At 36.0% G+C, this 72,089-nt stretch overlaps 2 protein-coding genes, 1 long non-coding RNA gene, 1 other non-coding gene and 1 pseudogene across 6 annotated transcripts; 2 read left to right on the forward strand and 3 right to left on the reverse strand.

The window, feature by feature from the left end:
* Nucleotides 1–18,629: 18,629 nt before the first annotated feature.
* Nucleotides 18,630–21,247, reverse strand: LOC132615058 (uncharacterized). The gene is made up of 2 exons (XM_060329613.1): nucleotides 20,852–21,247; nucleotides 18,630–19,431 (listed from the first exon to the last, which is right to left on the reverse strand). The coding sequence occupies exons 1-2, from the start codon at nucleotides 20,948–20,950 to the stop codon at nucleotides 18,760–18,762; spliced, it is 771 nt and encodes a 256-aa protein (XP_060185596.1). The 5' UTR covers nucleotides 20,951–21,247; the 3' UTR covers nucleotides 18,630–18,759.
* Nucleotides 21,248–22,546: 1,299 nt separating this feature from the next.
* Nucleotides 22,547–28,539, forward strand: LOC132615980 (uncharacterized). 2 transcript variants are annotated; one of them, XM_060330580.1, is made up of 4 exons: nucleotides 22,547–22,784; nucleotides 23,964–24,254; nucleotides 27,521–28,218; nucleotides 28,303–28,539. In XM_060330580.1, the coding sequence occupies exons 1-3, from the start codon at nucleotides 22,662–22,664 to the stop codon at nucleotides 28,181–28,183; spliced, it is 1,077 nt and encodes a 358-aa protein (XP_060186563.1). In that variant the 5' UTR covers nucleotides 22,547–22,661; the 3' UTR covers nucleotides 28,184–28,218; nucleotides 28,303–28,539. The 2 variants fall into 2 exon arrangements, with proteins under 2 accessions (XP_060186563.1, XP_060186562.1); XM_060330579.1 differs by having other exon boundaries at nucleotides 27,521–28,539.
* An 11,870-nt stretch (nucleotides 28,540–40,409) lies between these two features.
* Nucleotides 40,410–44,285, reverse strand: LOC132615588 (uncharacterized). Of its 2 annotated transcripts, XR_009572756.1 has the most exons (5): nucleotides 44,033–44,285; nucleotides 42,552–43,906; nucleotides 41,798–42,450; nucleotides 41,404–41,473; nucleotides 40,410–40,652 (listed from the first exon to the last, which is right to left on the reverse strand). It is a non-coding gene; the product is annotated as an uncharacterized LOC132615588 (long non-coding RNA). The 2 variants fall into 2 exon arrangements; XR_009572755.1 differs by having other exon boundaries at nucleotides 41,798–43,906.
* Nucleotides 41,556–41,674, reverse strand: LOC132616238 (5S ribosomal RNA). The gene has a single exon (XR_009573055.1). It is a non-coding gene; the product is annotated as a 5S ribosomal RNA (ribosomal RNA).
* A 14,954-nt stretch (nucleotides 44,286–59,239) lies between the features above and the next one.
* On the forward strand, nucleotides 59,240–63,864 carry LOC132613317 (uncharacterized; annotated as a pseudogene).
* The last annotated feature ends 8,225 nt before the right edge of the window (nucleotides 63,865–72,089 follow it).

Below are 72,089 nucleotides of genomic sequence, written 5' to 3' on the forward strand. Positions count from 1 at the left end.
TCATACCTAAAATTCATATCTCTCCTAGTATAAATTTTCAAACCAGTATTATAAAGTGTTTTTGATCACTAACTAGTGTATTAATTGTATATAAAAATTGATTTGTATCGTTTGAGATATATATGATCATTCTGTGTTTTGAAATTCCGTATAAATTATATAAAGTGTAGTTTAAAAAATGTTGAAAACTAATATATTTATGAAATGTGTATGGAGTCTGCTATATGTCATTTTTTAGATATATACGGCACAACGTGTATGAAATGCGAACAAATTCGATATCAATTAGTCTTAAAAATGTTGAAAACTGATATGTGTATGAGATGTGGATGGAATTTGATTTGTATCAATCAAAAAACTTATTATACATATATACTTTCTCATAATCTATACATACTTTGATCAGATTTTATACAATTTATATGTACTTTATCATAATCACAATATACATTTAACTTTTATACATATTTCACACGTAGAAATTATAAGGAATTTATACATTTATACATATTCCATACAAAAATTAATATATATTTATTTTCGGGTGTATGAACTCTGTATGAAATTTGATTTGTATCAATTACAATTTTATTTTACATATTTTTCTCAAAATTTATACATACTTTGATTAGATTTTATACAATTTATATGTATTTTATAATAATCAAAATACGCATATAATTTTTATACATATTTCATATATAAAAATTATAAGAATCTATACAGTTATACATATTGCATACAAAAATTATACATATATGTTTTTTGGTATATGAACTTTGTACATAAAAATAACTGATTATAATGGATTTTTTTGAGTAAAAGTTGGAAAAAATTAGGTAACAATATCTCTTAATTTTGAATGAGGAGAGAAAAGTGGATGAAATAAGGAAGCAAAAGTTGGAGAAAATCAGGGAATTATATCTCTATATTTTGACTGGAGAGAGAAAAGTGGATAAAATAAGTAAAATGATTTTCTTACCTTATTTTAATGTGTTTTATTTGCTACTTTTTAATTTACCTAATTCATATAGATTTTGTAACAAATCTATTAATATATTTTGTAAACTGAAAAATATCGTCATGTTCTGTAAATATACCCTCTTACCATGTACATATATGTTTTTTGCCCTTTTGTCTTTTGCCATAGTCCGTAACCTTTGGGTTTTTCGGCCCAAACAAATCTCAAAGTGTTATAAAATGAAGCTAAAAGAGTAATAATATTAAAGGATGAAAACTATAAACATAGAGTGACAAAGAGGAGAGATTTTATTATTCTTCCAAAATGTGTTTCAAGTGTATTTCATATGAAAACTTATGCCTCTATTTATAGTGCTACATATGCATTCAATATATGAGAAAATGGAGGAACCATTAAGATGGTGGAGGAACCATTAAGATGGTGGAGGAGAAGCATTATATTTGTGTATTGGACATCCATAATATATTTCATAACACTCCCCCTTGGATGTCCATAGATGATGTGCATCGTTAAAAACCTTATTGGGAAAAACCCTGTGGGAAAAAGCCTCAATGAAGGAAAAAGAGTACTCATATCTAGTAATACGCTTTGAGAGTTGCCTCATTAAAAACCTTACCAAGAAAACTCAATGGGACAAAACTTGGTTAAGGAAAAAAGAGTACAACGCGTATTTCACTCCCCCTGACGAAGACCAATATTCAGATGTCGGAGTCTTCGCATTCCAATCTTGAATATCATCTTCTCAAGAGTTGAAGTTGGCAAAGATTTGGTGAACAAATCTGCAGGATTGTCACTTGAACGAATTTGTTGCACATCAATATCACCTTTCTTCTAGAGATCATGTGTGAAAAATAACTTTGGTGAAATGTGCTTCGTTCTATCTCCTTTTATAAATCCTCCTTTTAATTGAGCTATGCATGCAGCATTATCTTCATATAATACTGTGGGTAATTTTGTATCACACTTCAAGCCACATCTTTCTCTGATGAAATGTATCACTGATCTCAACCACACACATTCTCTACTTGCTTCATGAATGGCTATTATCTCAGCATGATTCGAAGAAGTAGCAACAATGGACTGCTTTGTGGATCGTCATGATATAGCAGTACCTCCGCATGTAAACAGATAGCCTGTTTGAGATCGAGCTTTATGTGGATCAGATAAATAACCTGCATCTGCATAACCAACAAGATCTGTACTACCTTTGTTAGTATAAAACAGACCCATATCACTAGTTCCCTTCAGATATCGCAATATATGCTTAACTCCGTTCCAATGTCTTCGTGTAGGAGAAGAGCTATATCTTGCAAGCAAATTAACAGAGAACGCTATGTCAGGTCTTGTAGCGTTAGCAAGATACATAAGTGCACCAATTGCACTAAGATATGGTACTTCAGGACCAAGAAGCTCTTCATTTTCTTCTTGAGGTCGGAACGGATCTTTACTCACTTCAAGTGAGCGAACAACCATTGGAGTACTTAAAGGATGCGGATTATCCATGTAAAATCTTTTTAAAACCTTTTCGGTATAAGCAGATTGATGGATAAGGATCCCATCTGTCAAATGTTCAATTTGCAAACCAAGACAAAGTTTTGCTTTTCCCAGATCTTTCATCTCAAATTCTTTCTTTAAATATTCAATCGCCTTTTGGAGCTCTTCTGGAGTTCCAATTAGGTTTATGTCATCAACATAAACAGCGATTATAACGAACTCCGATTTTGCTTTCTTAATAAAAACATATGGACAAATGGCATCATTTATATAACCTTCTTTTACCAAGTACTCACTGAGGCGATTGTACCACATGCGCCCTGATTGTTTTAGACCATACAACGATCTTTGTAATCTGATTGAATACATCTCCCGAGACTTTGAGTTAATTGCTTCAGGCATTTTAAATCCTTCAGGAATTTTCATATAGACTTCATTATCAAGTGAGCCATAAAGGTAAGCTGTAACCACATCCATCAGATGTATTTCAAGGTTTTCATGTACAGCTAAACTGATGAGATATCGAAATGTTATGCCATCCATAACTGGTGAATATGTTTCTTCATAGTCGATACCGGGTCGTTGAGAGAATCCTTGCGCAACAAGGCGTGCCTTGTATCTCACAATTTCATTTCTCTCATTCCTTTTTCGCACAAAAACCCATTAATGGCCAATTGGTTTTACACCATTGGGCGTTTGGACTACAGGTCCAAAAACCTCATGTTTGGCAAGTGAATTCAATTCTGATTGAACTGCCTCTTGCCATTTTGGCCAATCATATCTTCGTCGACATTCTTCGACAGATAGGGGTTCCTGATCGTCAATGTCTTTCATAATATTTAGGGCAACATTATATGCAAAAACATTATCCACCATAATCTTCGATCGATTCAAATTTATCCCATCACCAGAAGTACTCAATGATAGTTCTTTATTTACTTGAGTCTCGGGTTCCCTAATATCTTCAGGAGTATCAAGATTAGTCAGATCTTGAATATCTTCATGATATTCTTTCATAGTGTCATTTTGATCATTTTTCGTGTTTCTTTTTCTAGGATTTTTATCCTTAGAACCCAATGGCCTACCACGCTTCAGGCATGCATGAGATTCAGAGGCTATGACACTAGTAGATTTTCCCTTTGGGACATCAATTCAGATAGGCACATTCTCTGCAGGGATATGTGACTTAGTTATCCTTTTCAAATCAGTAAATGCGTCTCGCATTTGATTTGCTATTTTTTGCAAGTGAATGATCTTCTGGATCTCCTGTTCACATATGGGGGCACGTGGATCAAAATGAGATAGTAATGGAACTTTCCACACAATTTCTCTTTTGATTTCTTTTTCTCTCCCCCTAATTGTGGAAAATTTGTTTTATCAAATCGACAATCTGCAAATCGGGCAGTGAATAAATCTCCCGTCAATGGCTCAAGATAGCGAATAATAGAGAGTGATTCAAACCCAACATATATACCTAACCTTCTTTGGGGGCCCATCTTAGTACGTTGTGGTGGTGCTACAGGCACATATACAGCACAGCCAAAGATTCGGAGATGAGCAATATTTGGTTCATGACCAAATACTAATTGTGACGGGGAGTATTTATTATAATGAGTCGGTCTGAGGCGAATAAGAGATGCTGCATGTAAGATAGCATGTCCCTAGACGGTAGTGGGCAACCGTGTTTTCATAAGTAGTGGTCTTGCTATCAATTGTAGTCGTTTAATAAATGACTCAACAAGGCCATTTTGGGTATGAACATGTGCTGCAGGATGTTCAACTTTTATCACAACTGATAAACAATAATCATCAAAAGATTGAGACGTAAATTCTCCGGCATTATCGAGGTGTATAGCCTTAATGGGATAATCCGGATACTGTTCCCTTAAGCGTATTATTTGTGCCAATAATTTCGAAAACACCAGGTTTCGAGACGATAGGAGGCACACATGAGACCATCTTGAAGATGCGTCTATTAGGACCATAAAATATCTGAATGACCCACAAGGTGGATGAATAGGTCCACATATATCCCCATGTATACGTTCTAGAAAAGCAGGGGATTCAATGTCAACTTTCATTGGTGATGACTTAGCTATCAACTTACCCTGAAAACAAGCAGCACATGAAAATTCACCACTGTCAAGAATCTTCAGGTTCTTAAGTGGATGCCCATTTGAATTTTCAATAATTCGTCTCATTATTATTGATCCAGGGTGACCTATTCGGTCATGCCAACGCATAAAAGTACTTGAATCATTAAACTTCTGGTTTACGATCGAGTGTGCTTCAATTGTACTAATTTTTGCATAATACAGACCAGAAGACAAAGTTGGTAATTTCTCCAAAACATATTTCTGGCCGGAGACATTCTTTGTAATGGCAAGATATTCATCATTTATTTGGTTTAATGTCTCAGCGTGATATCCATTACGGCGGATATCTTTGAAACTTAACAAGTTTCTTGGGGATTTAGAAGAGAATAATGCATCTTCTATAACAAGTTTCGTCCCCTTAGTCAAAAATATAGTAGCTCTTCCGGAACCTTCAATCAATTTCGAATTGCCAGAAATTGTATTAATATTTCCCCTTTTTCTACGCAAGTGAGAAAAGTATTTCTCATCTTTGAATATGGCATGCGTTGTTCCACTATCAATTACACAAATATCTTCATGATTAGTCATTGATCCAAATAAAATTTGAGGAATTTCCATAGATTCTTCAAAATGAAATAATAGATAAGTGAATATCGAAGTAGATATTATAATTAGACAAAGCATTACACACATTTTATTACATATATTACTATTTAAACAAAGCATTACACACACTTCATTTACATAAACATGGAAACATAACCACATACAAACGACACGTATGAAATATCTAAGTTTTTACAGATCCATCACCGATCAAATAATCTATTTTCCCTTCAGGGAGTTCAAAGAAATCTGCCACATCTAGATGCATGGGCTCAACATTATCTTCAGAAATAAAATTTGCTTCGGCATCCTTTTCTGCCCTTTTGAGAGAGGCTTGATACAAATCAACTAGGTGCTTTGGTGTACGACAGGTACGTGACCAGTGCCCCTTTCCTCCACATCGGAAGCATTTATTTTCTGAATTTTTCTTTTGCACAGCTTTATGCTTTTCATCCTTCCTTTTACACTGCTGGTGGTGAAGGATATTATTTGGTGCAAGACGAGAATCATGATTAAAATTCCTTCCTCGACCACGACTGGGGCCACAACCTCTTTCACGCCTAGAATGACGAAAATTTGCCTCATTCACTTCAGGGAATGGGGCAGTACCAGTGGGTCGGCTTTCATGATTTTTCATTAATAATTCATTATGTTGTTCAGCCACTAAAAGATGTGCTATTAAATCAGAATATTTCTTGAATTTCATCTCTCGGTATTGTTGCTGCAGGAGCATACTCGAGGCAGGAAAAGTAGAGAATGTTTTCTCCAGCATATCATGATCAGTAATATTTTCACCACATAATTTCAACTGAGAAATAATTTTAAACATGGCGAAAATATATGCCTTAATAGATTTAAAATCTTGTAGCCTTAAATGGAGCCAATCAAAACGTGCTTGTGGAAGTATGACCATCTTCAGGTGGTCATATCTGTCTTTTAAATTATTCCACAGAGTAAGAGGATCTTTAACAGTGAGATATTCCATTTTCAAGTCCTCATCAAGGTGATGGCGGAGGAATATCATAGCCTTGGCACGGTCTTGGTTTGATGCCTTATTTTTATCTTTGATGGTGTCTGCCAGACCCATCGCATTAAGGTGAATTTCGGCGTCAAGAATCCAAGACATATAGGTATTGCCGGATATATCTAAAGCTACAAATTCACGTTTGGTAAGATTTGTCATTAGTAAAGAAAGATAGAAAATCAATACCTTCGAGGCTTTAAAGTATTTGCTCGGAACGGCAGAGTCTCGTGCTGATAACGTGTTATAAAATGAAGCTAAAAGAGTAATAATATTAAAGGATGAAAACTATAAACATAGAGTGACAAAGAGGAGAGATTTTATTATTCTTCCAAAATGTGTTTCAAGTGTATTTCATATGAAAACTTATGCCTCTATTTATAGTGCTACATATACATTCAATATATGAGAAAATGGAGGAACCATTAAGATGGTGGAGGAAAATGGAGGAACCATTAAGATGGTGGAGGAGAAGCATTATATTTGTGTATTGGACATCCATAATATATTTCATAACACAAAGTTATTTTTCTATTTCAAGTCCCAAAACAAAGTCCATTTTTTGCTTCCATGGTACTGAAGCCTCGATTTTAGATTTCCAGAATTCATCTAAAGTGTCCACAACGTTTTTTTTTGTCCCAAAGAAATTAAAACAACATTTAAACACCTCTTCATTTTTTGTCCTCAGTTCCAATCTTTAAAATTCAGTAAATACTTTATAATTTTAGCTGTCGGGCTTAAGGCCCAGAAAACAGTTTACTCAATCACCATTCACTGCCCAGATTTCTTAAAGACGCAAGAACCCAAATCATTTTATCACTTAGCCATTTGAAAACATTTCCTCTTCAGTTTAAGGTGCTTAACCAATTTTTAAACTTAGCTAAAATCGGTTTAAATCCATTTTTTATACAAAGCTCAATTTAGTCGAGTTTTTGAAAAAAAAAAAAGTGTTTAAGCGACATTCCTAATAATACTAGGTGTTTCCTAAGTTCTAGTATCCATATGTGTTTCAATATTTTTTCAAGGGTTTTGCAAATTACATATATATACAAATGAAATGAAATACAAATGAGGGGGTTAGGTTGGTTGGCCTACCTAAGTCCATTAGTTGGCTATTTTCATCCATAGCTGGGCCTTCACCATTTTCACCCATGATTGGGCCTTCAATAATATTAGCTTCCCTTAGTTTCATATTCGAACTCGATAAAAAATGAGGGTTTGGCCTCTAGCCAACAGGTTTAAATGCAGAGGATGACCCAAGTGGCCCGATGATTATTCACATGAAATACGTACGTAGATAAGGATTAGGGGATGCTTAAGGTTGGTACACATAACTATGAGCCCGTTTGGATTGGCTTATAAGTTGGCTTATAAGCTGTTTTCAGTTTTTTTGAGTGTTTGGCTGGCCAGCTTAAAGTCATTTTATGCTTAAAATAAGCTCAAAAAAATAATTGAACCCATTTGACTTAGTTTATCTAAAGCAGCTTATAAGCTGAAAACAGCTTATAAGCCAAAAAAAATAAGTTGGACTACCCCAACTTATTTTTTTCAGCTTATAAGCTGCAAACAGCTTTAAGCTATAAGCCAATCCAAACGGGCTCTATATTAAAGGGCTACATATAATTTATCACATACACATACACAATTTTCAGAAATAAGAACAAAGACTGGCGCAAAAATAAAACACCGAAGGCCCAGCTAGGAGAATAGAAGCCCACATGCTATCAAAAAAGGGGAACAGACCAAACATAAATAATAAGCCCAATCTAATTAGAGCCCAATACAAGAATACACATATGCTTAACACTCACAGTTGCATCATGCATGATATAAGTTAGCAAAAATAGAGGATATACGTCATATATACTAAATATACAAACTCATATACACCTGAGGTATATAGAATTTTGGGTATACTTAGTATATTTTTAGATATACCTTCTATATACAGTCATTATGCTCAGACTGACTACTATACATGCTTACAAAAGATTACAACTAGATGTTCCGACGACATATACATCCATCAAACAAAGGTAATAAAAATTACATTTAATCGACTGATCTTAATTTGTTTTGTCCAGTTTACTGCTTTCTTATTTATGGGTTTCTGTTCCTTTTGAATCTATTTATATATTATTCTATTAGTATTTTTCTGCATTTTCAAATTGTACACTCTCAAAATATACAACAGAACCATAAAATTGTATAAAAACGCCAAAATCAAGAGTAGCTTTTTTCCTGCATATTCTGGGTAAAAGTAGAATAGCCCTCTGTTGTGAGGCTGTACCAGTGTAAAAGATGTGTAAATTCCCTTAAACATCTTTTGGGGCCCCACACATCATTTGGATCATGACACGGAGCAGACCCAACATAAGCAATAGTAATTACTGAAAGTGTCAGTTGTTAAATCTGGTGGATAATTCATTTTATGGAAAATAGGTCTGTTGGATATCTCATTGATCGGACCTCTTTTTAACAAAGACTTTTAACGAACTCCAAGCGCACTCGATTATTTGATGCTATTTGTGTGTGTGTGTGTGTGGAAGAGAGAAAGGGAGAAATCAAAATGCACCTTTATGCTTCTTCCTTATATTACAGACACAAAAATGAAGGACTTAGCGCTTTTGTTGCTTTTTGCCATGCAATGATTACTTAAGCATTTGTTTTCCTGCCTGTGTCTTTCAGGCTTACTACATTATCATTACCCCTAGCTTTTTGGGTTGAGATTTTGGCGTAGTAAATAAAACAAACGTTACTTCATTATATAGATGGAATTTTAAGACTCTAATACACTAAAAAGGTCAGAAATATCCCAAGCAAAGCTTAAAGCTTGAGTTATACATTACTTGCTAAATATACTGGTAGCTGCTGAAAGTTAATTGACTTAAAAATAAAAGAATCTTTACACTAATCCATTAACGGTATAAAACTGGTCAAGTAAAGAATCAAAGATATTAAATATAGAGTTTTAAGGCTGGAAGAAACGAGTACTCTTTTGGCAAAAGTCGGATCAATTAGCTCTCGAATTTGCTTTCTTTAATCAAAGCCACGTCCTGAGGAACTTTGGTTGTTAGAATTGTATCTAACAATGTCAGTATATTTCTTCCAGGTAATGTAGTGGCATTACTTGAATTAATCAAACGAAAAGAGGATTCCACATAGGTCCAGCTAGGATTTCTTTGTATGAGTTCATGGTAATGTAAGTCCATATGGCCTAAATGATTGGTTTTGACTGGCAGAAGCCATTGATGCGAAGAGATGCGATACCACTTTCTTTAACTAAACTCTACAACAACTGTCTAATGTCACAGATTGTGACAAGTTTGGATTTTTCTTACCTTGGAATAAAGTTGAGGAGATAATTTCTTTCGTATATCTGTGAATTGATTGGATTGCGCCGAACTAAAGCTATTCCGTTGATTTTCCTATATTTTATGGATTCGTGTGTTTCTATAACTCATGTTTGAATGTTGTTTCTTTTTGGACTTTGCAGGTATGCCTTTTCTATTTAGTTTGTCGAACACTTAACTCTGAGATATGAAGCTCAGGAGGCAGATGGCAAGCCATAGTATTGCTTACATGATAAGACTAACAGTCAAGTGTATTCATTAAATTCATTGGATATAACAGATTTCGATCTTATATATGCAAATTTCTATGTGATTATTTTAGCACCTCAGCCATTTATTTTTCGAAGAGAGGTTAAATTGCTGACTCGATTATTCCTAATAGGACAGTTCAACCAAATAAGTTTTGTTCTGTTCATTGATCAAAGATGGGAAAAAATGACAAAAAGATTCTCACCGCACCATTAGTGCATCTTTTCCAAAGGCCCCCTATCAAACACAAGAAACTGAGAAATGAAATTTCTTCATTCTTTATCTGGGGTAACACTTTATTTCTTGGCCAAGAAAGTACCTCATTTGCCGAGAATGCAATTATTCATAGTAAACCAGTTTCTTGATTCGTGTTAAATTAAGATCCAACAGCTCCTATCTTGCTTCTGAGCGTGACATGTTCGCAATATTAAAATCTGGCAGGATTCATCAGCTCCTAAGACATTTAGAGCATTATATGTCCACAATATTAAAACCATGTAGGATCCATGTATATTTCAGTATTATCATTTCAGATTTCGTGCATTTCTATAATACGTCAACAATAGTTCAAGGTTTACTCAAACTTAATGGGTCTTCACTTTTTTAACACGTAGGCACATACTCTTTAATTTCATTCAAATATTTTTAGGATACAGTTGATTATGTTTTGAGATTAACCATGACAGTGTCCCACTTTCATGAAAACAAATTTTAAAAAAATAAAGAAGACATTTCTCAATTAACAAGCTCTCAATGTCATCTCTACCACTAGACATGGCAGCCTTAATAGGAAACATTTCATTCTCATCCCTAGCAGACCATAAATTGGGATATTTGTCGACTAGTTTCCTCACCTGCTCAATATTTCTAGGCTATTTACCCTTGCCGCCAATAATTTTTATTTTTTCAAAAAGTGAATGAATTCTTTCTTGTGCCGGGTTCAATTGCCAAGACTTAATGTAGATGATACAAAAAACTTCTTCCATTTCGACTTTGTGCAACTCATTTTCTTGCATTTCCATGTCTTTAGCGTGGACCAGTGGGACTTGACGTAAAGAAGGACGATCGGTCTAAGGATTAGGACTGTTTAGCCGAAAAAGGGAAAAAGAGTTAATTAGACTAAACACCCCTTTAATATACTATCTCAGATTAAAAAATACCCTTAATATATTCTAAGTTCAACCACTTAAGAGTGTTACCGATAACTAAGTTGATTAACTATAAATATTAAAAGACAAACTAAAACTATAAACAAAGCGTTATTGCGAAGTTAATTTTATTCATGCTTTTGACTAAGAAAAGCATACTTTTTCTTTTCGAAACATTTTATCTTTCAAAACTCAAAAATATGAAATCAACATAAATTAATTAATAAGATACACCTAATTATTTTGAAGGTAAATTTAGGACTCCTATTCTAACTAAAGTAGTACTAAATTATAACTCTATTAAAGTGCAAAAGGACACGTGTGATGCACGATCTTATGGCTGATATTGTTGTTGGCCTATTATTTAGCCTTGATAGATTTATTTTTGAAATAGTCAAACGTTATAATATTAAGCCTCATGCAGGCTCCTCATAACTATCTCTGTAAATTGATTGTCCATGCTTAGGATGTGCAATAACTTGTTCAGAAAATCTTAAAAGTTCAAATATAGCAATTGCCTCTGGCGTACTATTCTCATGATTTTCACAACTTTGACAAAACATCCAGTTTCACAATTATAGCAAGATTTCTCCATTCCGTGTTTTAGGATCGGAACCCGGGTAATGCGGAATTTAGCCAAACGACGTTATAATGACAATAATAAAGATAATATTAAGTTGATAATAACGGCAAGTAAAGAAAATAAATGAGGCACAAATTTAACGTGGTTCGGTCCATGTGACCTACGTCCACAAGCGGAGAGGAACAATTTCACTATATCAACAAGAGTACAATAGAGAGTACAAAATTAGAGTAAATACTCTAATTACCCCAAAAATATCCCAAGAGAATAACCTCACAAGATCACTCCAAAAGAAGGGTTCACACAAGTATTTCCCAATACCCAACTCTCTTATAACATTACTCGCAAAAGAAAGACAAAGGAAGAAAGCACTAAAATGTTTTCTAAGTGCTTGAAGGTGTGTTTTGAACGAGAGAGCTGTCCTCTACTTATAGCAAATGATGCCAACTGTTTCAACCAGTCAAAATAATTGGTTCTATGCAATTTGCACGATTGTCAATTGGTTATCACCAAAAACATGTTATGGACATTGCAACCAAAAACATGTTATGGACATTGCAACTTGCTGCTTGCAACTTGTTGCCATTTTCTTTTCGTTTTATTTATTTTGATTGGGTCCCATTTGTTACGGCACGAAACAAGGTCACATAACAACGTGCAACTCTTTCTTTGACAAGCCGGCCCAAGTTCATAAAGAATCAAGTTAGTGTATTTGTAGGCTTTGCCACAAAAGCACAAGAAATGCAAATGCCAATAGATATAAGGGAAGTTAAACTAAAATGCAAATGCAAATGCTCCGGAATTTTTTTCAATAGAGTCATCTGCATTGTCTCTATCCTTGATTCTGAGTTTGATATGGAATGATTTGAGTGTGAAAACACTATAAATCCTCCTAAATGGGTGGGGAAAAACCACCTTGGTGTAAGCTGAGTTCAGCAAATAGACCCTTCATCCATAAGACTTCTTTGATCGCCTCGGTTACCGCCATATATTATGCTTCGGTAGTAGATAAAGCTACTACATGTTGTAATGTAGCTTTCCAACTGATAGCACAACCACCAATGCAAAATACATAGCCTGTTAATGATCGTTTTTTGTCAAGATCACCTGCATAATCTGAGTCTACAAAACCAACCAAAGTGTTAGTATTTCTCCCAAACTCCAAACATGTGTTTGAAATACCTCGCAAGTATCTGAGAATCCATTTCACAGCCTGTCAATGTACTTTACCAGGGCAAGCCATATATCGGCTTACCACACTTGCTGCTTGTGAAATGTCTGGACGTGTACATACCATTGCATACATAATACTGCCAACTCCACTAGAATATGGTACTTGTGCCCTATACCTCTCTTCTTTCTCTGACTGTGGTGATTGAGCAGCTGATAACTTAAAATGAGTAGCCAGAGGAGTACTCACTAGTTTAGCATCTTTCGTGCCAAGCCTCTCCAAGACTTTCTCCAAGTACTTCTTCTGGGTCAGGAATAGCCTGTTGGCTCCTCGATCTGTTTTAATCTCCATGCCAAGGATTTTCTTAGCTGCTCCCAAATCTTTCATTTCAAATTCACTTTTCAGCTGACTTTTCAGATTGTGAATTTCTGTCAAATTCTTAGCAGCAATGAGCATGTCATCAACATATAACAATAGGTAAACAAATGAACCATCATTTAACTTCCGGAAGTAAACACAACTATCATACATTTTCCTCAAATAACCATGACCCAACATAAAAGAATCAAACCTCTTGTACCATTGTCTTGGAGATTGCTTTAATACGTACAAGGATTTCTTCTGCAAACAAACATGATCTTCTTTTCCTTCAATCTCAAAACCTTCGGGTTGATGCATGTATATTTGTTCCTAAGTTCGCCATGTAAGAAAGTTGTCTTAACATCAAGTTGTTCTAATTCAAATCATACATGGAAACTAAGTCAAGCAAGACACGAATGGAGCTATGTTTAATAACAGGTGAGAAAATATCATTAAAATCAACTCCTTGTACCTGACTATAGCCCTTTGCAACTAATTGTGCCTAATACCTTGCATCTTCAACCCCTGGAATGCCATCTTTTTTCTTGAAGACCAATTTGCAACCAACAATTCTCTTTCCTGACGGCGGCTTCACAAGAGACCAAGTACCATTCTTGTGGAGAGATTCAATTTCTTCATTCATTGCAATCAACCACTTGGTTGAATCAACACCAGAAACTGCTTCTGAAAATTTTGATGGTTCTCCAATTTCTCCAGTTTCCTGTGCAACTGAAAAAGCAAATGCAACATAATCTCCATACCTTCCTGGTTTTTGAATTTGTCTCCTTGGTCTGTGTGTCGCTATGGAATACTCATTTGGTACAGCTTCTGGTTCAACTTCTGGAGCTTCAGCTTCTGGCTCAATTTCAGGAGTTTCAACTGTATTTTGTGCCACGGTTGATGAGCTTGGCGCAGAAGGAATGCCAAGCTCAATCTCCACCTGCTCATGTATACCCTGCTCTTTATTCTTATTACAAGAACTAGAAGAATATTTTCTGGGATTTAACATAGAGGATTCATCAAAGGCTACATCTTTGCTAATTATAAATTTTGGTGACTTGGGATTAGGATACCAGAGTCTATATCCTTTCACCCCAAGTGCATATTCAAGAAAAATGCACTTTTTAGCCCTTGGCTCTAATTTTCCTTGATTCACATGCATGTACGCGGGACAACCAAATTTTTTTAAATTTGAATAATTAACAGGAGTACCTGAACACATTTCCTCTGGAGTCTTAAAGTTCAAACGTGCAGAAGGAGCACGGTTGACAATATAACAAGCTGTAGAGATAGCTTCTGCCCAAAAGGTGTTTGTCAACCCAGCATTTGAAATCAAGCAACGAGCTCTTTCCAAAAGAGTTCTGTTCATCCTTTCTGCAACACCATTTTGTTAAGGGGTCATCCTCACAGTGCGATGTCGAGCAATTCCTTCATTTTTGCAAAATTCGTTGAACTCATCATTACGAAATTCCAAGCCATTATTTGTTCTAAGCCGCTTGACCTGTTTTCCTGTTTGCTTCTCAATCAAAACTTTTCATTGTTTGAAAGTTAAGAAAACGTCACTTTTATTTTTTAGGAAATAAACCCAAACTTTCCTTGAATAATCATCAATAAAAGTTAGCATATACCTAGCACTATCTTTTGACGGGGTACGAGAGGGACCCCAAAGATCTGAGTGAATGTAATCCAAAGTACCTTTTGTTCGATGAATTGCTGGAGTTTTGAAATTGACTCTTTTCTGCTTCCCGAACACACAGTGTTCACAGAACTCCATATTCCCAGTACTTTGTCCACATAGGAGACCCCTTTTGCTGAGAATGGAAAAACCTTTCTCACTCATATGCCCCAATCTCATATGCCACAATTTGGTGACATCGGAATCGGATTGATTTGATGTGGAAACTGCAACAACACCTGTAACAGTGGATCCCAATAAAGAGCCTGTTTGGATGGGCTTATGCCTATAAGCTGTTTGCAGCTTATAAGCTAAAAAAAATAAGTTGGGGTAGTCTAACTTATTTTTTTTGGCTTATAAGTTGTTTTCAGCTTATCAGCTACTTTAGATAAGCTAAGTCAAATGAGCGCAATTATTTTTTTGAGCTTATTTTAAGCACAAAATGAATTTAAGCTGGCCAGCCAAACACTCAAAAAAGCTGAAAACAGCTTATAAGCAACTTATAAGTCAATCCAAACGGGCTCAAAGTTTACAATGTACCAGATCTGCGTGCTTTCATGATCACCAGAGCACCTAGAGAGATTTTTAGAACTCCACCTTCACCTGTTTATTTGCACCCAAGAGATTCTAGAGTGCCCAATGAGATGAGATTTTTCTTTAAGTCAGGAACATATCTAACATCGGTGAGAGTTCTCACCACACCATCGTGCATTCTAATTCGAATTGTTCCTTTACCAATAACTTTGAATGGAGCGTTGTTGCCCATTAAGACAACTCCACTTCCAACAGATTCATATGTGGTAAACAAATCCCTATTGGGACACATATGATAAGTACAACCCAAATCTAAGATCTACTCATCATTAGATTTAAAGCTATTGTTAGTAGCTAAATATATTGTTCCCTCGGTCTCATCTGCAGCTACACTTGCTTCACCGGTGTTAGTATTTTGGTGCTTATTTTTCTTTTCCTTATGCTTTTCTTTGTTTTTCAACTTATAGCATTCGGAAATAATATGACCTTTCTTATGACAATATTTGCACACAACATGTCTGTATCTAGACTTTGACCTTGATTTGGACCTCTCACTACTTAATTCTTTCTTATCAGATCTACCTCTTACAAACAAGCCTTCCCCAAAGGGTGTACTAGTTTCCCCAGTAATATCTCTATCTATCTGTTCTTTTGATTTTAAGATAGATTTGATATCTCTATAAGAGATATTATCCTTTCCATAAAGCATAGTATCTCTTATATGTTTAAATGACTAGGGAAAAGAAATAAGCAATAACACGGCTTGATCCTCATTTTTAACTTCAGCATCAATATTGCTCAAATCCATAAGAATGGAATCAAATGCATCAAGATGTGAGAGTATAGAAGTACCTTCAACCATACGAAATGTGTAAAGTTTTTGCTTCAGGTAAAGTCTATTTTCCATTGTCCTCTTCATATACAGGGTTTTTAATTTTTCCCATATGCCTTTGGCTGTGGTTTCTACAAATACTTCACGTAAAACCTCATGTGAGAGATTTAAAATGATACCTGATTTTGCCTTTTTGTCTATGATGGCAAACTCTGGGTCCGTCATACTTTCTGGTTTCTTCTCCTTTGCTTCCAGTGCCATATCTAAGCCGTCCTGAATTAGGATAGCTTCCATCTTCAATTGCCATATCCCGAAATTTGCACTTCGGTCAAATTTCTCAACGTAAGTCTTTGTTACAGTCATCTTGGGCTACTGAAATTAACCCAGTTAGATTCGGCTTTGATACCAATTTGTTCGGATCAGAAACTCGGTTAATGCAGAATTTAGCCAAACGACGTTATAATGACAATAACAAAGACAATATTAAGTTGATAATAACGGCAAGTAAAGAAAATAAATGAGGCACAAATTTAACGTGGTTCGGTCAGTGTGACCTACGTCCACAAGCGGAGAGGAACAATTTCACTATATCAACAAGAGTACAATAGAGAGTACAAAATTAGAGTAAATACTCTAATTACCCCAAAAATATCCCAAGAGAATAACCTCACAAGATCACTCCAAAAGAAGTGTTCACACAAGTATTTCCCAATACCCAACTCTCTTATAACATTACTCGCAAAAGAAAGACAAAGGAAGAAAGCACTAAAATGTTTTCTAAGTGCTTGAAGGTGTGTTTTGAACGAGAGAGCTGTCCTCTACTTATAGCAAATGATGCCAACTCTTTCAACCAGTCAAAATAATTGGTTCTATGCAATTTGCACGATTGCCAATTGGTTATCACCAAAAACATGTTATGGACATTGCAACCAAAAACATGTTATGGACATTGCAACTTGCTGCTTGCAACTTGTTGCCATTTTCTTTTCGTTTTATTTATTTTGATTGGGTCCCATTTATTACGGCACAAAACAAGGTCACATAACAACGTGCAACTCTTTCTTTGACAAGCCGGCCCAAGTTCATAAAGAATCAAGTTAGTGTATTTGTAGGCTTTGCCACAAAAGCACAAGAAATGCAAATGCCAATAGATATAAGGGAAGTTAAACTAAAATGCAAATGCAAATGCTCCGGAATTTTTTTCAATAGAGTCATCTGCATTGTCTCTATCCTTGATTCTGAGTTTGATATGGAATGATTTGAATGAGCATCTTATTAAATTGGTAAAAAAAAAAAATGCACATACTTTATGCAGAGGTGCTTAATTAATACATTTTTCTATATATCTCAAACTTTACAAAGAACCTAAATCTGTTCTATAAAGAAAATAAACTTTTTTCTAATCCACATGAGAGATTGGAAAAGCTACTAGATGACCAGAACTACTAATTACAGAAATCCAATATTTGAAAATTATTATTTATTAAATCATTTTGGCCAAACAAAAGACATGAAATACCAGTGGCGTAGTGGTAGAAGAGTACCCTCCCATAGTACATAACCGGGTTCGAGTCCGGGCTGGTGCGTTGACATTCCTTGCTGGGATAACTTAGTTGGGAGAGCGTCAGATTGAGGACGTGAAGGTCACGTGTTCGATCCACCTTCACCGCATTTTTTTTAATATTTCCTTTTTCTTGGCTTCTTCAAATGTGATAGATATTTTCTGGGGCTCTCACTCGAATTACAAGATTATATTGAGAACTGCTAGTATCTACCTGACTTTAAAGGAATGACGAATCTTTTTTTTGGTGAATAAACTGATTTTGTTACCAAGTGAGAGTTACAAAAGCAGAAAAAAACAATGTTAAATGAAAAATTGTGGCAACCTTAAGGCACGTTTCTGTATTTGGCCTTAATTTCTGTATTTGTCGTTAATTTGTACTCACTCCCTCTGTCTCATTTTATATGACGGTATTTGACTAGGCGATTTTAAACAAGACTTGTGACATGTAAGCCAAATTCATACAAAAGTCCTGCTAAAATATCTTGTTAAATGAGTGACAGTGAGTTTCACATGTCTTGTCATTTCAAATAAGTGGTGGTGACTGGTAAGGGTGCCAACAAATAAAAAATATATCATATAAAACGGGGCAAGAGAGATATTGTTATTGCATGTATTGCATCGAGAAACAAGATTATATTTGTTTAAATAAATATGATGTAATGTTCTCAATTAAGTTAAGTTATAATTTAACATGACTAATGCTTTTAACGTTGTTCGCGCATCGCGCGGGTACTAAAACTAGTACTCCCTCCATCCCAAAAGATTGTTTTACTTTTTTTATTAGTTTATCCCAAAAAGAATGACACATTTTTACATTTAGAAACAATTTAACTTTATGAGATGATTTACAGCCACACAAATATCTAAGACTTGTTTTGGACCACACATTTCAAAAGTCTTCCTTTATTTCTTATACTTCGTGTCAAGTCAAACTAAGACAATCTTTTTGAGATGGAGGGAGTATTACTCGTAACAAAAAAAAAAAATCAAAAAGCTGCTACTAATCACCGCATTGCACTTTTAGTGGCATGTAGGATATGAGGCTAGTCCTAGATTACACTCTGCACTAGAATGTCAAATGCATAGAAAATTTAAGCTTTTGTTGTACACAACTTCACTATCTTACATGTACGAATTCCATAAATTACCCTTGTAACAATAACTGCCAATATAGGTATAAGAACCATCACATATATACTGTAGAATATAACAATTATTACTCCTGGAACTTTGGCAAGGCCTCCACCTACTGTGATCAAGTGCGGAACAAGCTTATTCAGCATAGCAAAAAAACTAAGAAACATTGCCGCTATTACAAACAAGATTAAAGTCGCCAATGAAGGGCCCCATGCCCATTTCCCACAGATCAGGCACAAGGCAGACAAAATCACCAACATGCTTGATATGAATGTGATTGTGGCCGCACTAAGGAAAAGAAAACCTTCTACTGCAGCACTTGGAAATGTCAACAACTCAAGGATGCTAAGGTTCACAATCTTGACATGCTCTACGTGAGGAAAAACTTCATGAAAATTAAGAAGAGCTGCATATGCCCCTCCTGCGATAAACACCATGACTGTTAACAACAAAGTCAATAATGGTTGCACTTCACTCCTTATTGATCTTGTAGAATCCTCCTCTGGTGCTTTCACTATCCAATTGCTAGACTTTTCGTGGGCCTCTGCAGTGCGTGTGCCACTTTCACCAGCCGAATCTAAGGCGGGCTTTGTGAGTTCAACTGGATCTACTGTTTTTGTCTTGACCTATATATGTTTATATGTAAAAAAAAAATATTAAAATGTGCATACATTATAAGATGACACTTATATGAATTCACTGACTTTAGATCCCAAATTATATATAGCTAACTCTAATCGACATTTGTGTTAGAAAAACACAAAATTTGTGTTAGAAAAACACAAAATCATTCTAGTATAGATAATTATTTTTATTTTAGGCTACCAATATAAAAGCATGTGCCATTGCCCACTGCAGTGTTTGCCACCTTCACCAGGCGGTCGTATTAAAATGGAAGTAAATAATTGGATTAGAAAATAACTAATGCAATTAACTGTAAATTCACTAAATTTTGCGACCATAGCTATAATACATACTCATTACTGTTAGTTGGAAAAATATTGTAACTTTATTCTTACACTAAGTAAAGTTTTAAAATTTTACTAATATAACAGGTGAAGTTCAGTTACTTTAGTATATTTCTTACTTTGCAAGAAATGGAAATTTTTTAAAAATATACGGCCCAACCAACATACTACACACACGTAGCTATTTTTCAAAAGTTTTACACCTGCATTGCCAATTGTTTTTGTAGTGTTTATACAAGGTTATACAATAATATACACTTATTGTAAATAATGTATCAACTTTGTTTAAAAGTGTATAACAAGTGTTTATACACACTTTTACATTGTTATACAAAATATACAATATTTTACAAACTTATACAAAAATTGAGTTTGGTCTCCTTCTAACTTCAACCATGAAACTCCGTCCAAAAGGATCAATCCTCATCGAATAGCTTCAAATTTTAACCACAAATTCAAAATAACATCTCCGACGAACCCCTATTATCAATTTATCAAAATCTCATTAAATCACAAAACCTGTTTGTGAGTTATCAAGCTTTTAAAAAACCCAAGAATAGAGTTTTTAATTTTTTTATTTTTTTTTACTTTAGTTCACCCAAAAATATTTAAATCTGTGATGATAGACATGAATATCACTTTTAATCAGTTTCTAAGGATTAAAAAATAAAAATTATAATAACAATTAAAGAATTAGTATATTTTCCTAAGTATTTTAAATTATATACAAGATGGGCTAAATAGGGTAAGATCTAAAAATATGTGCTCATTTCGATAGTAAGCTTGAGCCAATTAATATATACTGTAAAAATCTCTAAAATTAGCCCTTTTACCAGAGGTTCATGTTAAAGCCCTGCGTATGGAAAAATCTTTGATAGGGAGCGCTTCTCTCAAACGTGCCCTACGTGGCGCGAATCCAAAAGTACTCGGGCTCCAATATAGATACCGAACATCGAGTGAAACAAAAACAAAAAAACCTATACATTAAACATAATATAAACCAAAACATAGAAATAATTATTAAAACCCTCTCCTGGCCACTAAAATAAAAAGGAAAGAGACTAATCGAGAGAGATACCTCAAGGACCTCATTTTCTTGAATGTCCTCATCAACCTTTATTGTCACCTGCATTTCTTCTTGTTTGGTTTCAGAGGACAACTCAATGTTCATAGCCATAACAATAATTGGGGATATATCAAAAATAAGATTAGAGAGAATTTGGAAATAGATTAATTTGCTTGTTACTATAGCTCAAACTTTGCTCTAGATATGGATTTAAATAAGAGAGATGCAGGAAGTGCCAAAATTGCATGGAAAATTTCAAGAACTGGTAAGTAAATTTCTATGCACTGGAAATCACCGCGTACAGTTTTGAGCTTTGCAACGCGGAAATAAAAGATGCCCATTGAAGTTTAATTGAATTTACTTTGTCGGAAAATTGTCCATTGCAAATTCCGGTAAATTTCTTCACATTTCGCGGTAACACTAAGAAGGCGTCGGGATATGAATTGAGTAATATCTGAAAAAAAGAAGAAGTAATATTTGAAGTTGAAAAGTGATATTTAAAAGCTGAAATTATGTTTGGACATGCATTTTATTCAAAATTACATTGAAAGTTTCAAGCACCGGTAAGTATTTCGAAGCCAAATTTCTATGCACCGGAAATTTGAGCTTTGCAACGCGGAAAGAAGGTTCCCTTTAACTTGGCCAAGAGGCAAGGGTAGTATAAAGAGACGGAACTGGAATTTGAACTTTATAATTTTGGATAGCGACACTAGATACTAGCAGTTGGATTCGGAATTTTAATTTATATATACATGTAGTAACTTTCTTAATACAAATATAGAGTGTGAACTAAAATTACTAGATTCAACCGATCCCATACATCGACTTCTAGCTCTACCCCTGACAGCATATACATGATCAGTTGAAGGAAGTTTAATTGAACCTACTTTGTCGGAAAATTGTACACTGCAAATTCCGGTAGTTTCCTTCACATTTCGGGGTAATACTAAGAGTTTGTCTTCTCAAGAGAAATTTAGTACTTGATAGATTAAAAAAATGAAGGGTTAATGTGAAATCAGGTTCGAAAAAAGACAGAGATATTTCACCACCAAGAAGATGAAGGTGGTTTCACATTACTGTTTTCTTTCTTTCTTCTTTTTCCCTGATGGTGGTAAGAACTTACGCATTTCTTGCGAGTGTACTTAATTAATACTGAAAATTTCTTTCTCTTTTACGATAAATTTTTAGGACTTTATTGTACTCTCGCCGAAGTTTACATATTAGAGATTTTTACCCGATCAAACACTTTGGTAATAATTATATACAGAAATAGCACAACTTGTTAATCAACTTATAAAATCAAGATTTGCCCAATTTGTTTAGGTTTGAATGGGTTATTGACCCACTTATTTTATTAATTCAGCCGATTTTGACTCATCCAACTAAATTCATTTAAAAATTAAGCAACTATGCAGCATAATTGACCCATGAAAAATTTTGTCTAAATATTTTTAAGAAGACAATTTTTTAATTTATATATATATATATATATATATATATATATATATATATATATATATATAATACAGGGAAGTTGCTGATCAGATACTTTTGAGGTGCGAAACGATTAGAAATATTTGTTACCATAGGTTGAGTTCCACATGACAACTATAGTAAGTACCACGAAAATGTCCAAGAAGGTCAAGATTTCACACTAGAACCCTTTTTTTTTAAACAAAAATTCTAGTACTAAAAGAACTTGTACACTTCTTGGAAATTACAGGAAATTTTCTTCTGCTCCCAAAATAAAAAGCATTACCAGACTCCATTCTTCCTCTGTCTTCAAATTATTTTTCTTTTTCTCTGATTGACTTCTAGCTTAATGCCCATAGTCACAATGGCTGTATTGGAAGAGCTGCCCGTAAAGCAGAGAGCTCCAAAAGGCAACATTATTGAGCGATTGTTATTCGACTGCCCACTGGAAAATGCCCGCTCATGGACCAGGGTAATTCAAAACTCATGCACTTCAGTTTTTTCTCTCTTTTTTATTTTTTCTTTGAAAGGAAGTGTGCTAATATTTGTCATACCCAAATTCACAAAATTGAACAATTTGTTCGTTTAGGCGGTGTTTGGCTAAGTCTATAACTTGGTTAAATTAAATTATAAGAACTTTTAGCTTATCTACTCATTTGGTAAACACCAAAATCAGTGGCGGAGTCAGAATTTTAACTGAAGGTGTTCAAAAATACGAAGAAGTAGATAAACGAAGAAGCTAATGAGGTTCAACATATATTATATATACATAAAAAATAATTTTCACCTTATATATAAAGTGTAATTTTTCGCCGAAGGGAGTTCGGATGAACCAACCCTTACTGGCTCCGCCCCTGACCAAAATGCTTATAAGTCAAGTACTTATATGACAAAATCAACCAAAAATCATGTGATTATTCTTACTTATGACTTTTCAGCTTATAAGCAGTGCTAGTTTGACCAAATATATTACTATATTATCCTTAATATTTTTTCGAGTTCTCAAAGTATATTTTTTAAACAAAGCTCCTAACTTCATTTTCATTCTATATACGTCGTTCCTTTTTTTTTTTTTTTTGGTACAAGGATAATTTTAAATTTATAGTCATTTAAACAAAAAAACAACTTACCAACACATCAACTGCTTATTATTATTTTCAGCACTTCAATTCAAACACGTAATTATTTATTCATATACTCAGTGTCAACACTTGAAAAATATATTTCAACTCTTAAATCTTATAAGTTATTTACAATTAGTTTATCCAAACGGGCTCTTACTTTGCATCTCCTCACATAAAATGAAATGAATGACTTATCTAATATAAATAGTTATTTCGAAGATCTAGTTACTTTCAATAGACATAATTAGTATCCGTTTTTTGAGAAAATGACAAAAATGTTCTTTATTTCCGAACAATTTTGATCTTCTAAGATTTTCATTAATGGTTATTTTTGGTCTCTGTAAAATATTAATAACTTCTGATTGTCGGATTAAATAAATCAGAAAAATTAAAATGGCCCTGTTACATTCCAAAAAGCTGCAATTAACTCAGAAAAAATTGATTAAAATTTTCTCTCTTTACTTTTATCTTGTCGACGTATATTAAAAATACATTTTAATGAATAAATCATTTTTAATTTTGGATAGGAGTCCAGCGTCACCAGTGGCCATTTTTTCCAAAGAATTCGATTATACTATGGCGTCAAAATTGGATACGCCAGTGGAGGTTTCGCTGCTGTGTGCATGTCATACTTGAATACCAATTTGATAATAATTGCATCCTTGCCCCATAACTTTCGGATTCAGCTTCCAAACAGATCCTTAAATTTGCATTTGCCAATTGCAACGTGTCATCTTCAGGATTATTGGGCTTACAACTCGGTTGTAGTTAATTTAGATGTGGCTGAACCATCTTCCAACCAACAACATCAACGTCAGGTTTGTGCTTTTGGACCTATTCTTTTGTCATTTTCTTCTCATATTTGCACATTCTTAAGAAAATACTTAACTCTTAAGTAAAAATAGGTAATTTGATTAAATTATTCCTAATTAAATAGGTACTGAGATTTAATCACTTAACATTTAGTAAGGATAATTTTGGAAGAATTAGGTTAGTTGTTTCTTTATTCGGTAAGTGAACACTATTTTTGTACAAAAAAAAAAGAGTAAGTGGACACTCTTTTTGAATGGAAGGGAGTAGTACCGAGAAGAGGAAGAAGTGTTGGGATCTTTTCAAAACGAGTTTGGGTTAATGAGTCGGGTTGTGAAAGAGTTGGGTTTAATAACATGTGGACCAATAAATTAACAGAAATTGACATAGATAATTGCCCATCAAAATAATAGTCAATAAATGTATGTTTAACATTAAGGGCAATTATAGCCTAATAGGTGGAGGGAGAGCAATTTTATACTATTTTCAATACGTTAGGGATATTTAAGTGGAGAATGATAGAGGGACATTATCCACCCAATTTTGAACTGTGTGCCACAAGCACTCAGGAATTTCTCAAAAACACAAACAAAGTAATATTGGTGGAGTATACTTGTTCAACAATGAGAAGTTTCTGGTCTTTGCTATGAGATTTCTTGAGCACCATCGTAATGAATTAAGTTTCTTCAATGTAATAGTTGATTTACCTAAATCTCTCAATTTTGCTACTGATCTGCTTTGCATTTTAAAGTTCTCTGCTCAAAGCTTTTGTAAATTTGATAAGAAAGAGATAAGATATATCTTTATATGTTTGGTAAAGGAAAATTTTGTGACAATATTGAGAATATAAAATATAAAGTATGCTAAACTTTGAGGTCAGAGGAAATTTGAACTTGTTCACAAGTTATGACAGTTTGGATTTATTTCCGATTGAGACTAACAAATACCACCAGTGAAAGTATGTCTTTACAGGAATTCTACAGTCTAAAGCTCTTAACATTTTACATCATCTCTTTAACTGTAGTACAAAACTACAAACCACTCCAATTTTTATGCATATTGCATACTAATAGCTTTATATGCAAAATAAAAGGAACATGGAAGAAAAACACTATTTTCACGGTCAAACTAAAAGAAAATTCTATACTCATTTAATTATGGCCTCAGTGAAAGAAAGCTCAAGATGCCCAGGTTGATTGCAAGGATATAATCCATGTTGCTCAGACTCTTCAAAAATGACATAGGGTGCGTGTCAAATCCTCCAAAAATAGTGCATTCTTGGAGGATCCGACACGGGCGCGACCGTATTTTTGGAGAGTCCCAGCAACATAGGATATAATTAAAGGTGATTATTAGTTTTGGTGCTACTTCCTATGTGCGTATCCATTGGAGACAAATTTATGGGCAACAATATTTATGGATTTACAAAAGTTTTGTGCTAAAGGACGCTGTTCAGATGCCATGTTTTGTGAAAAAAGGACACAAACCAAAAGTGGTATCACATTGCTAGATTGTACATACTTAATGAGGGAGGCAGAAGCATACATAAAGATGTCAGTTGCATCTAATAGAAGGCTTTCCCCTGAGAACTATGTCAAGAGGCAGACAACGTTTTCTCCCACAAGTTCTGTTGGAGCACAAACATCAGTGAAATAGCACTTCCTTAGCTGTGAGGCGTTTGAAAGAGGCTTCAATACTATTTTTAGCTATGGAGATGCATGGTCTCTGCATATCCAAAAAGTTCGCTTATGCACTTATTGATTTATATACATAACAAAAGCCTCTAAGAGCCAACTATTTTTGGTGAACTGTGTTTTGGGCAAAGTCCAGCTGCTTGATGTTTCTCCTGGTCCCCATCCATCTTGATTATCGAATACAGGAGTATATCTGTCCTGCATGCAACTGTTTTACCTCTCTTCTGCTGAACAACTTGGAAGTAGAAGAATAAGGACGACGGAGACTTGAGCCTGAGTTGCATATATATGAGAAAAGTTCTAGAAGAAAACTTTCTTTAAGGTTTCAAACAGTTGCTTCCATCTGGTATGTTGCAAATCATGGTCTGCTTGCACTGGGCTTGTCAATGAATGACATCAAGTCGGAAAAATTGTGGGGTCATTGCATTTCTATGCAATTTTGAAGGATAGGGGCAGTCATTACAAGACTCTTAGGTAGTTTTACGCGGTGGCCATCTGTTTAAGAGTATTATATCGGTGAGATATGGTTTTCACATATGGTTAATTATAGTGATATAGGATTCTTGAGTTATTATGGGTGCAGAACTATCAGTTCTCTCCTGAATGAAATCCTAGAGATTGGGCAGACCGCTGACCAATATTTCTTCAGCTGCTTATATACAATTCTTCTTTGGATTGTGCTACTATCTCAATGTTTTGACCACCAGAAGGAGATAAACTAGTTTGGGCAGCATGAAAATAGTATCCCGAGGAATTTGCTCCTACACAAATATGTCCTTTCCGACGGAGACAGAGTTTTAACAAAGTACTATGAGAGATTGCTTCAGGTTCAGAACATTGTGGTCTTCTAGAACTATGTTGCTCGGACTCTCTAATAATGCTGTCAGGTGTTTTTCGGATCTTTCAAAAGTAATATATTTTTGCAGGATCCAACACGGGTGCAGCGACACTTTTGAATAGTCCGACCAACATAGTTCTAGCATTAATAAATTCCGAATGCCACTGCATTCACGCTCTCTTGAAGCAGTGAGTTCAGTCGAATGCACCGCGCCTACCTAAGATCCGCCCCAGTTGTTGTGTTTTCTTGTTTCCTATTCCAATGAAACTGCCTGGCTGCCAGATCCCATATTGACATCTAGACCTCTGGTGAGAAGTAGGCGAAATGGGAAATACGGTTTATGATTTTTGTTCCTGTCTTAAACTTTATTTTGCATGCAGAGAGGGACATTAATTGCCTCTTTTGAAAGCTTTAAAGTTCATGAAATCACCCACTTGTGTGGTAGGCTTTCTACATTAGGAGGGATAAACTCTGTTTCTAAAGCAGTAAGAGTAACTTTTCTTTTCTTGCTGTGAAATTATTTAGTGCTTTATTTTGCAGAGGTGCTTTTCATTTCTATCATGATTCTAGTATATATTTCCAAAAGGTTGATATGTAATCATGAGTTTAGTTGTTACTGAAACTTCGTTTTGAGCTAAATTCTTTTTCCATATGCATGAACGATAGTTTAGAGAGCTTGTTACCATCTCCAATAAAAGGATAGTTTAGAGAGCTACTAATGTTTATATTTGTATCAATGCAGAATTTACTGGCAGCTGTTGGTGATTCAAGTGTCAACAAGTCTTCGGGCATCCGTTCTTTCCAATCATGCGTAGTTAACACTTTAAAAAGCTTGCGCCATCTACCTCTTTCTAGTTATAGCAACACTAGAGGAGACAAGATCCCTAAGCAGGCTGGAGTTGGCAAGTTCAAAGACCTAACGAAGAATAACTTCAAATGTTCACCAGTACATGCTTCTTGGAATGAGAAGGGAAGATCGCGTTTAAATAAAAATTCTGCCCTCAAAGTGAAGAAAGAATATGTTCTATTGCCCGCGGCTGCTCTATTAGCTACTGTTTTGTTTACGGCAGCTTGCCGCTTCCCGCGCTTCATTACCAAGGCTAATTACATCTATGACTATGATACAGGTCGAATAGTTCACGAGGAAAGAGATTCCACTACTATCACGTCATCATTCATATTATTTAACTCAACGGGTTTCATAGCATCGTTAGCCATTGTTATCTCCATTCTACGCGGTTTTCCATTGAAACCATGGCCTCAAATCTCAGTATCTATGTTGTTTGGTTCCTACATGTGCTTGATCATGAAAATATTACCACTGGAATCCTGGCTTATACTCTTCCTTTCCGTCCCATTACTACTATTAGCAGCTGCTGGAAAACTGTGTGACTTTGGTCAGTAGACTTTTACCGTTCTGCTACTAGTTTAACAACCCAGGTACTTTAGATATCATGGTTGTTTCTTAAGTGTTTTCTCTGTTAAATTTAGATTCAGTGTATCTCATGTGTATCACATTTGCAGAATTAAGGAAGATGAGGACCATAACGGGCCTGCTTTGTTCCTTCTCATTCTTCTGTTTTTGCCATTTCCAAGTATTATTGCTTAGGTGCTTGAAATATACAACTTACAAGTAATAGCTAGTCCGAGCATTAAAGAGTTGTGCAAAGAATGTCTTACTAATGTTGGTTACATTTGAAATTTATGAATGTATAAGATTTATGTGTTGGAGAAAAAGTACTGTGTATTTTCATGCTTAAAGTATCCTCCTTATATGTACTAAAAGTGGCGTTTGGCCTAGGCAACATTAAAAGTTAAATTTTCAACTACCTTTTCCTTGGTCTGTTATTTGTGGCATTAAATTATTGAAAGAGTAGTTCCACGTTTTCTTGAAACTCCAAAATATTAAAATCCTACAAAAGTAGAGTATTTGGGAGTTCAAGAAGAACAATTTTCTTATTCTAGAAGCAAATACAATTGCATGATATAAAAATCTTCTCCTTTTATTTAACTAAAAGTTTTTGAAAATATAATCTTCAATAATTCAAATTAAGTTTTACTATACGTCGGATATGTTTCACTCGACCTTTTTTTGAATTAAACAAATATTGACTGACCAACTTACTGGACAAAGATATTTTGATATTCAGAAAATGCTAATATGATTTCCAACATCAAATAAGTAATTAAGATACTATGATTTATTAATAGTTGTGAAGTGACATCTAGGTAATAAACTTCACAATTCATGACTGGCTCATCAACTTAAAAAAGAGCAATCACAAAGACGCAAACTTCATAATAATCTTCTCCAATGGCATATCTTCTTTCCATTAGCCTTATGGATCAATCGGAATCACAACATCTTCCATAATAAGATCCATTATGTGCCTATCCAGCAAGTACACGCTCGAGTCCCTGAATACACTTACCTCGGCTCCACATCCACCTCCAACAATCGTAAAAAACCCATTCATGTCAACGGGATTTTTAAGTTGAACACTGATGGTTCTTTTAAGACTATGTCTCAAACATGTGGTATTGGTGGAATTATCTGAGACATAGAGGATATTGCATGATGGGATACCACAGAACTGCCAAAGCCTAAACCACACACACGTGGAATTAATGGCGCTGCCCACTTGAGGCGGAAACAGACTCCACCGATGTAATACACCTCTTGGGAAAAAATAAACCTTTATTTTGACAATATAATTCTGGAATGCAGGTTCTGGCGGAAGGAATTGGGGAATCCAGTGATCCGTTACAGCTTCGGGGATAGTAATAATGGCTGATATTTTAGCACAACAAGGAGTTACATCATCATCATATCAAACAATCGACAAGTCCTTTTGAGGAATCTACCAAACTTATATAAATATATAGCCGTTATGACAAAATAAACATATGTATCCCTACATCGTTACATTCCATTTAGGATTAGGAATATGCGTAATCGGACCTCTTCTCTTCTCCTGTATTCATAGTATAACTTCGGTCCTTTTTGTGTAGTCGGTGATTTTTTTTTACGAAAGCTAACATCAATGCATTTACATCGCCCTTCGTAATCATTAATATTTGTCCGTGAAAAAAAAAACATGTATCGTCAATTAGACCGTGGCTAAACTGTGCTGAATCAAATTGTTGAAACCGGCGGCAAACTTGTCGTCATTTATATCTAAGTTATAATCTCTCTCCATTAAATGTTTACTTTATTTATGTGTCATCTCTATTAATGAAAAAATTCTACCAAGGATAAAATGGGAAATAAATAATTAATTGTATATCTTGAATTTCTAAAATGACAAATAATTTTATACAACTATTTTTAGTAATCACGACAGATAATTTGAAATGGGAAGTAACACTAATCCTAATAGGAGTCAGTACATTATCGAAAAAATGAAAAAAACATTTGGAGTCTCACTTCACTTAGAAGCCCCTAGGAGAGTCTATAAAACTAGGACAAATCCTAACACTTTTAAATCCCAGATGAAAATCCTAACACTTTTAAATCCCAAATCCTAACACGATGATAAACGAAAATGAAAAAGTAAAATTGTGTTTTAATTGATTCAAATTTAGCAATTACATCTGTCCTTAAGCTTGTTGAGTTTTTATACGGCTTTGACATTCTTATCATGGTGAGGGCATTTGACAAGTATAAACAATTGTCTTAGAGATTAACAATTTATGAAGGTGATTGATATATTATATTAATTTTAACCAATTCTCATCCAAAACAGATTAAATAACAGTATTTTAGAGAAGTTCTAAAATCGCAACATTATCCGCTATATGAAGATTTGAGCTCTACGGAAGCCGTTGAACTGGAATTTTCAATTTAAGATAACTCAGGGAAAAGGAGTGGAGCAATAACCCTCAAATATAGTTTAGAGACGGGAACAGTTCAATATTATGGTATCGACGTTTGCCATCATGCAACAAGGAAAAGGAAAGGCATAATACATAAACATGCCCTCAAACTTGACTGCAGCTGGCAAATATGTTTTCTAACTTTGAGTGTGCACAAGTAAGCACCTCAACTTGTATAAAGTTGAACACATAAACACAAATGCTGACATGGTACTCACATGTTACATAAATTTTGAAGGTGTCTAGATGATCATTTTGTAATTTGAAGTGTTCAACTGAAAGTGAAGACAAATTAAGGTGTCTACCTGTGCACATCAAAGTTGAAAGGCATACTTGCCAGAGTTGAGGTCAAATTTAAAGTCCTGTCTATGCATTATGTCAAAAAGAAACGATGCAATGTCAAGGTTAAATTATGGAACAAAAGAAAGAATGCCATATTGTCAGATTCGAAGAATGCTCTGAGGTGTGTATTGAATACTTCTATTGCAACATATAAAACTTTACCAAAATTGAAGAGCTTTCTTGCAAAATGACAAACTTTCACATGCTCTTTTTGGTCCAAAGGATTACATACATGCTCCTCCGTCCCATAATAAATATTACCTTAATAAAAAAAAAAAAATTATCCCATAATAAGTGTCATTTTAAGAAATAAAGACATAAATTGACCAGTTTTTTTAAACTTTACCCTTAGACAAAAACTACAAGTTAAATAACATCTAAATGATGATTGGAAAAAACACATAATAACTTGGTATTATTGGATTTCCAATATCAAAAGGATTACTACTAGTGCATTCTCTAATCAAGAGGAAAAAATAATTTATTTTTACTGTATTATATAAGAGTAATTTAATAAACTTTACCTTGTATTATTAGTTTCTTAATATGTATGTTTTTTTACTAAGATGATACTTATTATAAAAGAGTATTATATTGTCAGGAAGGCTCTATCCTCGCAGCCCTTTTAGTGTAGAATCAGTAGGTAGTCTTTCTCCTTTTTGTAATGACTCAATTCCCCCCACCCCCCACCAGAAATAGGCAGGATGATCATCTAATAGATACAAAAAAATTAGAACCTCTATCACTTTTAGAGCATCACTAATTGGTCGGTTTTGAATTTTTTAACAAAAAGATTCCAACCTCAGTTGAATCAAGCTAAAGTATCTGCTCAGCATAACTCAAATAAACAAATACGGAGTACAATTTTATCCATTCATCAAAATCACAACTTTAAGTCATTCCTTGACTTCAAGAACCCAATAGCAAGTAAAGAGACAGACCTCACTCGACCAATAGAACCCCTTCAAACCAATCACTGAGAGGAAACATTAAAACCTACTACCACTCCCAGAGCATCACTCATTGGTCGATTTTGAGTTTTTGAGCAAAAAGAAACAATCAATCGTTGAATCAAGACAAAGTATCTTAAAAAAAAAAAAAAACGAATACAACTTTATCAATTCATCAAGATCACAACTTTAAGTCATTTTTTAACTTCAAGAACTCCATAACAAAGTAAAGAGTCATACCTCATTCGACCAACAAAACCCCTTCACTAAAAGGAACCATCAAAACCTACTACCACTCTTAGAGCATCAGTCATTAGCCAATTTCGATAAAAAGACCTCCAAAATCTATCATTGGATCAAGCCAAAGTATTTGACCACAAAAACTCAACAGACAAATACAACTTTACCTGGACAATTGAGGTAGCAAGACCCCAAAAGTCTTTTGTAATGATCTGTTTGGTCGTTACTGCTTTTTCGATGCTTTTGACACTTCCCCGAGCTTGTTTAGCTCATATTTGACCCGAGAGGATCGTTGACACGGTTCCCGAGGTGGTTGGATGTGATTCAGGTGACTTTTTGGGAAATTGGGCTTTAAGCGAAAAAGAATTGACTCAAAGTTGACTTTTGGGTAAATGGACCTTTTTCAGAATTCTGTCGATTTCGAGAGATCCGGATGGTCATTTAGAACTTTTGCGCATATCTGGTTCGATTCCCAATGCACTCGGGTGCATTTTGGGACTTGGGTTTGGAAATTGAATTTGAGGTATCGAGGGTTGATTCGATCAACGAGACCTCCCTAGGGAATTTCGAGGCCACGAGTGCGTTCGTAGCGTGTTATTATGTATGTCTGCATATTTGGTATGTGAGTAGATGGCCTCGGGAGATAGTCGGAAATTCAAGTTAAGAATGTGAAATCTTGGGATGTTCTGGTGTCTAGTGCCCACTTTGGCGGCACAAGCACCGCGGCAGCGGTACCGCTATAGCAGTCACCTTGCTGCTGAAGCGACTAGTGTTATTTTGGGCATGACCGCCGAAGCAATGCCGCTGAAGCGGTTTACTGGTCGCGGAAGCGGGTTTCTGGCAGTTAATTTCGTTAAATGAAGTGTTAAAAACCCTAAGTCCCTCATTTATTATTATTCCGAAATCTGAGTTATTAGGAGCAATTCAAGGTGATTCTTAAGGGAAAATCTTGGTGGTAAGTCCTTCTATCTTCTTCATATTCCATGATTTCATTATCATCTTAGGATTCCATTATCATGCTAGTTCACTAAGAATTCTAAAATTAAAAGAGGGTTCAATGAGTTCTTCTTCTAGGCTTTGTAATCTTGGTTTATTGGTTGGGTTAGCTTCTTTAAGCATGGAATTGATGACTAGAATCCTTTATTTCATAATTTCTTCCTAATTAGTGGCTAATTTATGGAATTGGAAGCTAGGATTTATATCCAAATTTGAGAATTTTGCCTAGAATCCGAATTTAAGTAATTTGTTGGTTGTTCTAGTTTGATATTGATGGGAATTGATCACCTAGAGCTTTAATTTCATGTTGGAACCTTTAGATTCCTAATTCCACCCTTCTAGTTCATAAAACCCATTCCATAGGTCTCGAATAAAAGTAGGGTTTGATTGATATTCTTCTTGATTCTAATTTATTGATTCGAATATGCCTAGTCTTTCTTTATCTTGAGGCTCAAAGGAAAGGAAAGACTAAGGTGTGATTGTGGAGACCTTGTTGTTCAGCCTTCGAGGGAGGTTAATGTTTACTCTATGGTGAGACTTCGTTTAGCGAAACATGTATTTAGACGATATTATCAGAGAATGCATGTAAACCTTCGGGTATGAAGTTGGGTTGGATATTGTCTTAGGTTAGGCCCTATTGTGTGATTGGAGTTAGCCACCCTGTTGTGTTGTGACTTATCTTGTTCTATTGTTGTTGGCTCGATGCCACGTGGAGATAGTAGATATTGGATACTATTGATATATATTGATCATGATATTGTAGTATCTTATTTGTTGTCATTTGAGACGAGGATAGTGATTCTATTATGGCTTATTGTGTAGCTTTTCATGATATTGTTGGTGTGTCCATGCGTGGTACTTTTGATATTGACTTGATTATTGACATTGAACTCATACATTGCACGCATTCTCATCCTTCATGATATACTGTTGATACATTGATGATACTTACGGAAACACTGTTATCAGTTGGGCTCACTTGGATGATCGTGACGTGAGGACCGATGTCCGATATTTATCCCAGAATCGAGGATGAGTGCTGGTAGCGACTGCCGAGGTTGTTGCCGAAACCGTGAGGTACATAGACTTCGTGGGTCCCCTATGAGTTTCGCTGCCGAGATGTGATGTTCCATCATCGAAGTACATGTGTACGGTGCTTATGCATTGCATTCACACTTCATACATTATTTCATTGCATTGTACTATGACTTCTATTGTGATTACTAATGATAGGATTAGCAAACACATGGGGGCTTCTTTGTATTTTTAAAAACTTTGGGCTTAAGTTTTAAACTTTTCAAAAAAAAAAACTTTTCTTTTTCTTTCTTTCTTTCTTTCTTTCTTCTTCCGTGTTCTTCTTCCCCGAAAATCATTCATTTACTCCCAAATTCTTCCATTCCTTCATCTTCTATGTGTGTAATCGTCGTTGGAAGTTAAACATGAAGTATGTATACATTTCGATTGCTTAAAACCGCAAAAAAGGAGTTGGAAGCCATTGACGACCATTAACAAAGCTTTGAAACTCTAATTAAAAAATGTGGGTTACTGGAAACAAGCTTCGTTTTGAGCGAGTGATACCTTTAAAAAAAATCAGAAAGAAGAATTCATATTTGAAATTTGAAGCAATTTCGTTGAGATTTGACATGATTTTGGATCGATTTTATAACAATTCTTAAGGTTGAAGAAGATAATTGTTCAAATTTTGGATTATCGCAATCGAGCTCTATTTCACATGAGTGATATCTCAAAAGAAGTGGAATGTGGAGGGGAGCTCATATATGAAATTTGAAGCAGTTTGGGCAAGATTTGACATGATTTCTGATCAAATTAAAGAAGTTGTTCGTACAAAAGGAAGAAGACGACACTGCGGGAATAGTATAGCAGAATCTTTACTCAAGTCTATAGTTTCTACTAAGCTTCTGCATTGGCTATTATAGACCTGAGTAAAGATTCTGCTAGACTATTTCTGGCAGTGCCATCAACAGCTGTTGTAATTTGATCTGAAACCATGTCAAATCTTATATAAGTAATGCATATATACAACCGTTGTTATATGGAATGTAGCAGCTGCCAATGCCTCAAAAAAATCGGAACATCGAGGAGAATTCATATCTGAAATTGGAAGCAATTTCTTTGAGACTTGACATGATTTTGGATCGATTTTATAAGGTTGAAGAAGATAACTGTTCAAATTTTGGATCACCGCAATCGAGCTCTATTTCACATATATGATATCTCAAAAGAACCGGAACATGGAGGGGAGCTCATATCTGAAATTTGAAGTAGTTTGATTAAGATTTGACATGATTTCAGAGCAAATTACAACAGTTGTTCGTCCAAAAGGAAGAAGACGACACTGCCAAAAATAGTCTAGCAGAGTCTTTACTCAGGTCTATAATAGCCAATGTAGAAGCTTAGTAGAAATTATAAACTTGAGTAAAGATTCTACTAGACTATTTCTAGCAATGTCATCTTCTTTCTTTTAGACGAACAATTGCTGTAATTTGATCTTAAACTATGTCAAATCGTATATATATAATGCATGTCAAATCGTGTATATATAATGCATATATACCATGTGAAACATATCATTGTTGGCATTGAAATGAATATTTAACAAAATGATAATATCATTATTGATATAAATACTAATATCATTGAAATAATACAAGTCGTTCTCTATTAATCTAAAAATCACAAGTTGGTCACATAATTATTTCGCCTATTGCAATAAACAAGAACAACAACAGTGAAATTCCACAATATGGGATCTAGAGAGGGTAAAGCGTACGCAGACCTTACCCCTATATCGAAAGATAGGGAACCTGTTTCCTACTGGAAAACTCACACATAGCAACTAGAGAAAACCTACTGGAAAAAATCACAGATAGCAACCTAGAGAAACGTAATACACAAATTAAAACTTGACCCATTATCCAAAATCATAACTTGAGTCATCCCTTCACTTCAAATTTCAACATGCATTTGTAAAAATCCAATCTTGTTCATATCAATTTACTGATTATGTAAATAAGAGTCCGGAACCAAAGTGACCCATTAAAAGAGGGGTTGAACCAAAATAGCCCAGAAAAAAAGTGTGATAAAAAAGTACATTTAACGCAGGAACTCTTCCTTTTTTTTTCTCTTTTGGTTAAACTCCTCTTTCTTTTACATTTTCACACTTTTTTTAAAGTAATTTAGTCATAGATTAATCATGCTTCGAGACCCCGGAACTTGAATATTTTATATAGAACCCTACTTATTTTTGTACGATTAATAAGGTAAGCTCAATACATCAAGGATAAGCAAAACTTCGGATTGTCGTTTTAATGGTTGAAAAGTGCTCGAAGTCCATTTTTGTTTGAAGACTTGTTGTCATTAGCTTTAAGTTATTTATGTTTTAGGGTTTAGATTTAAGCGTGTTATTTTTTAGTTAAAAATGCATCATTCATACCAATCTCAAAATAATTAGGTTGCATCATTCATAACAATTTGAAAATACTTAAACTTGTTCATTAATAATAAACCCAAACTTGTTAAAATACAATCATCAAAGAAAGAAAAAACTTAAAATACATTAATCAATTCATGAATTGATGAATGCATTGATGCAATTTAATTATTTTGAGATTGGTATAAATGTTTGACTAAAAAATAACGATTAAATCTAAACCCTAAAACATAAATAACTTAAAGCTAATGACAACAAGTCTTCAAACAAAAATGAACTTCGAGCACTTTTCAATCACTAAAACTACAATCCGAAGTTTTGTGTATCCTTGATGTATTGAGCCTACCTTATTAATCGCACAAAAATAAGTCGGGTTCTATATAAAATATTGAAGTTCTGGAGTACCGAAACATGATTAATATGTGGGTAAAGTACGTAAAAAAGTGTGAAATGTAAAACAAAGAGAGTTTAACCCAAAAAAGGGAGCTCCTTTAACGCAGTATTTTACTGCGTTAAAGGTACTTTTTTACCGTTTTTTTTTTTCTGGGATATTTTGGTTCAAGTCTTTTTTCTTTTCGAGTCATTTTGGTTCCGGACTCATGCAAATAAAACTTGACACTTTAGCAAATATAAGTCCAACAAAAACACAAAAAGATACAAAAAGAAAGAGGATTTTTGGGGGGGAGTCAAAAGTGAGAGAGAGAATCTGCATATCAATTACTGTATGTACAATTCTATATGCTTTTTTGGCATACACCAGTCAATGTATTGAAACTACAAATTTCCAGTTCTAATATACTGCTTTGTTACTTCTCGGTAGTAGGGGTGTTCATGGATTGGTTTTTGGTTAGAATCAAAACCAAGTTAATTTAGTCAGTTTTTAAATTATTAAAATCAAACCAAACCAAATATAATACATATCCATTGGTTTGGTTGTGTCAGTTCGATTCGGTTTGGTTTGGTTTGCATCGGTTTTTCGATTTTTAAGAAACTTAAAAGTATTTCTCTCTTTCATTTTTTTTCCTACGACTAGGAAAGACTTTTCTATCTCTTTTCAACTTATTATCAGTTATTACCATTTTATTATGGGAGCTATACTTAACTTGGATTATGGAGAAAATATCTTAAGATCTATAAGCTTTAATCAAGTGAATAAAATTTATAAGAAACACAACTTTATTTAGGTAAAGCTCATAGTTGTTTCTTTGAATAAATGGGTTTGGATTTATGAATTTCTTTTAAGAAATGAGCTTAAGGTGTAAAGTTCATTCGCCTAATAGAGATTAAAAAAAATGGTGAAAAAATAAACAAAGTACTTAAAATTATTTATCAAGATTAATATATTGTTATTTAATTTATGATTTTCTGTTGTACTATTATCGTCTAATACTCTAGAAATTGCATGAACTTTTTTTTATTAGACCAGGACATATATATTTAATTAATACAGGTATAAGATCCATCACAATTAATTCTCTTTCAATTCTTCTTTCATTGATCTACTTAATTTTAATTTTATTATCTAACATTTTGTATTTTAATAAAACAATAATATATATATATATATATATATATATAAAATCAGAAAAACGAAACATTCTAAATTATGTATCTAGTGATGACATACCATCATATATCTCACCTTAAGAAAAATCACAAAAATGCTTTAAAACCAGTGTTCCTCATGTGGTCTACTATTTTTATTATCAATATCACTTACTAGTAACTATAAAAATTGTGTATATTATTTGATCGGTTTGGTTCTATTTTCATTTCGATTTGTTTTTAATAAAATCAAACCAAATCAACTATTATCATTTTTTTAAAATTCAAACCCAAGCCAATCAAAATCAAACAACTATTGGTGTATTTAATTGGTTTCGTTCGGTTTGAGGTTTGGATCAGTTTTAATCAAACCGTGAATACCCCTACTCAGTAGAACATTAGTCAATGAATTGAAATTTAAACTCCCTATATCCTACTTGCCAAAAGCTCTATGTAGCTTTTGAGCAATAATTGTCAACGAAGATAGAAGTTCAATAACTACAAGTTATAAAGTATCAAAATGGTCACACTCATCCTTCAAAAAAAAAGAAAAAGAAAAAAAAAGGTCACCCTCGAAACTTTGGCAAACGCCCCACCTATAGTGATTGAGTGAGAATAAGCTTATTAGCATCACAAAGTAACTAACTACCAGCTCTATAACAAAAATGGACATGGAAGTCCCCCATGTCCATTTCCTAAGCATGACTATTACTGATTTCAAAATGACTACCATGTTAATAATGAAATAATCGTGACTAAGGCAAATAAGAAAAAGCCGTCTGCTAGGGCACCTAGAAAAGTGAAAAACTCGCGGAAGGTAAGATTCACATTGTTGTGCGGCTTCGCGGTTGACATTTGAAATACATTGTGAAAGTTCATAGGAGCTACGTAGGCCAATCCTCCCGTGAATATCATTAACATTATTAGAACCGCCAAATTTTCCACGTTCCACTGTTCTTCTACTGCTAATGAAAGACTGCATTAAAATTGAAAAATTTAGGGGTCATATGGTTAAAAAAAATGTAATATACAAGGTAGTAATATTTAATCATGAGTTTACTTTTTTTTTTTTTTAAACTACATACACTTGAGTTCACAAATATGCCCTTGAGTCTGAGTCATTTAGGTTTGTAGTTCTCTAGATTAATTTTTCCTAGCGTGACACCTCAAAGTAGATGAAGTCGGTAAGAAAAATCATATGAAGACAATTAAAGGCAATTCATTAGCTTTGCTTCAAATGTAAAAGTCACTAATATCACACTTCAATCAAGATTCACATCATCCTAATATCTTGACAGAATAATCTGCAGAACTTGATTTAAAATTCATACCACAAAATGCAAAACTCCAATACTCTTCCCAATGTCCAATTATGTTGCTTGGACTCTTCAAAAATGTCAACGGGTATGTGTTGGATCCTCCAGTACATTTTTTTAGGATCCAACACAGATTGGGCAACATCTTTAGAGAAGCCGAGCAACATTGATGTCCAATTGCCTTATGGCTGGAATGATATACCTATGAAGTATCCAGGAAGAAGCTTTCTGTCGCTCCTTCTCCCTCTTACTGACAGTGACAACTAAATCTCTAGTATTCGAACTTTTCTCAATCGCTAGCACAGGTCAATGCAAGCAGAGATTGTTAGGTAGTTTGTAATATAAGAGGTAGGGATGTATATAGACCGGGTTAGTTCGGATTTTTTAAATACCAAACCAAACCATTTTTGTCAAGTTTTTAAATCTATAAACCAAACCACACCAACAAATGTCGGATTTTTCAATATCGATTTTTCTCGGGTTTTTTCGGGTTTCTCAGTTTTTTCATTGTATTTAATGAAAAGCACCATACAACAACTAGCATTTGCTTGATAATTTGCAAACATTAAGATACACACCTCCTCACCCCTGTGCAAGTGACAGGAGACAGCTATTTATAGAATCACGGCCAACCAATTTACCACTTGCATGTAGCTTCGATGGATTTATTTTTACTAGTACAGCAAGTGTCTAAAGTTGCAATGAGAATCTCAGGATTTGTAAGCCAAAAAAAGCTTGAAGTGCTGCCGGGTCCAAAGTAAATAAATACCGACATCATCGGCACAAGTGAATTCTTGTTACAGACATTCATTCAAAAACTAGAGAAAAGTAGTAGCATCTTTAGCTTATCTCCAAGCCACTAAATGAACCCTTGTTATGGCAATTTCAAGTATGATCTGCATCACACATAGGATATGTAGAACTGCTTGCCTGGGAAAGCAAACTAATATAGTTTCTTCCACAAAATTAAAACAACTACAGTTTTACACAAAATAGAATGTCGCAAAAACAAAAATCCACCTTAGAGTTTGAGTATACTCTAAATCATCTAGACTATTACAACTGAAGTTGTCTCAACTCTCAAGTAAACACAAGACAAATGTAACTACACACCCACGAAGTGTTGGAAACAATCTGCATCTGGTTCTATTTCCTCATCTGCAAAATGAAAAGTGAATATTTAAACCACTAAACCTTTAGATAAGTTTTGAAGCAACTTATAAAGACCAAGCCGACAAATGGATAATAATTTATTAAGCAAGAGATTTAATAGCTGCAGCCATCAGTCATTTTCCACTTTTCAGAGAGCATTACAAGGCTCCTCTCCACTTTCAACATTTTCGTATCATAACAAAAACTTTATATTAAAAAAAAAAAAAACCCTCTTCTGTATATTCCTTCTTCTTCATCAGTTCATCTCCTTCCCCTCCTATGGACTCCTTTTTCCTAATATTATATATATCTTCTTCTTTGCTTTTTATAGGCTAACTGTTATAGATGAACCTTATTGAATATTTTTTTCATCAAGAAGATTCATTCTCATTTTGCTCAGGCAACAACAGTTCCAGGTCTGAAAGAGTAGTCTTCTGCAGTTTTGTTAGGGGAAGTGGATTATATTTGCTCCTTTTTTCTCATGGCTTTAATGGAAGAAATATTCCTTTATTTCTCTTTAGTTTCATCCTTCTCTATTTTTTGTTGCCTACACTCTTCACTACAGAATGGAGTGTGCCCTTTGTATATGAAAATGTTACAGTTATCACCAATTATTTTCTTACAAAGGTAACAAGCATCCAAGAAATGTTGTTGAGGTTCTTCAAGTCTATTATTATAGTACTTTCCAGCAGCAGTAACAACAGAAATTATCAAAATGCTAATAGGGAGATAAAAATGATTGAATCAATTATCATACCAATTCTCACGTAGATGGTGCATCATGAACAAAGCTGGCTAATCAATACTCAAAGGCGAGCGTAGGTACTCTGGAAGAAAAAAGATTAATTAATATACTGGCAACAACAACATACCCAGTTGAATCCCACAATGCGGGGTCTGGGAAAAGGAGGGATGCAACACGAGGACTTCCCAGGGGGTCACCCATCCTAGTACTACTCTCGCCCAAGCACGCTTAACTTCGGAGTTCTAATGGGATCCGGTGCGTTAGTGCTGGTATGATTGCACCCAAAGAGGAAAGACCATTTGGATCGGGGGATTGAACCCAACGTGATATTAAATAATTAATATACTGGATATTAAATAATATAAAAATATAACCAAATTCTTAAAAAATTGAATATATAAAATACCTTCTTCAACTTGCTCAATTTTCTAGACTTCTTGTAAACTGTCGTGAAACTTGTATTCTTTAGAAGGTGATCGTATCCATCGTAGAGTACAAATAGGAGCTTCTACTGTTTTTGGCGATAAAGAACTCCGGTAAGAATTAAGAATTCGACCATATGTACTAAATGTCGATTCAGATGCAACAGTAAAAATATCAATAGAAAGAACTTCTCTAGCAATTTTTGAAACAACTGGATATTTACTAGACAAAACTTTCCACCAAGCCAAGATATCAAAATCTTTATCCTTCACCACATCATCCATCAAGTATATCTCAAGATCAGGTTTTTTGCAATATTTCCCTCGTCTTCCAAATGTTTCTCCCACTCAGATTGCAACAAATCACCGGCTTCACTCATCATGCTAGTGTCACCTCCATTATGGTCATCAGAAGAAGCCTCAAAGACAGAATTATTGTAGGAATTATACAAACGAGTTAAAACACTTGCCACATCCGCCGACTTTAATCTTCCCAACAAAGTACCATATGCTTTGGTAAGAGTGAAGTTCACATACTTCATCTTATATCTGGGATCTAACACAACAGCAACAAGCAACAACATATTCATCTTCTCAAACTTACCCCAATACTTCTCAAATATACTTTTCATCTGTGCTGCCATATCAACCAAAATAAGATCTTCACTGGTAGAATACTTATTAATAGAACTTCAAAGAGTAAAAAATTCACGAGAGAAACAGTTGGAAGTAACTTACAAAGTCCCGAAATTTTTTAAAGTGGTCTGGTAGAAAAGATCAAGAAACTTGACAAAAGCTCTCACATTCTTTCAGTCATCTGCCGATGGATTTCCTTTTAATGCACTTATTTCTTGACAATACTTTTGATATTTATGGTCATCTAGATACATTCTTGTAAAGGCTTTTTCAAATTTTATAGCCGTATCTAACATTGTATATGTCGAGTTCCATCTAGTTTCAACATCAAGGCTCACAAGACCATGAGTGTCTATCTTAGTTTTTTCAATTAATGACTTAAAAGAAGCAAACCTTGAAGGGGAAGACCTAACATATTTCACCGCATTCCTTACACGAGAACTGGGCTCAATTTGTTCATCCAACCCTTCTTTTACAATCAAGTTCAATATGTGAGCATTACACCTAACATGTAAAAATTCATTCCCAAGTATTACCCCGCCCCAATCATCCATCAGCACTTTCAAATGCTTTATTTCAGCATCATTGGCAGTTGCATTATCTAAGGTTACTGTAAACAGGTTCTCAATGTCCCACCCAATAAACATTCCTCAATTCCCTTAGCAATAGTCTCTCCTTTGTGATCTGGTGTTTGAAAAAAGTTCAGGATTTTCTTTTGTAAATTCTATTGGTCATCAATCCAATGTGCAGTGACAACCACATAAGTCAAATTTTGGAGTGATGTCCATGTGTCACTAGTAAGGAAAATGTGCTGGTTCTTGATAAGATATTTAAGCTTATCTTTCTCTTCTTGATAAATCCTCAAGCAATGCCTAGCAACAGTAACACGAGAAGATAATTCAAAATTCGGTAAGGCTTTAGCCATCAATTTCTTAAATCCTTCTCCCTCTACAACTCTAATTACTGCTCGTCAGTAATTACAAATTCAGCAATGTCCCACCTAATATCATCTACATTATACACCACCTTTTCATTAGAACCCGAACCACCTTCTGTCCACCCTTCTTTAATTGGCTTTAATGTTGTTTGTCTCTTATCAATGATTCTAAAGGGAGATTTGTTACATTTCTCAGTTAGATGTAACCATAATGTAGTAGTTCCATTCTTGCTTTTGGCAGCAAATATTTTAGGATAGTAATTGCATTTCGCCCTACATTTACCTCCTTTAGCTTTAAATTTGGAGAAGTGATACCAAATCTCAAAAGTCTCTCTACCAGTATTCCCAGATTTAGAAGGTTCTTTAGGAGTTGTTCTTCTTTGTTTTTTATGAGGAGTGCGTCCATGAGGAATGTCTTTACCTTGTTGTTGTTGAGTTACTGTTGGCACAATCGGAAGGTTGTTGTCAATCACCAGCGATTTCGTTCCAGAAGTTGTAGCTTCCATCCCGAAAGAGAATTCTGCACATAATAAAAAAGTTGTAATTTCACCAAGCAACAAACTAAACAATTAAATTCAATAAATTGACAGCAATATAAATGGAACTGCAAAATCTTATAGCTAATTAAGAAAAGCAAACGGCTTACAATGTAAAATGCGAGTTTCTTTGAGAGTTGGAGCCGTGCATGGTTGCTGATTTGAGAGGAAAGGGAAGGGGGAAGAACAGCGGCTTAATCTGATTGAAAAATGAGAAAGGGAAGAGCGTTTCTAATTTTGGGAGTTGGACGCTTGAAGGGTTTGATTTGAGAAACAATGTATTGCAGGCTGTAGCTGTAGGGTTTCTTTATTTCGTTTGTTACATTACAATTTACAGATGTTTCCATTACCTTTTCATTTAGTTTTGTCATTCGGCTTCTTGTATATTATTCATATTCATATGGGCTTCAATTTAGTTTGCTGGCCTAATTTATTTATATGGGCTTCAATATAAATTAATAAAAGGAATTTTTACGCGTTATAGCTACTTCTAATTTATAATTAGTGGTAATAACTACCTTTTATTTTAATTACTAATAATAACTAAATACTTTTCTAATTTAACTATTATAGCTATAAGTAACTTTCAATTACCATTTCACAAATACACCTAAAAATTAGCACCCCCAATCCTATATCTCCTTTTAATGGTAACAATATTAATCACTTAATATAAATTACCATTCTCTTTCCTTTTTCATAAATTCTTACCTTTTTTAAAAGGAAAGAATTTGTGAATGCCCAGTGAAATAGTCAATTTCAATTCCATTCTAACCAACAAGTTTTTTAGGGTTTTGAGAAGACGAAAAATATATGTATTTGTCTATGTTCTATGATATAATAACCAATTGTTGTGGTTGGTGGCGTATTTTTGTAAGTTTTTCTATATATTTGTGTATTTTGTTCAAATTAATTCCATCAGTTCATTTAGTTTCAAATACACGGTTGACGCAAATACATGGTAAGTTTTCTATATATTTATGTATTTTGTTCAAATTAATCCCATCAAATACATGAGTGATGTAAATTGTTACTCACACAAATACATGAGATTTAATATAAAATGCATGAGGTTTGATTGGAAACTTCAAATACATTAGTTATGCTATCAAATACATAGGTAAATAAAAAACGAAATCAATATTGAATACTTCAAATACATTACCACTAAATACATGGGTAATGCAAATTGTTACTCACACAAATACATGATATTTAATATAAAATACATGGAGTTTGATTGGAAACTTCAAATACATTAGTTATGCTATCGAAATCAATATTGAAACTTCAAATACATTGGCTGTTGAATGTTTTCAAATTTTGAATTTTTTATTTTTTACGTTTGAATGTTGAAGATTTGATGAAGGAATAGGAAACGGTTATGGAAAACAAATCTAAAATTTGATTTTGTGGAAAAGTATGGTAAAAAATACCAATTAGTAACTAATTAAATGATCCCACTGTTATGGCCTAAAATCAAGGGATATGTTTTTTTTCTTTTTACTGTGTTTCTATGAATTTACACGCATTAAATACATCCGAAAAATACCTTAATTTGGAAAAACATAGCTACAAATGGTAATATTTAAAAAGATAGCTATAAATGATAGGAAATGACCATAAGGTAGTCATTTGAGTAATTTTACCTTAATAAAACCAATTTATATGGGCTTCAATTTAGTTAGTTTAAGAAACTTTATATTATGTAACTTAATTTAGTTTTTATGTATAAAATAATTTAAAAATAGTATACATATAATCGGGTCGATTTGGGTTCGGTTTGACTTTTTTTTAATTAAAACCAAATCAACCCTATTATGGTCAGGTTTTTTTTTTCCAAGACCAAATCAAATCAAACCAAACCACTAGTCGTTTTTTTTTTTTTTTTTTTTTTGGGTTTGGTGCGGTTTCTTGGCTTGCTTTATATAGCCCTAATAAGAGACCTTAAATTGAACAGACACATCTGTTCATGAAAGAGTATGACTACTCATGAAAAGTATCTCTTAAGTTCTATAAATATAAGGGCACTCCTGAAGTAGACATAGAAAAATCTGCATGTATAATCTAGGCTTTGTTGTATCACGAAGGAAATTGTTTGTATTTTCTTCAATATGTATACGGACAATATCTCTTTAAGGAAAGTCGATTCTCCACGCCTCAAAGCCATTATCTTCTTCGATTATGTTTACCCATTTTTCTAACAATCTTAAAGAGATATTGTGTTTCCAAAAGGGAATAACGGACGCAGAGAATTCAAACAGTGTGATCGGATTAAGGAAAAGAAAAGGAAATGACTGTCGTCCTTGCCATCAGTGGAGGATCAATGGTATTTGGAAGAAAAGACCACCGAAGGACAAGAGTGACATGGAGTTTTCCTGCAAAGCCAATTAGGAAACATAAGACACAAAAAAAGGCCAAGTGAATCTTTCGGTGAAGACCGCCCAAAGAGCAGTATGCAAGTAAAATGCAAAGACTAGAATTTGATAACTGGCAGAATTTGATTTGAAGGAAACACCATTTCGTACACTTGAATGAAGGAAATGACAGTGATATATTTATGGTTAATTTGCTCTGGCATTAATTGATTATTAAGCACTACAAAAGTTTCCTTATAGTTGTTCATTGATTTGAGCGAAATATTACAAGGCGTTTGAACTTGTGCCACAAAATTTGGTGTGCAAAGTTAAGGAAGAACCTAATCGTCAAGCGGTGTATATGTGGAAGTGGTACAATAAAAAAGGGGTCTGCCTCTTCATAAAATCAAACAGTGTTTTCCTTCAGAGAAACGACGATGTTTTTAATGTTGCAAAAGATGATCGCATCAAATAAATGGATTAAGAAGAAAGCGGCAAATATCGGGTTCTACTTTGCCATGAATCAAGAAGAAAGTGTCAAACCGAAAAAGAAAAAAAAAGTGACGATAATCGGGTTCTATTTCTAAACTTTACTTATTTATTAATTTCGGTCCTTTGAGATACTAGTTTTAGTCATTTCAATAAATTAAAAAAAATTATACGAAAAGAATAAATATGTAAAATAGAAATGGACGTTAAAATTGATGCAACGTTCATTTAAATGACAAAACCATTGTCTTACAATTATGCTGTTAATTAGGAATACAATTGGAATACCATCAGGATGTTATTTGCCAATTTGCTATACATAAACTACAAAAGAAACTTTACTGTAGTAATCATGGACGTAAAATAATGAAATAAGCATAACTGCACTCTTGAATAAGATCAAAATAAGAAGCTAAATTGGTTATGTAAAAGTCGACAATCACAAAACCAGAGTGAGTTTTCAATTTTTTAACCAAATTGAAAAAATCTAATTACAATCATTCGTTTGAGTTTAATTATCTTCTCCTATTTGCTATTTGATTACATCGAAATGTATCTAAACCCTTAATTTTTTCTTGGACACGTCTATAGTGAATTGAAAAGCTTGGATGCAAAATTAGTTTAAAGAAATGATTTATATATTGAAATAAGGAAAGATTTAAAAAGCAAAATTTTAGTTAATTCTAAAATACAAATATTAGGAGTTCTTACATCTTCCAAATAAGGAAAGATTTAATAGTTATAACTGTATTAGTTGTTAATTAATTATTTTCTTAATATTTAGGACTTTAAAATAACTAAAAAATTTATCAATTTTTTCTTATGTGAATTAATAATAATTACAAGGTATTAAGATATCAATCCGGGAATTTAAAACCTACGTATAAAATAATTTACGTCCTATAATAATTACTTTCTCCATATTCCTCTTACTTCGTCTTTCCTTGTTTAGAAGATGTTCTAGCTTTCAAAGAATCCGTATTTTGGCTCCCTTTGTGAGTATAGTAATTAAGTTCACTATCTTAAAACAAACAAATAAGGAAAAGTAACATGAAAAAGTCCTAAATAGTAAGCTTGAGCAAAAGTAACATCGGAGGAATTCCAATTATGTTAGGATTCATCCTTTTAACAATTTATTTAACATAAAAATTCAATTAATTTTGGGGTCCTAAATTTTAGGTACATAATTCAAATAAGGAAATATTTAATAACAAAATTTTGAATTTTCAAATATTAGGAAAAATATTAAATGACTATTTTATCTATTGTAGAGTATTTAAATGAAGGGCCAAAAGATCAATCAACATTCTAAGACCCTTCGTGCTAGTTTCTGCATATGCAAGTTGCGCATGTCCCCTATCTCAATGAGTAAAAACTTTTTAAAAAATCACATAAATATTGCTCCCTCAGTCCCAATTTTTACGATGTAGTTTGACTTAACATGGAGTTTAAGAAATAAAGGAAGTCTTTTGAATCTTGTGGTCTAAAAAGAGCCAAAGATATTTGTGTGATTATAGATCATCTCGTTAAGCATAAAAGATAAAGTTTAAAGTTAAATTGTTGTCAAACAAGGAAATGTGTCATTATTTTTGGAACTGACTAAAAAGGAAAGTGTGTCATAAATTGGGATAGAGGGAGTATATTAAAATGTATTTAAGTTATTAAATAAAACTTCAAATTTATGTTTATTATAAAAAATGCAAGTTCTTGAAAATTATGATTAATCATATATAACTAATAGCCTGTTTGGCCAAACTTCTAAAATCAGCTTAAAAAGTGTTTTTCTAAAAAAGTACTTTTGTTGAAAAGTAGTTTGTGTTTGGCCAATTAATTTAAAAAATATTTTTGAGCAACAATTAGTGTTTGGTCAGGCTTTTTAAAAGTGCTTCGGATTTTATTTTTCTCAAAAGTGTTTTTGGGCACTTATTTTCTCTCAAAAGCTTGGCCAAACACCTTTATTTTTTAAAAATAAGCACTTAGTGAAAAAAATAAGTACTTTTGAGAAAAAAATAAGCTTGGCCAAATAGGCTATAACTCAATGAGAAAAAGATTGTCTCATAAACGGAAGCTCTCAATCGACCATTATTCAATATATTCAACTTAAGATATATTCAACTTTGGGGTTACTTTGGGCCCTTTAATGAATTTTTTTTTCATTAAGTCTTTCCTTATTTCAATTAGGTAAGAAGTCCTAATATTTTACACTTCTAAATCAATTACAATATTACCTTATATAATTATTTAGTCTCATTCTTAAAGTACAATTCTATTTAAGTAATAATATCTTGGATCATATCTATGGACAATTTGCTTTAGGTCCGTAAACATGTGTTTAGCTACCGTTCTTCATATTTAGCATTCTTATGTTTACGTTTATGACAGACATAGTAAGTTTCTACTTTTCGTTTGTCTTTTTATGTGGTTTCTTGCCTTCAACGTGATTTTTCTTTCTGCCTTTCTTTATTTATTTTAATTAATAATTTATGTTGCAGTTTATTGTATAAGTCATGGGAATTTTGAAACTCTATGAAGTGTAGGATGATTGTTATCAATTGCTCTAATTGTGTGAGTGCATATCTAAAAATCAACAAATTAGCAATCGTTCTCATATTTCTTGAAAATGAGTCATTTTCGATAGTACGATGACATATTTGAGTCTTTCCCGTAAATTAAATTTAATAATCGTAATTTTATTTAATTTGAAAGTCCTAAATATTAAGAAAACTAATTAAATGATAATTCATGGCTAATTTGGAATCAACTTTTGATGTGGAGCAATTGCAATCTACACAAATTTTAAAGTAATCTTGCTCATCAGTTATAATCATGGTAACAATCAATTAAAACTAATATTTAATTATGCAATTCATATATAATCTTAAAAGTTACTAACTAAAGAAATAAAGAAAGGCAGAAAGAAGATCATGAATGTAAGAAAACAACTTAAATACAACAACATACCCAGCGCAATTCATAAAGTAGAGTCTGAGAAGGGTTGAGTGTATGCAGACCTTACCCCTAAATTGGGAGACAGAGAGGTTATTTCCGATAAACCCTCGGCTCAAAGCATATTGTATTTAACATCGCCAAAAAAAATAAATTTATTTGATAGGTTATTCCAAAAGAGATACACAATGAATGAGATAGTACTCCGATAACGAATGATATAACATGCAGTATAACCAAATCTAATTAAGTTAATTTATCACCTAAAGCCAGTATAGTTTTTGTAGGACTCACCTCACCACAAACATAATTGGGATCATTCCTATCAATGTGACATTCACCACAGTATCCAGCAACTTCCCCACCCGCCTTTACCAAAGGCTGCATGCCTGTATCCTTCTATACACGGATCAAAAACAAAATAAGAAGACATAGGAAGGAGTAGAAAACACCGCATGTATTTTAATCGTGGAAGGAGTTATATTTGGTAATATTTTAATTGAATTCAAAGTTCCTACGTAATTTAAATAAGGGAAGATTTAGTAATCAAAATTTTAATTAAATTTTAATGTAACACCTCGTGCATTCGGGCTAAGATTTGACTCGTAAGACGGGGGTATAATGAACCCAATTTGAGTAGTGTATAAATGGTGCTTGAAACCCAATCAAGACATGGGAAGAGTCCTTGAGCAAATTAAAGTCGGAAGCTACCCTACGGAGCGTGTTTTCAAGTGAGTTTGCACCATATCTTAATTAAAATGAGTATACGGAAAAATATGTAAGGAATTTGGGAAAATTTCCTTTTGAAATTTGTAGATCTTTGAAATACCTTTCCAACGGTATATTATGGAGGTCAAACAGACATCTGTACAAAAAGTTATGCCCGTTTTACTAAAATAGTGTTCTGTCGATTTACGGTGGAATCTACGGGCCATAAAAATTATACGGGCCATAGATTTGCGCCATAAAACTGGTCCAAAAATCCCAAATCACTGTATTTGATTTACGGTGGGATCTAAGGTCCGTAAAACTTTTACGGGACGTAAAATAGGGCGTAGAATGGGTCCGGCAGCAATTTTAAAACTTCGTTTTAAGGCTTTTTCACTTCATTCTTCACACCCCCAAGCCCTAGAACGACCTTCTATTCTCTCCCATCATCACGAACACCAAGGTAAGCCTATTCTAATCATTCCAAGTCAATTCTAATACATATCCTTGTAATCTAAACAAGAAATCATCATTCCTAAACTAGGGTTTTCAAGAAAACCCATCTCAAGGTTCAAAAACTCAAGATTTTGGAAATCTTCTTCAAAGTTAAAATCTTTAATTCAAGTTTGGAGCATTACCAGGTATGTAGGGTTACTATCTACGTATGGGAACATCATTGTTCTTCCCCACGCCTCCTAATCCATAAAGTATGAAACTTTACAAAACTAGGGTTTCTATTCTATACTATGCTCATGATAACCCTAGGTCCATGTCTATGACTATATTATGTTTAAATTGCTATTATTCTATCATTGTGTTCTTGATACTCATTATGAATATTGAGAATCTGTCCGTAATCCATGAAAACTCATATTTTGTATTCCATGAGTTCTTGCATGCATGTTTTTGACTAAGAATGATTATTTCATGAATATCCTATATGTCTACAAGTTTTCATGCAATTAAATCATATAATTACTTTCATGCCATGATATAAGAAATATACATGCTAAATACAAGTTATTTCATGAAACCATGCTACAAGTTATTTCATGAAACCATGATACAAGCTATCTTACAAGTTACTTCGTGAAATCATGATTACAAGTTATTTAAAAGTTATTTCACGAAAATCATGGGCTTGTTAGCCAACTATATTATGTTCATGTTTTTGGGAGTTGCACGAATTACCGAGAAGGCTCAGATAGCCTGAAACTACGTAGCCACCGTAGGACAAGGATCGCTCCGCCCAGTTAGGACGATACCTTAATTTTACACTGAATGGATCCATCAGGCACGTTACCACCTTATACCCTGGCAAGGTATGGGGGCTCTGCTGGTCCGGCGAGGTACCAAACTCCACGTACCCACGTGGTGATATTATATTGTCGGTTATGAAATGCTCTCCCTACCTACCATGTTTTACTCATGCTTTATATTATATATGTATTCATGTTCAGGATCATAACCAGGTTTCAGTTTCACGTTCAGTTCTTATCTTTATTACTTTATGTCCCATGTTATTTCATTCAGTTGCTTTACATACCAGTACATTCAATGTGCTGACGTCCCCTTTTATTTGCCCGGGGGCCTGCATTTCACGATGCAGGTACTGATTTACAGGACGATACATCTGCTCAGTAGGACAGCATTCGTATCAGCTTATTGGTGAGCCCCATCTCATTCGGGGTTTAGTCAACTCTTTATTTAATTATTAGCTATGCATCTAAGGTATGCTGGGGGCCTTTTCCCAGCGAGTATGTTTTCCATGTTAAGACTTATGTTAGAGGTTTCAAAGACTAGACAAGTCAGTTATGTCATGTCACACTTTCGGAGTCGTATAGCCATTTTAGCTCATTCATGTTATTTCCGCACTCATGTTTAAACAAATATTTTGATTAAGTATTATGACTTATTGCATTTTGTAAAGGCTCATCATGCATTCACATTATATTCCGCTAATGTTATGCCTTATGATGATTCAGCAAACCATGTGGTTCGCTTGGTCACATGCAGTAAGGCACCGAGTGCCGTGTTTCGCCCAGGCCATGGTTCGAGGCGTAACAAAGCTTGGTATCAGAGCCCTAGGTTAAAGTGTCTTATGGAGTCTATGAAACCGTGTCTAGTGGGATCACTTTTATATGTGTGTGCGCGCCACACATATAAACAGTTGACCACCAAGACATCTAAGATTGTCTCACTTATTTCAACTCTAGATCGTGCAATAGAGCTATGTTCTTAGAAATCACTCGGACTCGTGTGTTGTTCCCCATTCTACCAAATACGCCTCATCTCAGTGGATGAGAAAAATGTGAAACTAATCATTATCGATGTGTTGCTTTCAAATAGAGTTATCAGGAGTTTTTCTGACTCGTGCGCATTGCATTCTTTCAGAAAATGTCGACTAAGCAAAAGGCAACTTCAGGCCCGAGGGCTACCATTGATGCGACCCCAGAGACGAACTCTCAGACTCCGAGTGTTCTAATTTTTTAATTCTGCGACTGTAGGTCATCAGAACCTGCTTCAAGTACCACTAATGTCCCATCTCAGACCAATGTGAGGAATAGGGGTTTTCATAATCCAATTTGCTGCAAATGTAATAAGAGACATCAAGGGGTGTGCCGCTATGGCACCCATAGATGTTTTGGGTGTGGCCGGCAGGGTCACTATCTGAAAGATTGCCCACAAGTGAAACAGGATAACAAAGTTTTTCGCACCCCATTTGCAGTAGGTGTGGAAAAAAACATGCAGGAGTGTGTAGGATGGGTTCGGATGTGTGTTATAATTGTGGTCTCCAAGGCCACATACAAAGAGAATGTCCTTCAGTCAAGTACAATAGTAACACTAAGGGTGGTGGTGCAATTCGTTCCCCCAGACTAGGCATAGCCAATTCAACAACACCGTTCGCAGCCCGTAGTACTCGGGCACTAGCAGACCAAGGCACTGATAGGGATGAAGTATTAGGATTAAATGGGGATCAAGCACGTTATCATGATATGGTAGATCGCCAGGACTCCGATGTGCCGTCACATATGTCATAGGTATGCCAATAATTTTCCCTCCTTATCACATATGAGATATTATTCCCTAGATCTATTATGTCTTATGTGGTTATTGTGCAGTTGATAGTTTAGATTTAAGACCCTACAAGGTAACATGTTAGGAAGTTAACTGCAGCAGGCATAAATTGTCCATTGTAGTTTTAAGCAAGAAATAGCCTAAGAGCCAACCACCTGTAATACTAGAAAGTCTCGACTTTTTCAAGGATATATATATATATATATATATATATATATATATATATATATTGCCATATGAACTATGTATATGACTAAGAAGGGACTGAGTGCGATAAGAAAAACCACGAGCAGACGATATTGAATTTTTAGGAATAGTTTTAAATTATTTAAACTTATTCAGATCAGACCTAGAGAGTATGATGTTAGTAAGTTACTACAAGAAGCAGATATTACTATGAGATAAAAGATATGACAATTCTCTCTTAGGTTATGTGATTAAGTATTTATTCCCGATATGTATAGTGTAATATAATTTTGAACTTGTATAGGAAGTTTGGGATTAGTTGTTCCAATTTCTCATTTGAGAATTTGAGACAGATAAAATTTCCCTAAGTTCTATCCATGTCTATAGTTCAGAAAGATAGTATACAACCCCAGAATAGAGTCAGATAAGGAGGAAAAGTTAGAAATAACCTTATGCTTCACTTTAGTACTCAGAGAAGAATTAGAGAATATGATGCTAGCAAGTGGTTAGCAGAAGCATAGTGAGTATGTTTGAATAGATACAGTGAATTAGAAATTTTCAGCAGAGTTAGTAGAAGTACGATTTGAGTTACTTAGTCAAGTTAGCACTACTAAGTGGATAACTATATGAATACACCGAAGGCGTATTAGAATCCAAAGGGTTTAAGTTAAATTTGAGGTATAGAAATTAGTGAAATAAGAAAACCATCTAAGCAGTAAGAGAGCAAGCTACAGAAGAAGAGCCTTTAAGAATTATCATAAAAGTGTTTTCCCCAAGACTGACAAAGCTAGTATGCTAGTTATGTACATTAGAAACCCGTTCATTTAAGTAATCCAGTTTTTGCAATAAGTAAGACTTTCTTGAAGTAAGCAGAAGAAATGAGTCGTCATTATTTTAGAGGAAATTAGCAGAACCATTAGATGACGACTTATCGCTAACTCGAGAGATCCACAGGCTTTAAACATCAGCTTTTGAACTAAGGGGGAGATCGTGCGATAAGGTGCCAATATAGATTATGTGTTTTGTAAGTTGATAGGTGTTAAGGAGATTATGTCAGAGGATCACAATTTCATGTAGCCAAGATAAGGTGCGTAGAATGCAATTTTTGTCATGCCCATTGAGATCAAGTACTAGGTAATTATGTTATGAGATAAAGTTCTAGATCGAATAGCAGGTTTTAAGGGTATAATGGTTTCAATTCCAGACTAATTCATGTACCATGTGTTACTAATGCCCAGACGTACTCTACTCGTGCCTTTCGTACCCATATCATGCCCATGTTAGAGATTTACACTCCACATTTAAGATACAAGTATTAAGACTTCATACGATAGTAAGCTATGCAAGGGAATGTCCTTTCATGTTTCGCACATCAGGTGTGCTCATGTCAAAAAAAAAAAAAAAAACCGCGTTCAGATCTCACGTATCTATCATGCTTTTAAACTCATGATGATGTTCTAGCATCTAAGTGCTTTTCAAATCTGATGATGATCTTTACTCCTATGATTATGTTCTCCATGTTACCACATACTCGTGCCCCAATCCATTTCGCTATGCATCCCACTTATAGCGGTATCGTAACAATGATTTTGTTAGATAATAATGAAGGTGAACCAAGATGGATGTCCTACCTATGATTCTACGTAATTCGTGCTTATATTTCTTTGGCTAATGTTTTAAACCATCTTGTAGCTTGGCACAAAGGATGCCCTTATCTTTTCCGAAGTACCTATGCCATTTTTATGTTCAAAGTGACTTTCTACCCATGTCTTAGATGCTCGAGGAACGAATTATACATGTCTATAATCCATTCTTTCATGAGCCTTATTTATAACAAGGGCGTTTACTAACGGTGATAAGAGTAAGCTATGTTGAGCCATGTCCTATTCTTTCGGTATAGCTAAATTCTAAAGGTAATATTTTATCCATGCTTTATGTCTCTGACCTAAGAGTGAGCCTACAATTGTACCCCACGCAAATCACACTTATGTCTTATTATTAGCTCAATACTCATGAAATCAGTTCCATATGCCACGGTATGCATCTATAATGTATCAGGTTGCTCATGGTCCCATGCCCCATGTCATGCTATTCACGTTTCATGCCATATGAATCACGTTCCCATGTACGCATGTTCCACGTTACGTCCTTCATGTATAATGCACCATGTCACGTCTGTTCTCTAAAGCAAAGTATCTCATGTGAATAGTACCAATAATTTCTTTTCACTCAGTCCTCTGTAATTCGTTCACGAGAATGAGCAAGATGAGCTAAGGTATTCATAATCATAATTAACAGCTAACAAGATAATCATAAGTAAGGTGCATTCCTATATTCAAATAGATATCTTTTCATGTGCCCTGTGGTACATATATCAGGAGTATTCTACTCAGATTTGACGTATTCATGTCATGCCTATGCTAGAGATTTATGAATACCTATGTTAGGATCATATTCTTGTTATATGATTCAAGTCTGTCGCATTCACACCTAGTTGCGCTTACATCCAAAGCCTGAGTCATACTCCTATCTCATATTACCATGGTGACATATGAATGTCTATAATTAAGTCCCTAAGTATCCAAATCCTACCCGCGCTAATTAGTATTCAACCCTCATGTTCGACATTCAGATCCCATGTTACGATATCCATTTTTACACGTATTCGTATCTCATGACAATTTAGCACTCATGTATTCATGTCATCTAGTCTTCATGTATTTATGTCCCACGTCATACGTCTCACGCCCAGGTAATCATGTCACGTTCGTGCGTATTTCCAGTACTCATGTCATTCGTGCCTACAAATTTTCTTCCAAACCCCATGTATAGTAATTATGTAATCATTCAACCAATATCCGTGTGTTCAAGCCAGCTCAGTATTTATGTTAGCTACATTCAAGATTCAATAATCACGTTATGTCACATCATGCTTATTAAGATACCGTGTGAGTTGTGTGTTGGTACTTTAGTTAACTGTCAGGCATTTGACAAATTTCGTAAGGGTTTGAATTATGAAGGAAGTCCTGCCATAAATTTTGTAGATTCTAGAGTTAATAGCGATTCTTAACCACTAGTCATAAATCGATGACAAATGTTTCATGATTCTCATTCATGTAGGTGGTACTCAGTTTTATGTTCCCCATGTACATGTTTCCATGTAATCACGTATTCAGTTCTCATGATCCATGACCATGTTCCCACGTAACCATGTCAAGCTCTTATGTTTTATGTCATGTTTCTTTCATGTTCATGTATTCATGCCATGTCCAGCCATATTCTTAACCATGACCCATCATTCGAGGACGAATGATCCTGATGAGTCGTGAAATTACGCGATATTCGACACCAACTACTTAGTCTTTTGCACATCCCCAAGTACTTTTGATGTCGTTTCTCGTGTTTTTGTGACAATTTGCAGAATAACATGTGCCGAAAGTAACTTGAAGCAAAATGAATGAAAACGAACTAAAAAGTCAGCTGAACTGAACAATGGCATCACATGCGAGTCGCATGTGCTACCTGCGAATCGCATGTGATGCAGCATCTGCTGACAGAAAGAGGCAAAAGAAGAAACCATGTGTGACACCACATGCGACACCATATGCGAGTCGCATGTTGCACATGCGACTCGCATATGATGTCGCATATGCTGCTCAACAGACGATTAAGATTGTCACACATGCGATGGTTTGGTGCAACATGCGACTCGCATGTTGCACTTGCGACACCATATGCGAGACGCATATGGTGCACAGGGGCATTTTTGTCTGGAAATTGTTCCCGTTTTGGACATGCTATAAATAGATTGTCTAGGGTTTTGGATTATTTATTCTGCAGTTTTTAGCATAAACTCTTGTGGAGTTCATTTATTGTTGGTGGGTGAAGTATTTAAGAGATTCTTTTGGCTTTTGTTATCTTCTCCATCCAACACCTCTGTAAGATTTATGCATACATTGTACTTGATTGTTTTATCTTTAATGAATATTAGTAGCTAATCCTCCAACTAAGGTTGTGGGATCAAATTTGTTTGTTATGTGATTGGGTTTCATATTCATACTACATTTATATGCTAGTGGTGTTTTCTATTAGCTCTTCAAGCATTAATGTCTTGTGATGGTGTACAACATTACTTGTGCCTTAATACCATTACTTTGCTTGGAAAAGAAAGTAGAGGTTAGGAAAAGAGTTAATAGCAACAATTTGGGTCATTAAATCCATCTAATAGCTTGAGCTAGGAATAGGAAAGCTAGTTGAGGCTACATGGGAGTTCTGTTAAAGGAAACATTCTAGGGCTTGGAAAAGCCTAGGATGAAATTTGCTGATTTGGTTGGAAAACTTTTGGCAAGAATCACGTAACCCTTGGCTTAACGCACCTAGGCATATAAATAAGTTGAATTGATACCAAATCGTATTACTCTCCATTTGAACCACAACCTTAGCCCCATTTACCAATTGTTTACATTCTATAACCATTCTCAGTTTTTAATGAACAAACTACAATCAAACTTTTATTATATTACCCTTCCCCTGAAAATATATACTAACAGTCGGGTATTACACTTATTAAGTATTCTTCTTCATCGTATTCTCTGTGGGATTCGACCCCAACCTTGTTGGGTTTTATATTTGACAACGACCGCTTACTCCTGCTATTAAAGGTGTAATTTGGGCGTATCAAATTTTGGCGCCGTTGCCGGGGAATACGGTCTAGAAATTTACTAATTAGTGTAAAACTTTACTTTTAGTCTTTATTTCTTTTCTTATTTCCTTTTTGTTGTTGTTTGTTGTGCAGGCAATATGGATTAGGATGGTATGCCTGTCCAAAATCCACCAGTAGCGGTTGGTGAAGAAGCTGCGGGGGCAGGCTATGCAGCTGCAATTCAGCCCCCGCCTTTGATTGGAAACTCGAGTTTCCTTATAACCAACACAATGCTGCACCTGCTCAACACTAAGGGCCTGTTCGGAGGTCTACCCAAAGAGGACCCGAATAGACACCTTAGAAATTTTCTTGGGGTCTGTTCTACCAATGTGCATCCGGGCGTCTCAATGGAAGCAGTCAGGCTACGACTCTTCCCGTACTCTCTAACGGGGGAAGCCACAGCTTGGCTAGATGATCTTCCTTCCGGATCCATCACTACTTGGGAGGAACTGACCGAAGCATTCCTCAAGAAGTTTTTCCCTCCATCGCGGATGTTACAACTCCGTGACGAAATCAACAACTTTCGTCAACTTCCGGATGAGGCTCTCCATGAAACTTGGACGCGTTTTAAAAAGAAAGTCAAAAGCTGTCCCAAACATTGTTTGCCCGATGGTGTGCTTCTACAGACATTTTATAGATATTTAGATGCGGTCAACAAATCAGTGGCGAACAACATTGCAGAGGGGTCTCTTATGGATAACTCTTATGCCACCGTTTGTGAATTGTTGGATAAATTGACCGAGACTAATGAAGCATGGCACACCAGAGATTCGGAAGTGGGTGTAGGAAGTTCCTCCAAACATGTGCTCACTCGTGAGATGATTAAGAAGGAGGAAGAGAGAGATGAATCCATGGCAAAACTGGTCACCCAAATGGACCTTCTGACAAAACATGTCATGGGTGGTGGAAGCAAAAAGGTGAACGCTGTAGAAACCTGTGAAGGGGTTCCTCCGGATGAGCAATGCTTCCAAATGTATGATGAAGAGGCAAGTTATGTCAACAATCTGAGGGAGGGTTCCCGTCCGAACTACCAAGGTCCAAATCAAGGATCTTGGCGGCAAGGTCAAGGGAATCAAGGTTGGAACAGAGAACAAGGTCACTCTAATTGGAGAGATAATCGTGACAACAATCAAGGGGGTTACAACAACAATTACAACAATCATCGGAGCACAAATCCGTACGTCCCTCCAAAGGGAAATCAACCAATCGCTGGTCAACCGCCCAACAGTGACTCCGCTAATTCAAAAATTGAAGAGATGTTGTCAAGGGTATTGACAAAAGTGGAATCCACCGACACCTTCTGCAAGGAGACAAGAGATGAGGTCAAATCCATGGGTCAAATTGTTAGTTCACACTCTACCTCCATTAAACAATTGGAGTCTCAACTTGGCCAAATCTCTGCAATCCTAAACCAAAGGCAGAAAGGCTCACTCCCTAGTGACACAGTTCCAAACCCAAGGAACGATGGTGACCATAAATGCAACGCAATTACTACCAGGAGTGGCAGAACAGTTGGGGAAAGTGTGTTGGTGAAAGAGAATGTGTTGGGTGATGAAGATAAAATGGTTGAAGAACCCATCACTGACAAGGACCTCCCGGAAATTAATGATGCCTCAGAAAGCAAGAAAGCGGCGGAGGAGGTACCAAGGGCTTCACCGCCCGTTATGAGGCCTCCCCCTCCTTTTCCCCAACGATTGGAAAAGAAAGCGGAAGATGGAAAGTTCCTCAAGTTCACAGATCGATTAAAGGAGCTCTCAATAAATATTCCATTGGTTGAGGCACTTGAACAAATGCCCGGTTATGTGAAGTTCATGAAAGATCTTGTGACCAAAAGAAGAAACCCTAGCAGTGAAACATTGGGGGGCACTCATCATTGTAGCGCAATCGTCACCAAAGCTTTGGTGCACAAAAAAGAAGATCCCGGGGCATTCACAATTCCATGCACCATCGGTAATTACAAGTTTGCTAAAGCTTTATGTGATCTTGGAGCAAGCATCAATTTGATGCCGCTTTCTATATTCAACAAGTTGGGATTGGGCACCCCCCGTCCTACCACGATGAGATTACTTATGGCGGATAGAACCGTAAAGAGGCCCATTGGTATTCTTTATGATGTGCTTGTAAGAGTGGATAAATTTATTTTTTCGGCCGATTTTGTGATCTTGGATTGTGAAGTTGACTTTGAAGTTCCCATAATCTTGGGAAGACCATTCTTAGCCACAGGGCGTGCCCTCGTGGATGTGGAAAGAGGTGATCTAAAATTTAGAATGAATGATGAAGAGATCACTTTTCATATTTGCAAGTCAATGAAACAACCGACGGATATGAGTGTTGTGTCGGTTATTGACACAATTGATGAAGCAATGGAGACAACCATAGAACAAGAGCATATAGGTGATATGTTGGCGGCGGTGATAATGAATTATGAATGGGACGACGAAAAAGAATTTGAGGAGATGGTCAATGCACTGATTGGAATGGGGTCTTATCACCTCAATCCAAAGAAACTCGATCTTGACTTGGAAAACCGAGCAGCTCCTCCTGCAAAACCTTCAATTATTGAGCCTCCTACTTTGGAACTCAAACCTCTTCCTTCACATTTGAGGTATGAGTTTCTTGGACTCAACAACACATTGCCTGTGATTATTTCTGCCCGGTTGACGGATGAGCAAAGAGAGAGGTTGATGGTGATCTTGAGAAGATACAAAAAAGCTATCGGGTGGAGTATTGCGGATATTCAAGGGATTCCACCCGGTATTTGTACACATAAAATTCAGCTTGACGAAGACTGTGAGCCAAGCGTTGAACATCAAAGGAGGTTAAATCCTCCCATGCAAGAGGTCGTAAAAGTTGAGATAATCAAGTGGTTAGATGCCGGGGTTGTGTACCCCATTTCGGATAGCTCATGGGTGAGTCCGGTTCAATACGTACCAAAAAAAGGTGGGATCACCGTGGTTGCAAATGATAAAAATGAGTTGATTCCCACTCGCAAGATTACCGGATGGCGTGTTTGCATGGATTATCGGAAGCTGAATAAGTGGACCAAAAAGGACCACTTCCCAATGCCATTCATGGATCAAATGCTTGATAGGCTTGCGGGTAGAGATTATTATTGCTTCCTTGATGGGTATTCCGGGTACAACCAGATCACCATTGCTCCCGAGGACCAAGAGAAAACTACCTTCACGTGTCCTTATGGGACCTTTGCTTTCAAGAGAATGCATTTTGGGTAATGTAATGCACCCGCAACATTTCAACGTTGCATGATGTCTATTTTCTCCGATATGGTTGAGGAATCCATTGAAATCTTCATGGATGACTTTTCCGTAGTTGGGGATTCATTTGATGAATGCCTGCAGAATCTTGCCCAAGTATTGAAACGATGTGAAGAGACAAATTTGGTTCTAAATTGGGAGAAGTGCCTCTTCATGGTTAGAGAAGGCATCGTCTTGGGGCACAAGATTTCGGAAAAGGGGCTTGAAGTTGATCAAGTTAAAATTGAGGTTATTGTTAAGCTTCCCCCTCCAATTTCCGTTAAAGGTGTTCGTAGCTTCCTTGGGCATGCTGGGATTTATAGAAGATTTGTCAAGGATTTCTCAAAAATAGCCAACCCTCTATGCAAGTTGTTGGAGAAGGAGTCGAAGTTCGTATTTGACGATGCTTGTTTGAAGGCATTTGAGGTTTTGAAAGAGAGACTCACATTGGCTCCTATCATCATTGCCCCGGACTGGTCTCAACCCTTTGAGCTGATGTGTGATGCAAGTGGCTTTGCTATGGGGGCTGTTCTTGGCCAGAAGCGAGATAAGATTTTTCACCCAATTTACTACGCAAGCAAGACTCTGAACAGTGCCCAAATGAATTACACTGTCACAGAACAAGAGTTGCTAGCTATTGTGTTTGCCTTCGAGAAGTTCCGGGCTTACTTGTTGGGCACCCATGTGATTGTTCACACCGATCACGCAGCCTTACATTACCTCATGACAAAGAAAGATGCAAAACCGAGGTTGATACGTTGGGTCCTTCTCTTGCAAGAGTTTGACTTTGAAGTCAAAGATAGAAAAGGGTGTGAGAATCAAGTGGCGGACCACTTGTCTCGTCTTGAAGAAGGTGGGCGTCCATTGGACGGCCTAAAAATCAATGAGTCATTTCCGGATGAGCAAGTAATGGCGGGGTCGCATGACATGATCCCTTGGTATGCCAATTTTGCTAACTTCCATGCAAGCGACATTATGCCAGTGGATTTGAGCTTCGACCAAAAGAAGAAGTTTTTGAGTGATTCAGCTCGGAAATTCTATTGGGACGAGCCATATCTATTCAGGGTTTGCGCCGACAACATCATAAGGAGGTGCATACCCGAAGTAGAAATGATTCCCATCATCGAAGCTTGTCACTCATCACCGGTGGGTGGACATCATAGTAGCTCAAGAACGGCGGCTATGGTTTTTCAAAGTGGTTTTTATTGGCCGACAATCCATCAAGATGCTCATGACTTTGTGAAAGCTTGTAATCAATGTCAAAGGCATGGGGGCATATCAAGAAGGCATGAGCTACCAATGACACCGATTCTCGAAGTTGAATTGTTCGATGTATGGGGCATTGATTTTATGGGTCCATTTGTAAGCTCCTACAGTAACAGGTACATTCTTGTGGCAGTAGACTATGTATCCAAATGGGTGGAAGCCGTCGCGCTCCCCAACAATGAAGGAAGAAGTGTCACTGAATTTTTGAAAAGGGTTATCTTCTCAAGGTTCGGAACTCCAAGGGCAATCATTAGTGACGGGGGCTCTCATTTCTGCAATTGATTATTCAAGACTCTTCTTGAGAAGTATGGGGTCAAGCATAAAGTGGCCACCCCGTATCATCCCCAAACAAGTGGCCAAGTTGAGGTCTCAAATAGAGAAATTAAGAGCATCCTTTCCAAAACAGTGAATGCTAACTGGACTGATTGGTCAAGGAAATTGGATGATGCCCTATGGGCATACCGAACAGCCTACAAGACACCAATTGGCATGTCCCCATATCAACTGGTATTTGGAAAAGCCTGTCATCTTCCGGTGGAACTCGAACATAAGGCATTGTGGGCCTTGAAAAAGTTGAATCTAGAATGGGGTGATGCCTCAAACTTGAGGTTGGAGCAGATGAACGAACTCGATGAATTTCGACTAAAGGCATATGCGAGTTCTTCACTTACAAGGCCCGCATGAAACACTTCCATGACAAGAAGATCTTGCAAAGAGAGTTCAGCATCGGAGATCGGGTATTGTTGTTTAACTCCAGGCTCCGGTTGTTTCCCGGGAAGTTGAAATCCAAATGGTCTGGCCCGTTTAACATCACGCAAGTGTTCCCATTTGGAGCAATTGAACTTGTTTGCCCAAGTGGTAATAAAATCAAAGTGAATGGGCAAAGGGTGAAACATTACTGGGGATCTCAGAATGAAGCAAAGATTATCGAGGTCTTCATCCTCAACGAGCCATAAAAGGGCTAAACAGGTATCAACGTCGTGCTGCGACGTAAAATCAAGCGCTTCTTGGGAGGCAACCCAAGTTTCATTTTCATGTGTTTATTGTTCTTTTACGATGTTTTGATGTGTGTCCAAGTGTGTAGGAATAAAGTGTGCACAAAGAAGAAGAATTGGAAAAATGCCAACTGACACCACATGCGAATCGCATGTGGTGTCTGCCATGGCAAATACGTCTCGCATCTGATGCCAAAATTCAGTCATTGAGAACAAAAGTTTCTGTCATCATATGCGATGGAGTGTCACGACATGCGACTCGCATGTCACACATGCGACATCATGTGCGAGTCGCATGTTGTGCAGGTAGGTGAAAATTCGCGGGTCGACCCGACCCGGCGAAAACGTTTTGTTTAAAATAAAAGAAGGTAACCGTTCATCTTCAGTTACAACTTCACGATTCCCTCTCCTCCCATTCCTTCTTCTCCTCTACATCATCCCATAATTCCATTTCACTCTAATCATCTTTAATCACCTCCCCAAATCCTGACTGGTATTTACTTCTTTTCCCCTGAAAACAAAGGATTTCAAGGTCTCCTACTTTCATTAACTTTCAAGGTATGTCGACTTTTCGCTCCTGTAATTAGTGGGTATTTACTACTTGCTCAATTCCATGTCATTATCATGCCGTAGTACCGTACCACTCGTTGTATTTAGTTAGTCGAGTAGATCTATTTTATGTGATTTTTGTGGGTTGATTAAGAATTGATGAAAAATGGGGAATTCTTGAGTACCCATGATTGTGTAGTCCATCTAGGAATTGGTTGTTAATGATGAATGAGATAATGACTGGGGAATTCTTGAGTACCCAGTTGTTGTAAGAATTGTTAGTTTAGGCTCGCTCTCAACTCATGTGATTAAATGCCTAAATGACCCTTTGAATGCTTGAATGGTGCGGAAATATGATCGTTCGCCAAAATGGGGAATTCTTAAGTACCCATGGCACCTTACCTGTGAAGTAGGACCCGTGATGCCTTTTGGATTACAAAGTGTCACTGTCTGTTGTGAAGAACAATCATCGAATATAGATGTGTGTGAGTAATTTAATAGAATTTTCCCAATGATAGACGGGGGAAAACGATATTAACGGAAAAAGTTACTTAAACATATTTTGTTTGTGTGCATCTGTGTTAAAAAAAAAAAAAACTCGAGTGACTCACAGCCGAGCATCATATGCGATGCGCATGTTGCACATGCGAATCGCATATGCTGTAGCATGTGGTGATAGTGAGACACTCACAAGTAGTGATCTCACTGTCATCATATGCGACACCATATGCGAGTCGCATGTCACACATGCGAGTCGCATGTGGTGCCACCGTAAAAAAAAAAAATTGTTTCTTTATCGTTGTTAAAGGAACACCATAAATAATGGGTATATTTTTGTATGTTGTGCAGGATGGCTCGTTCAAATCAACCTCAAGGTGGAGGAAAACGAGCAACACGAAGACGAAAAGACAAGGCACCTGCTGATCCTGTCCCCCAGTCTGAAGAGGGGACACATGGGGCCTCCTCTCCTGAACCCGAGGATGCTGTAACCAGAGGTCAACGGAGGGAAGCAATAGAGCAACGGTTTACCGTGCCTGGATCTAGGGAACTATATAAGACTTGGAACACAATTAAGCCCGATGGGAATCCAGTCCGGGGCCTCATTGTTGAAAAGAGAGTCACTCTACAGGGGCTGCACGACCAATGTCCGGGAATCATTCGCAAGCTGGAGACCTTGAGATGGACTTATTTCATGCAACCCGCTACATACTGCCCGGCCCTAGTAATGGAATTCTACGCAGCTTATGCAGCCACATTAAATGCGAAGAAGTCGCGCCGCCAACCAAAGAAAAACTTGGAACATTTGTGTTGGGTTCCGGTTCGGGGGAAAGAGATTGATTGTGCTGCCGATACCATAACATCCATTCTATATGAGCAACGCCGCGAAACAGACCCTATTGAAGGATGGCCTCCGGTATGTTCGGAATATGAATTGAAGATAGAGAACCCAGAGGAGCATCGAGAGTGGGCTGCTTCAATAATTGCCTCTGGGACTCCACCATGGCTAGATCCATCGGTCACAATTGAGAAGAACACTTTCAACCGCGAAGCAAAGTTTTGGCTATCTCTCGTATCATCGCGGGTGATTCCTTCCAAGAACAACACCAACATACCTATTGCAAAGTGTATTCTCATTGCTTCGCTCATGTCGGGCCATCTTGTCAATGTGGGGGAAATTATCCGAGACCACATCAAGAATTCGTCCACTCAGAAGGTCACATCGCTCCCTTTTCCCTGTTTGATTACTGAATTATGCCGCCGGACAGAGGTTTGTCATATTCCTCGGGTGGACAGAAATGTACCGGCTGATCAAATGATTGATTACACCAAATTGGAACCGGGAACTAGGAAGCGAAAACGGGTGAGCACAGAGCCGAGAGCTTCGGGGACACCACTTGATGCTCATATTCTTGAGTCCGAAGATTTGGCCACCGATGATGAGGAGACCACTCCTAGCACAGCCCCTCGAGCACCGAGGTCTGACCCTCCGAGTTCTTCCACTACAGTTCCTATTGATACGGTTCCGCCATCCACCACAACAGCTCATGGAGTGTCTGCCGAGGGTATGCGAGTGCTCCGGGCAGCAGATGCTAAAGTTAATTGGTTGGTTGAGCGGCTCCCCAATTTTGTGAAGGAGGCCATTGAGGCAGCAATGGCACCCTACACTCAGGCGATCACAGATATTAGAAAAGAGCAGGACAGAATTAAGGAGCATGTTCGCCACATTGATCGTCGGTTGGAACAGATTGAGGGGGGCAGTGCAGGCGGTCTTCCTGCCATTCGGGCGGACCTAGCTAAAGTCAAGAAGGACATTCGGGTATTGAAAGCCCATGACATTGAGCTCAGTACACCCATTCTACCATCCGGTGCCTCCTTATTCTCCACTGGGCCCACAGCGCCTGCCATGCCTTCGGATAAAGGGGTGGAGGAGTCAGCTGGGGAGGACGAAGAAACTGAGGAAGAAGAGGAAGAAGAGGGGGAAGAAAGCGAGGAAGAGTTTGATGAGGAGCTGGAGGTTGACCCGGCTGTTGAGGAGGCACGTACTTCCGCCCGAGCTGCTGGTATCGCTGAAGACGAGATAGACACATATGTGGCCATGCAGCAGTCCCTTGAGGCGAGTAGAAAATCCAGGAGGGCCTCTCAACCCCCGAGGGCGGGTGAGGCCAGTTCATCCACCGCTCCTCCTGCTGACACACGACTGCCCCCGTCTGTGGGACCTGAGATATTGACACCCGAGAGGGAGGGTGATTCCGCGACGCTCCCATTGATAGTACCTCCGTTGGAGGTCCTCCCTGCTGATCAGACACCATCGGACGCCAAGCGTCCATCGTGAGTTACTCATCCCTTGTACTGCATTTGATGCATTGGGGACACTGCATATTACTTTTGTTGGGGGTAGGACAGCTCACGCGGCATATGTTTGTTTTTTATTGTATATGTTTGTTTTTATCGTTTTAGGATAAGCTCATGTTTAAGTTTGTTCACTTGTACTTTGTCATTGCCAAGTATAATAGTGATGGTTGATCGGTTTATAAATTTTTCTTGTTTCGCTTTTCCATCGTATTTTGATAACACCCCTCCCAAAATTCTTGCATATGTACTCAGAGGGGAGGAATAACACTAACATGGCTCATTTGGTGACACACAAATGTTTTGCAAGTCTAGAATGATGGGTTGAGAAGTAGTTAGAAGTTAGCAAAGTAATCCATGTGCCATGTGTGTGAAAGGTTATTGTTCTAGTCTTGTGCATAATTGTGATCTAGAACTTGCCTGGAAAGTATCTCAAGGCGAAATGCTAAACTACACTTGTTTGAAAAAGGATATTAGGCTCTCTTTGGACTGCCACGAAACCTAAAAACTCCTACCCATTGCATTGATATCCTAGTTAACCCATTTCGAGCCGTAACTTTGTTTTTCTTTTCTTTCATTACAACCTTGCGACAGGCCCCATTCCTTTTACCCTTGTTTACCCATTTTTCAGCACCCTATCTCCCTAAGCAAATCGAATACGCTACAATAGGCGAAAACGCATAAGTTTGGGGGTGTTAGTAAAAAAAAAATAAAAAAAAATGTAGATATTTGTGTAAAGAAAGGTGTGTATATGTACATGCAAATCGTAGATTTAGCAGTGAAAGCAAGAGTGTGAATAATGGTTGTGATGAAAGGAATAAGTGGGGAAACTAGAGAAGCAATAACGATATTGGCAAAAGGAGTCACGAATTGGCGGATAATGCTTAAATGTTGAAAAAAGGTACGGATTAGGTGAAGGGAGCGTGCTCGAAAATGCTTAGGGAGACGTCAAGTCACTCTTACCCAAATCTCACCCCACCGTAAACCCGAACCTTAGCTATGACCCGCAAGTCCTAATTGATTTTGAACAAGTGTGTTTACATTAGTGGAGAAATACTTAAAGGGCAAGCATATGGCACCACATTTTTTGTACTTGTACTTGTTCTTTTCTGAGTGTGAGTGGTTCTCTCCTTATTCGTCTTTTGTCCCAGTTGCTATTCGTGAATATGTGTGTGTGGGACTTTCTTTGAACTTTTTGTGAGGGCATATGGATTACTAGGCTCAACGAAAGAATTACTTCTTGACGCTTCATTTGAAGTTGTTTCTTTTAAAGATAGAGTAACCTTGTGTCATCAAGTGCAGCAGTCGGTTAATTCCCACCTTTTGAGGAAAGGCACCACGTCTCGCAACAAGAGGGAGGGGAACTCGTATTTTGAATAACTATGTTTTGACTGGTCACGATCATCATTGTAGTACCTAGCAATTGGCATATGTTGTAGTTCTGTTTAAATGCTTGAGGACAAGCAAAAGTACAAGTTTGGGGGTGTTGATGAGTCGTGAAATTACGCGATATTCGACACCAACTACTTAGTCTTTTGTACATCCCCAAGTACTTTTGATGTCGTTTCTCGTGTTTTTGTGACAATTTGCAGAATAACATGTGCCGGAAGTAACTTGAAGCAAAATGAAGGAAAACGAACCAAAAATTTAGCTGAACTGAACAATGGCATCACATGCGAGTCGCATGTGCTACCTGTGAATCGCATGTGATGCATCATCTGCTGACAGAAAGAGGCGAAAGAAGAAACCATGTGTGACACCACATGCAACACCATATGCGAGTCGCATGTTGTACATGCGACTCGCATATGATGTCGCATATGCTGCTCAACAGACGATTAAGATTGTCACACATGCGATGGTTTGGTGCAACATGCGACTCGCATGTTGCACTTGCGACACCATGTGCGAGACGCATCTGGTGCACAGGGGCATTTTTGTCTGGAAATTGTTCCCGTTTTGGACATGCTATAAATAGATTGTCTAGGGTTTTGGATTATTTATTCTGCAGTTTTTAGCATAAACTCTTGTGGAGTTCATTTATTGTTGGTGGGTGAAGTATTTAAGAGATTCTTTTGGCTTTTGTTATCTTCTCCATCCAACACCTCTGTAAGATTTATGCATACATTGTACTTGATTGTTTTATCTTTAATGAATATTAGTAGCTAATCCTCCAACTAAGGTTGTGGGATCAAATGTGTTAGTTATGTGATTGGGTTTCATATTCATACTACATTTATATGCTAGTGGTGTTTTATATTAGCTCTTCAAGCATTAATGTCTTGTGATGGTGTACAACATTACTTGTGCCTTAATACCATTACTTTGCTTGGAAAAGAAAGTAGAGGTTAGGAAAAAATTTAATAGCAACAATTTGGGTCATTAAATCCATCTAATAGCTTGAGCTAGGAATAGGAAAGCTAGTTGAGGCTACATGGGAGTTCTGTTAAAGGAAACATTCTAGGGCTTGGAAAAGCCTAGGATGAAATTTGCTGATTTGGTTGGAAAACTTTTGGCAAGAATCACGTAACCCTTGGCTTAACGCACCTAGGCATATAAATAAGTTGAATTGATACCCAATCGTATTACTCTCCATTTGAACCACAACCTTAGCCCCATTTACCAATTGTTTACATTCTATAACCATTCTCAGTTTTTAATGAACAAACTACAATCAAACTTTTATTATATTACCCTTCCCCTGAAAATATAGACTAACAGTCGGGTGTTACACTTATTAAGTATTCTTCTTCATCTATTCTCTGTAGGATTCGACCCCAACCTTGTTGGGTTCTATATATGACAACGACCGCTTACTCCTGATATTAAAGGTGTAATTTGGGCGTATCAGATCCCAAGGGGGAGATATTGTAACACCTCGTGCATTCGGGCTAAGATTTGACTCGTAAGGCGGAGGTATAATGAACCCAATTTGAGTAGTGTATAAATGGTGTTTGAAACCCAATCAAGACATGGGAAGAGTCCTTAAGCAAAGTAAAGTCGGAAGCTACCCTACGGGGCGTGTTTTCAAGTGAGTTTGCGCCATATCTCAATTAAAATGAGTATACGGAAAAATCTGTAAGGAATTTGGGAATATTTCCTGCTTGAAAGTTGTATATCTTTGAAATACCTTTCCAACGGTATATTATGGAGGTCAAACAGACATCTGTACAAAACGTTATGCCCGATTTACTAAAACAGTGTTCTGTCGATTTACGGTGGAATCTACGGGCCGTAAAAATTATAGGGGCCGTAGATTTGGGCCGTAAAACTAGTCCAGAAATTCCAAATCACTGTAATTGATTTACGATGGGATCTAAGGGGGGTAAAACTTTTACGGGACGTAAAATAGGGCGTAAAATGGGTCCGACAGCAATTTTAAAACTTCGTTTTAAGGCTTTTCACTTCATTCTTCACACCCCCAAGCCCTAGAACGACCTTCTATTCTCTCCCATCATCAAGAACACCAAGGTAAGCCTATTCTAATCCTTCCAATTCAATTCTAATACATATCCTTGTAATCTAAACAAGAAATCATCATTCTTAAACTAGGGTTTTCAAGAAAACCCATCTCAAGGTTCAAAAACTCAAGATTTTGGAAATCTTCTTCAAAGTTAAAATCTTTAATTCAAGTTTGGAGCATTACCAGGTATGTAGAGTTACTATCTACGTGTGGGAACATCATTGTTCTTCCCCACACCTCCTAATCCATAAAGTATGAAACTTTACAAAACTAGGGTTTCTATTCTATACTATGCTCATGATAACTCTAGGTCCATGTCTATGACTATATTATGTTTGAATTGCTATTATTCTATCATTGTGTTCTTGATACTTATTATGATTATTGAGAATCTGTCCGTAATCCATGAAAACCCATATTTTGTATTCCATGGGTTCTTGCATGCATGCTTTTGACTAAGAATGATTATTTCATGAATATCCTATATGTCTACAAGTTTTCATGCAATTAAATCATATAATTACTTTAATGCCATGATACAAGAAATATACATACTAAATACAAGTTATTTCATGAAACCATGCTACAAGTTATCTCATGAAACCATGATACAAGCTATGTTACAAATTACTTCATGAAATCATGATTACAAGTTATTTACAAGTTATTTCACGAAAATCATGGGCTTCTTAGCCAACTATATTATGTTCATGTTTTTGGGAGTTGCACGAATTACCGAGAAGGCTCAGATAGATTGAAACTACGTAGCCACCGTAGGACAAGGATCGCTCCGCCCAGTTAGGATGATACCTTAATTTTACACTGAATGGATCCATCAGGCACGTCACCACTGTATACCCTGGCAAGGTATAGGGGCTCTGCTGGTCCGGCGAGGTACCAGACTCCACGTACCCACGTGGTGATATTATATTGTCGGTTATGAAATGTTCTCCCTACGTACCTTGTTTTACTCATGCTTTATATTATATATGTATTCATGTTCATGCTCATAACCAAGTTTCAGTTTCACGTTCAGTTCTTATCTTTATTACTTTATGTCTCATGTTATTTCATTCAGTTGCTTTACATATTAGTACATTCAATGTGCTGACGTCCCCTTTTATTTGCCCAGGGGCCTGCATTTCACGATGCAGGTACTGATTTACAGGACGACATATCTGCTCAGTAGGACGACATTCGTATCAGCTTATTGGTGAGCCCCATCACATTCGGGGTTTAGTCAACTCTTTATTTAATGATTAGCTATGCATCTAAGGTATGCTGGGGGCCTTGTCCCAGCGAGTATGTTTTCCATGTTCAGACT

The sequence above is a fragment of the Lycium barbarum genome, chromosome 10 (assembly GCF_019175385.1).
Source record: "Lycium barbarum isolate Lr01 chromosome 10, ASM1917538v2, whole genome shotgun sequence".
Taxonomy (NCBI): Eukaryota; Viridiplantae; Streptophyta; class Magnoliopsida; order Solanales; family Solanaceae; genus Lycium; species Lycium barbarum.

Bases quoted from the DNA above. Each gene is read 5' to 3' on its own strand.
- LOC132615058 (XM_060329613.1), bottom strand. From the start codon at position 20,950: ATGGCTATGAACATTGAGTTGTCCTCTGAAACCAAACAAGAAGAAATG. The intron at 19,432-20,851 runs GTATCTCTCTCG...AAACATATATAG, and splicing joins AAGAAAATGAGGTCCTTGAG to GTCAAGACAAAAACAGTAGA.
- LOC132615980 (XM_060330579.1), top strand. From the start codon at position 22,662: ATGCCCATAGTCACAATGGCTGTATTGGAAGAGCTGCCCGTAAAGCAG. The intron at 22,785-23,963 runs GTAATTCAAAAC...AATTTTGGATAG, and splicing joins ATGCCCGCTCATGGACCAGG to GAGTCCAGCGTCACCAGTGG. The intron at 24,255-27,520 runs GTTTGTGCTTTT...GTATCAATGCAG, and splicing joins ACCAACAACATCAACGTCAG to AATTTACTGGCAGCTGTTGG.